Source organism: Cydia fagiglandana, chromosome 9, assembly GCF_963556715.1.
Source record: "Cydia fagiglandana chromosome 9, ilCydFagi1.1, whole genome shotgun sequence".
Classification (NCBI taxonomy): Eukaryota; Metazoa; Arthropoda; class Insecta; order Lepidoptera; family Tortricidae; genus Cydia; species Cydia fagiglandana.
In genome coordinates, this window is record NC_085940.1 from 18,343,572 (window position 1) to 18,404,519 (window position 60,948).

The window sequence follows — 60,948 nt, forward strand, 5'->3', positions numbered from 1 at the left end:
AAAAGGGAAGTTTTCATAGTGTTTTTTTCAACCCTATGTGGTATATAGCCATATGTGGTGAATGTATAGATTATATTGACTACTATGACTATAGGAACAACCAAACAATCGTGAACTATGAATCAAAAATAACTAGTAGGCAAGCTCTAAATGTGATTAGAAATGTTAGAATTATTTTACACTAAAGTATATTTCGGCTTTATTAAAATACTTCCTCACACAAAACCTTGCGGTATGATAGCGTTAAACCACGATAAGTCTCAACGATTTTGATATAACACGCAGTGCAAGTGTTATGTATACGTCATAATTTCATAGACGTTTGATTTAATCACATCTCGAAAAATCTCGAATGTGCGAGTTAATGTAGATTTTTTATACATTTTGAACTGTAGCCCCAACCAAACTCATAACTTCACACGAGTGTTAGTGACACATACTTGTACGTCATTTATACACAACTTAAGTAGGGTCCCGGTTAATCTAGCGAGAGAATATGGACGCGTTAACTAGTTCACTAAACAAGAGGGTCGCCCCATTACCCCGCACTAATCCCGTCGAGACATAAAACAGCGACGGTACGACTACGACACGGAAACGATACTGTAAAGACACTAGTTCACTAAACAACGGGGTCGGTCGCCCCATTACTCCGCACTAATCCCATCGAGACATGAAACAGTGACGGTACGGCTACGACACGGAAACGATACTGTAAAGTTACGAACTAGTTCACTAAACAAGAGGGGCGACCCTTTACCGGCCCTAATCCCGTCGAGATATAAAACAGTGACGGTACGGCTACAACACGGAAACGACACTGTAAAGACAAGATCGTTAACTAGTTCACTAAACAAGAGGGGCGACCCATTAACTCTAATCCCATCGAGACATAAAACAGTGGCGGTACGGCTACGACACGGAAACGACACTGTAAAGCTACGAACTAGTTCACTAAACAAGAGGGGCGACCCTTTACCGGCTCTAGTTAATCCCGTCGAGACATAAAACAGCGACGGCTACGACACGGGAACGACACTGTAAAGACAAGAACTTGTTCACAACTATCGGTTCATTGCCCACACTAATCCCGTTGAGTAGCGTTAGAGTGACATTCCATTTCCAACTGCAGCTGCAATACTGTTCATTTTACTATGGAAATTGACAGTGACAGCGACGCGTTTCCATAGTAAAATAAACAGTATTGCAGCTGCAGTTGGAAATGGAATGTCACTTTTACTGTGACGACACGGTCACAACACGGGAGCAACACGGTAGAGGCTCGTAGCAATAGCAACATTGTGTAGAATTTGAGCGCGTAGTTCAGTAAACCACAGGGTCGAATTATGTTGTAATGTTAACGACACGGGTACGACACGCGAACGCCAAGATTTAGATGATTTGATTTGAGTGCATTTACCTACTTGTTCATTTTAAACAGCTCGGCTCATTATCCTTTTCTCCGGTGAGTGTTGTGGTGTTATTAAAGTGATAATGATGAGACGATTAGGATACAATTCAACTAACACAGCAATCACTTGCTGTGTGATCACGGTGACGTGACCCATTATCCTCCAGTAAAAGTAGGCAAAACGTGTCACGGTCGCCATGAGGTGACGTGAGGGGTAGAGGGGTATTTAAAATAAACACGTTAAGGCCCCAGTATACAGTGGTGAAGGATGGGCCATGCCACGCCCTGGCCATTGTGTACAGGGGGCTATGGTATGCAATGGCGGACGACTGCCGTCAGTTGTCAGCCGTGGTGAGCAATCGGGGAGTTGTCGGTTTTTTGGCACACTTCAAAGGAATCGTGGCGTACCGTGGCTTGTGGTGTTCACACAGTCGCCATTGTTTGTTTAGTTTCTTGAATTTTTGACCGCTTGATTAAATGTTAATAGCCCAAAATGTCATTATTGTGGAGCAATGAAGAGACTTATCAGTTTATTATAGATTTATATCAATCAGAGCCTGCAATTTTGTTTTTTTTTTGATACGTGATATAGGCCTACTGTTGCGCATTGCAAAGCATGGCTTGGCATGGACCATCCTTGACCACTGTGTACTGGAGCCTTTAGGCGCTCCGGTCTAACGGTCCGTTTACCACTAATACAATAAACTGTCTCCCTATACTAGCACACAAGGAGTCGTACAGTATAAATAAAATATCTCCGCACTAAAGTTCTTCGTTATGTTAAACTGGGGGCCACGCTCGATTTAGTCGTTTTCTGAAATATCTGCTCTCCAACGAGGGTTTTATTAACGCTTAAAAGCGCCTTACACGACGATTTTCTGAACATATACGGAACCTTTCTTATTTTGTAAAATAGGTAATTAAAATCCCTACCCTACCATATGTGACCTTGACTTTAGTGCGCTGAGTTATGGTAACATTCCATTTCTAACCGCAGCTACACTACCGGTACTGAACGCGTCGCTGTCATTGTCAATTTCCATAGTAAAATTGACAGTAGTGCAGCTGTCGTTGGAAATGGAATGTTACCCTTAGGTTGAATATCAACCAATATATTTGAGTGGTAAGTAAAACCTACAACAAAGTAAATAAAACTACTTAGTACAACATAGAACAAATTCAATAATTGTTCGATTGTTTTCTAGTCGAGATTAAGATCATCTATTGCCATATTTCCGAGCAGAGGCGTGAAAAATATTATTGCTCAAAAACGGAAACTGATATTTAAGTTATAATAACGCAGACACAGGTGTATATAATTTGTTAAATAATTCAGTAAGTTATTTTACAAACGACTAGTTTCTCAAAACCCTCAATCCTTCTATTTCAAATTTGACTATCCTAAATCGAAATCTTGGAAAGTCTGCAATAAAATGAAAACTGTGTAATAAGCGTTGAAAAGTGCAAGTATTTAAAAGTTCCGCCGTAAAACCGAAGGCAATCAGTCGAGTCCCCGGCGTCGTGTCGTAATGAATAGTTAAAACCACCAGCTCCTTCGAGACGTTCAAGTTAAGAGCGGATGACCGCTGGACTTGTCAACAAGGAGTATTACTGCAATATTCTGCCGCCAGAGTGCAGCATTAATTTGTTCAGTAAACCATAAAGTAACTTAAGGGCATTTTCATTAAACTTGTACTTAAAAGCGCGACTTAAGTCGTGTTTCAGTAACGTCTAACATTCCTTACAAAATTCCTGTATGGGATTTGACATTGACCGTCAGTTTTGTAACGATTTTTATCCGGTCGTTAAAAGTGCACAGTTAAGTGAAAATACCTTTAAACATACTAGGCCTTAAACAGTTTTTTGACAAGTTTTCACCATTACATTGAGGCGGTTTACAGGTGGCCTACCGCGAAACGCGAAAATCGATGATTCTTTATCTGCCTCTCTATCGATCGAACAGGCAAGAGTGATAGAGGCATAAACCGAACTTTAGACTGTCGTTTCAGGGTAGGCCATGTGATTGGCCTAGTGACGCTCTCTACGCAGAATTTGACGTAAGATTCCCTATTTCCTTGATAAAATTAATAACATTCGCTGGCGCATTTACTGCCGCGATAACGTTGAGTCCGTCAATTATTTTATCAAGGGATTGACAGGTACAATGCCCTCGTCAAGGCTGCTAAAATAAGAGTGCTATAGAATGAATCATACATAAAACACTCACACCTCCATTTCTTTTTATCGATATGGTTTATCATAATTATATAGATTACCGATAATTATTTATTAATTTCAAATTTGAATCAGGCAACAAGTCCCATTTTACACGCTCAGTGACAGTGAGAGAAGAACCTGAACTTACGGGGCCTTAAGAGTGCTGCGGGTCTACCGCGAACCACTTTCGACGTGTTTCCTCTCTATCTCACTTATAGACTCGTACGTAAAGTATGACTGGGAGGCAACACGTCCAACGTGGTTCGTGGTAGACCCTCTGTTGTAGACGAGCAGCCAAATCGTGTGATGGTAACTAATTACCGTCACCCATGGACACCTGCAACACTAGAAGAGTTGCAAGAGCATTGCCGGCCTTTGAGATGGCAGTACATTCTTTTCATGAAGGTTTGAAGGTCGTATCGGTCCGGAAATACCGCAAGCGACCATTCATTCCACAGTGAATCATACTTACGGCATAGCTGCGGCATGATTTCTGTTTATTGGTACCTACTTATGTTTTATCACAATTATAAAGATAACCTACACTTTCACTTCAACGTAACAAACAGTTTTCACTCACTTGTAGTCATTGGTGCAAAGCGCAAACTCCTTAAATTATTTGCATGCACAGGACTTTACAACTAGAGAGGAAAGATTTCAAATTATTTTCTCTGTCCCCATGAACCGCGCGCAGTAACTGAACTAAGATTCAACCGTAATTCGAGTAAACTGAAGATCTTTCCGCATCTCGGATTGTCATTATAATACGTATTTCTATTTAAGCATTAATCTGAGTTAAATCCTTAATTTCGGCTTCGGAACCCGGGCTTACCAATTTTGCATTATACTATCCATCTTTTATACAACCACTAGCTTTTTCCCACGACTTCATCTGCGTGGAATTAGTGACAGCAGCTGAAGTAGGTATAGCGCCTGGATAATGCTTCAATTGGTGCATTGATTACTTCAATTATAAGGCAATTCATTACATCTTCAATTCCACCCCCCTTTGCACTCTCTTCAGAGATGATTTCCGACATTAAAACTATCCTATGTCCTTTCTCGGGACTCAAACTATATATATACCAAATTTCAACTAAATCGGTTCGGCGGCTTAAGCGTGAAGAGGTAACAGACAGACAGACTTTCGCCTTTATAATATTAATAATATATATATGTAGTATGGCCGAAGCAGTGGTGGCCGAGTGGATATGAGAAGCAGTGGTGGCCGAGTGAATATGACGTCTGAGTTTCAATCCGGAGGTCGCGGGTTCAAATCCTGGCTCATACCAATCAGTTTTTCGGAACTTATGTACGAAATATCATTTGATATTTACGACTAGCTTTTCGGTGAAGGAAAACATCGTGAGGAAACCTGCATACATTTGCGAAGAAATTCAAAGGTGTATGTGAAGTCCCCAATCCGCATTGGGCTAGCGTGGGGACTAATAGCCCAAGCCCTCTCGCGCATGAGAGGAGGCCTGTGCTCAGCAGTGGGACCGTAAATAGGCTGAAATGATGATGATGATGATGTAGTATGGATTGGCACGCATGTCATCACTCGCATCGACCAGCGCATTTATATCGTCTTCCCACTGGGACCTGAGACAGCATAACTATTCATTTGTTCCACACGTTTCAAGTGCAGCTTCAAAACGTGACCATGCCAGCGAAGCTTGCACTTTACCCGCTACGTCACGATCTAGTAAAGTCGCTATTTCATGACTTGCCCCACTGGTAAGCGGAGTCGCAGTCGTTTCTTTGTTGCATTCGGGGCTGTAGAAATTGTAACGTTTGCCTCTCTTATTAAATTACTTGCTCTCATATTTAGTTTCTTGAAAGAACTTTGTGAGTGTAAAGCAAGGAATTTGGAGGCAGTAAAATGTGTGGTCTGGGATTGGGAAACTTTTATCAAGTCCTCCTTATGTTAGCGGTTACTAGGCTTAGCGCCACTTGAAGCAACCCACTAACTCGGGGTTAACCGGTAAAACCTGTAGTTACCATGGTTACCAGTACAATTTGATACTGGATTAACGGTTTAACCGGTTAACGCCGGGTTAGTGGGATGGTGCAAGTGGCACTTATGGTTGTAGTAACAAAAGTATTTGCTATTCGCGAATACTTTTGCAAATAGGGATATATCTCGATAGTTCGCTTTCAATAGTATTGTTGTATATATCTATACTTCAGTATTATGTATAAAAGCGAAAGTGTGTCTGTTTGTCTGTCTGTTACTTGATTTTGCACACAGGTAGTTTCTGTCCCAAGAAAGCACATGGGATAGTTTTTATGACGAAAGTAACCCTCAAGGGAGTGAAAAGGGGAGTGGAATTGAGAAAATTAATGAATTAAAAAAACGTGCTCTCAACTTTTATAGCACATAGATTTGCTAGTTGGGTTGCCTGATAATTGATGTAAGCAATATGCCGAAATAGATTGATTGCCATTAGACTTTATCCAGGCGCTATACTTACTGTAGCTGCTGATACTAATTTCAAGCAGACAAAGTCGCGGGCAAAAACTAGTATTTAATAAATACACTTATTTTTAGTAAGCTACCAGAGAATGGTATACCTAAGATGGATCCCATTGTTTGACATAATTATTGAAAGTCATAATGTAATGATTGTCATATTATTCCGAAACCGTTAACTTTTCAGGATTTAATTTCGTAAGGTTATCCTATAGATAACTGAGTGGAACTGTGTTCTTGAGTGGAGACCGCGACTCGGCAAACGTAGTGTAGGACGCCCTTCGGCCAGGTGGGATGACGATCTGCGAAAGACTGCAGGCAGATGCTGGATGCGGCAAGCTGAAGACAGGGCGCTATGGCGCTCTTTAGGGGAGGGCTATGTCCAGCAGTGGACTAATATAGCCTGATGATGATGATGATGATCCTATAGATCGGTTAGGTTAGGTCAGGTTTATTTGTTACGGCAATCCTAAAAAGTTACGCGTTTCTGAGTAAAACCAAATTATGAGTAACGAAAATGTGGACAAACAACAATATGACTTAAAGCGTTATAGGAAACAATAGAGACCCTTGACCGGTGATGCTTTTGACTTTTGACCCATAATCTGATGCACCACTGTTGATGCAACGACTAGCAAGCGCAGCGTAGGACGTCCACCCCCAAGATGGACAGACAACCTTGTTAAGGTCGCCGGAAGACGCTGGATGCGGGTCGCTTCCAACCGGCACGTATGGAGATCCAAGGGGGAGGCCTATGTTCAGCAGTGGACGTCTTATGGCTGAGATAATGATGATGACTGTTGTTGCAGACTGTACACCCAACTACCAATAAAGGATGACTCACGTTAGACCGGGCCGTGTCCGGGCCGGAGCTTCCGACGCATCGTTTTCTATGGAAAGCATCACGTGATCGCCTGTCATCTCTTCTTCTTCCTCGCGTTATCCCGGCATTTCGCCACAGCTCATGAGAGCCTGGGGTCCGCTTGATAACTAATCCCATGATTTGACGTAGGCACTAGTTTTTACGAAAGCGACTGCCATCTGACCTTCCAACCCAGAGGGTAAACTAGGCCTTATTGAGATTAGTCCGGTTTCCTCACGATGTTTTCCTTCACCGAAAAGCGACTTGTAAATATCAAATGATATTTCGTACATAAGTTCCGAAAAACTCATTGGTACGAGCCGGGGTTTGAACCCGCGACCTCCAGATTGCAAGTCGCACGCTCTCACCGCTAGGCCACCAGCGCTTCACGTGATCGCCTCATCATGTCATAAGAAAAGTAAGCGCCGGAAGCTCGGCCCGGACACGGCCCGGTCTAACGTGAGTCATCCTTAACTCTACATACTTACATGCTAAACAGTTTGGTTTATGAAACAACAGGGTGATCCAAGCGTGAAACCCACCTGAGTGTGATCACACCCTCATTGATTCGTGCATAATGAAATGATTCCGTGTGAATTGGCACAGACTGAAGTCATTTCGTGGGTATTCGGCTATGAAGAGCAGCGGCCGTGAAATATTTACTCAATATAAGGTACCTAAACGTACAAGGTGATCGACATGCTTATGCCCACAGTCTAATAAAACATGGTCTTCTCTTCCCAGATTGACACAAGCCTACGTCACAATAAAAATGCCACTTTATATATAGCGCAATTGCATATTAGGTATTATATACCATGCTTATGCCCAATAGATGACATCTTGCTGTAACCTCTATTGACAGTGACTTAAGTTTCATGACATGTACTGGGACCGCGTCGAATACCAGTACGTTTGCCTTACAGGTTGGCTAAAAAAAATACTGCATTCCTGTTGCCAGGGAGATTTTGGGATTTTCTGAGCTAATGTTACTATGGGACCAACCCCAAAATCGCGAGAAAAAAAAATTGGGCTTTTCATACATTTTGGCTGGTCCATTTTCTACGCTATCTACGTCAGCCACTTGCGAGCACATCATAGTCAGCAACGGAAGAGTGCTTCTATTTTGCTATTTTTAGGGTTCCGTACCCAAAGGGTAATACGGGACCCTATTACTAAGACTTCGCTGTCCGTCCGTCCGTCCGTCCGTCCGTCCGTCCGTCTGTCACCAGGCTGTATCTCACGAACCGTGATAGCTAGACAGTTGAAATTTTCACAGATGATGTATTTCTGTTGCCGCTATAACAACAAATAACTACTAAAAACAGAATAAAATAAAGATTTAAATGGGGCTCCCATACAACAAAAGTGATTTTTGACCAAAGTTAAGCAACGTCGGGAGTGGTCAGTACTTGGATAAAAATAAAATAACAAAAATAAAAATAGTTTTATTTGCCAAAAAGTTTACAAGATATTCTTAACCTATGACTGCCACACTAGGCTACGCCTGTCTTGTGGAGTCAGATTGAAAACAATACTAAATTGAGTTACTTCCTACGCTGAAGTTTTAGTTTTCTAATAAATATCTAGTACTAAGTAATATGTTTAATTATAATAACAGGCTTAATCTAACAGGAACAATCACAATTTAGGTAGAGTAAAAAGTTTACATCAATTTATACTATTACCTATTGTAGACAGCAATAATGTGAAGTGAGCGTGTTTGTGGTTTGAGTGTGTGTGTGTGTGTGTTATATGACGGAGCGAAAATGACGGTTAAATTTCCATTATTAAAAACCTACCGAGAGGTTAGACCATTGATTTTACCAGTTACCAATCATTTGTCTTCATTAGTTGTTCTGTTTCAATATAAGTAAGATTTTTTATCCAAGAAGTTACTATTATTTTAGCTTTGCTAGCAGTACAGTTTTTAATATCGCAATCTTTGTTTACTTTATTATATATATATGGCAAAAGGAAGTTTTGAAATCTTTTTGCAAAAGCAGTTTTTGTCCTGGGAACAGGCAACTTAAAAACACGTTTACTATAAGAAGTTCCATATCCTGATTTGACTAATTCACGGTGCATTATCATTGTCAACCTAATGATAGCAAGCTTACGGACGCTGAGCACGTCCATGTCCCTATACACGTCTATTGTAGGGTAAAGCCTGGGTTTTTTTAGGATTACCTTAAGTAGAAACCTCTGTGCTCTTTCTAAGGTAATCATTGCCGAACTAGTTGCCCCTCCCCATACGGAGATGCAGTAAGTTAAAATTGGCTGACAAAGTGCAGTATATATCATTTTAAGTAGTCTCCTGTCAGCTGCATCTCTTAGTTCCTTCATCACATAAATTAATTTTCTTACTCTAGCAGATACTGATTCAATGTGGTTAGAAAAATTAAGTTTTTCATCTAGTGTCACGCCTAAGTATTTTATAGATGATGCTCGTTCAATTTCAATACAATTGCAAGAAGGTGTACCTTTTTTTTTTTTTTTTTTCGATGTGGGAATGCCGTTACCCATCGTCCCCCTGGTCCCGAGGTGGGCCCATTGTGGGGGGTATGTGGGACTCTCACCTCCCAGCTCTCTTCAATTGTGAAGAGAGGGGAGGAGCCTACCCACTAAACCCACACCGGCGTTTCCCGCAATATGCCGTTTGGGGAGGCGTCCTGGGATCGCGAACATTCTACCAGGACAAGAAGGTGTACCTTGTTTGCAGTTTATATCATGTATTCTTATTTTAGGGCGGATTGTCGGCTCTGAGGCAGCAGTTTTGTGAAAACAAAGAAATTTAGTTTTCGTGGTGTTGAAAGTTAGTAGATTACTCTTTAGCCAACTGTAAACCGATTTAATACCGCTCTGGGCAAACTCTAGGGCAAATTGCGGCCATGAGTCACCGTGAAATAGTATAGCAGTATCATCTGCGTAGCAAATAATATCCGCGTTATTTATGGGAATATTTGTTAAATCGTTTAAATATGCTATAAAAAGAGTTGGCCCAAGGATACTCCCTTGCGGGACCCCAAAAGTTACCGGTTTTGCCTCGCTTAACGTGTTTCCAAACTTTGTACATTGACGTCTGCCAGTCAAGTAACTACTGAACCAGGTTAGGGCCACTCCTCTGATTCCAAGGTGTTCGAGTTTCTGCAGTAGTATATGAACCGAAACTGTGTCGAATGCCTTGGACAGGTCTAGGAATACGCCAGTACATGGATTACCCTTATCCAAGTATGTACTGACCTGTTTGGCAAAAAGAGAGACCGCGTCCTCTGTAGATTTTCCTTGTCGGAATCCAAATTGCCTTTCCGACAACAGGCATTCTGAATTTAGGAAGTTGATAAGTCGTTTGTTAACTAGCTTTTCTAGCACCTTTGAGCAACTTGACAATAGTGATATCGGCCTGTAATTACTTGCATTATCCTTGGCACCAGATTTATAAATTGGTACTACAGCTGCCGTCTTCCAGGTTTCTGGAAAGGAACCATGTTCTAGACTAAGATTACATATGGTTGTTAGGGGTTTGGCCACGTAGTCTTTCACGCGTTTTAGAAACTGGTTGCTTATTCCATCTATGCCCGAGGCACCACTCATTTTAAGGCTCATGATTATACTTTCAACTTCCTGGGTGTCAGTTGGGGTCATAAAGAAAGACTTTGATGGGGATGCGGCTATTTTAATTTTGGATGCAAGGGATGCTTCGGTTTCTCCAGAATTGGCAAGAATATTATTTGCCAGCGACTGGCCTACGGTCGAAAAATAGTCATTTATGTAATTCAAAGATTCAGGTACGGTCGATTTTATGGTGGTATAGCCAGGGGTTCCATTATCTTTCGGGGTTTGTATTATTTGCTTTATAGTTTTCCACAGTTGCTTTGGATGGTTTCGATTTTCAGTAAGCTGTTTATGCTCATACTCGACTTTAAGTTTCCGGATAATGGTTCTATAAAAGTTCCTATAGCGAGTGAAAATTAGTTTAGCATTAAGGTCATTAGGGTTTTTACGGCTTATCATATGCAATCGGTCCTTATGCTTAGAGCACCTAATTAACCCTGGAGTTATCCATGGCTTTATATTAAACTTAGAGCGACTGAGAGCCTTTTTTGTTGAATTATTTTGGATAATTGTTGTCAGAACTTTAGTAAAGATATCAGCAGCTTCAGTGGGGGAGGAGCTATTTGTGACAGCATCCCAGTTTGCTTGTCCTAATTCATTATAGATAGCATCATAATCTACTTTGTAAACATACCTTTCTTTTGGGACTGATTTGGTTTTACCTGACAGAGTATTACCATATCATGATCAGTTATGTCTGTTTCACAAACTACTGCTTTATAGGATTGCTTTGATCTTACTAGGTAATGATCCAGGCATGCTTCATTTCTTGTGGGCTTGTCAACTGCAGATTTGAGACCTAGACTAGCCATTAGACACAAGTAATCAGAGGACTGGGGTGTTACCTTCATAATATCTATATTTATGTCCCCTGTAATAATGAGATCCAAACCACAGTCTGTACCATTTATAAAAGATTCTAGTGAATTTAAGAAAGGATCAATATTATTCACTGACGGAGAGCGATAGATTCCTAGTAGGGAGAAACATTTAGGAATATCAATATATAGGCAATTTGCATCTTGAATTTTTGGCTCACTTACTTGAACATTCCAAATATCTCTTACGTACACCACGACTCCACTAGCCTGGTTTCCTAGATTTTCAGTTTGGTAGGAGTTGTAGCCGTCAATTTGTTCGATCACTAAGCCGTCCTTCAGCCAACATTCTGTCAGAACTATAAAATCAAACATTGTATTAAAGCGTTTTAAAGTGACTAAAAAACTAGAGATGTTACGTTGCAGGCTTCGAATATTAAAAGTTATAATATTGATGTTGTGTATTTGGCTAAGATAATTTTGGCATAGCTCTGGAGTCCCTACCGTGTGGCAGTTCACCAAGTAAGTTTCGTCAATATTCTCCCCCGGATCTAGGTCGGTGGCGGAGGTTGCATGAAGGGAGCATCACTAAGCCGCAAGGTAGGGTGGAGTCCAGACTCAAATTTTATACTAGATAAGTGTCGGTGAGTAGTGTTTTTTTGTGTGAGAAATGTGTTAGCATGTATCCATAATGTTTGTGACTGTTTGATACGCTGAATACAACTTAATGTTATACTACTTAGTTACATTTTTATTAAAAATACAACAATAACATATATACCAAAATCTACTATATATTTTTAAATTATATTGAAAACCACTTAAGAGACATATGATACACATATATAAGATAGTACACGTTGTCCTTACAGTTAGGGAACTATTACTCCTCAGGAAAAACTTAAGAAGCAGACCCAAGCTGGTGTTCAGTTCCAAAAACGCGGTCAATGCAGTCATGATTAATAATATTGATGGCGTCTGCTCCGTCTCGCTTTCGTGCATAGATAAATCCGGCTCGTGTCCAACAATATTTGAAATTTGCCAGGCCCGCCCGCTCTCTGGCGATTCGAAATAACTGGCGGTTTTCGCGAGTTAGCCGTTCATTAATGTATATTTTCTGTGGGGTACCTTCTGTGATAATATCTGTAGTATCCAAATTTCGCCGGCTTTTAGATTTCGCTATAAAGTCATCTCGGACCTTCCTGCGGGCAAAGCGTACAATTACTGGTCGTGGTAATTGCCTGGACTCGTTGCTAGACTGATTCCTCTTGTGGCCTGCTCTTGAAACGTAGTCTATGTCGACGTCCGATACACTGACACCAATCTTCGTGGCTATGGCCATCATAGTATGATGTAGATTTTCATTTTTAGTTTCTGGGCATCCTATGATTTCTACATCGTTTCTTAAAGCTAATTGTGCTTGAATGTTGTACTTGTTTTCAAGGTCTTGTAACGAAGCTCGAATGCGCACATTTTGGGATTGTTGGTCTTCTAAGGCCTGCAGGCGTCGTTCCGTGTCCGTGAGCTTGCCGTTTATCTCGTCCATACGGGTGTGGCACTTGGCCAGGGAGTCTAGTGCAGAAGTTAGTTGGCTTTTCAGATCTGACATGTGGCCTCGTAAAAGTTTTATCTCCGACGTAAGCTCGGCGAGATCACCGAGATCACTCTTTGATGTCTGTGGGTTTGACAGTTCAGCCGCGGGCTTAGACGATTCCGGCCCCGGCCCCGGTTTCTGTTGCTGTTGTGAGATTTTATTTTTATTGCGCACGGTGACGTTACTGTCAGACTGCAGGGTACGAACCGGGGTGGAAGTGTTATCACCGCCTCTTTTTGAGAAAGCTTTGCAATCTGGGCATGCCCATACGTTTTTTTCTGCCGTTGATGGTTTAATTGGTATACACAGGTTGCAGAAGACTTTTTGACATGCTCCCGACTTACATGTCATCATAGTTTTGATGTCCGCTATTTCTCCGTCGCATCCAGAACAAATCTTCGTATTGGTATTTGGTGACATTGTTATTTTGATTGTGCCCTGTACCAGGAGAGCGCTACTTGTAGATCACGCGACGAGGTTAGTATCGCGAGCGATAACGATTTCCTGCTCGAGGCGGTGTCGTGGTACGGGGGCGCAAAAGATTTGACGTTTCGCCGGCCGGTGAGTCTACCGCACAGCACTTGTTATTTTCACTCTTATTTCTCACGAAAACACTACTGTTTATAACTAAATTATATCAACGCTGGGGATTGACGATATTTAGCACAATTTAAATCGAAATAGCACTTGAACAGTTCATTAATTGATTATTAAGACATAAAATAACGCAGAGATGAAGTTATTGACAACAGCGCAGGGTTGCCAGTCCGTTGGATGGATGGATGGATGGGTGACCGTTTTTTTTTTTTGCTTTTTTTTTGCATTATGGTACGGAGCCCTTCGTGCGCGAGTCCTACTCGCACTTGCCCGGTTTTTTTAACTCCGTCATAAAATCCCCAACGGATCTTTATGGTAAATTAAATAGTTACAGAAATTACTAAATACATAGTAAATAGGTACCTACCTACATACCGAAAGATCTAAAATGACGCGCTTAAATACGCTTAGGCAGTGGCGTAGCTAGCATGGGTGGCACCCGGTGCGGAAATTGTGGGTGTCACCCCAAAATTCAATCAAAATTGTAAAATATATATTTAAAGAGAGTAATTGTAATTTATGTTAAATAGCTCAGGATTTACTCCTAATTTTTATAGGTGGCACTACTAATGTTCACGGTCAGGTTGCATCCCTAAATGGGTGACACCCGGGGCGGACCTCTCTTCATCATATCTTTTAACCTTCCAAACCCAGAAGAGAATCATGCCGTTATTGGGATTGCTCCGGTTTTCTCGTGACGTTTGCCTTCACTGAAAAGAGCTTGGTAAATATAAATTTATATTTTGTGCTAAAGACATTCATTGGTTAGTCATTCTGTCATAATATATATCTGCAGTCTAATTGCCGTGACCCAACAAAATTGTAGTGTATGCGACCTCCGGCCGCCGAGCTGTTTGGAATGGTTACGTCGTTTGAATGATATGTCATGTCAGTCAATAAATGGTAATGTCCTGGATGCATCTCGTTTACATTTATATCCCTGCAATATCCTATACACTACAGTGGCGACGAGGAAATAGCGAAGATAAATTACCTACAAGTACGTACGCGTGAGATTTAGGCCATATAATGTCGGTCGGCAAAGTAAAGGAATTCGATGTAAGGAACGGTCAATGGGCATCGTTTGTGGACAGGTTAGAGATGTATTTTCTTGCCAACGTTATTCCGGTAGACAGGAAACTCCCTACCCTGGTTGCTACGATGGGAGACGAAGCGTACGAGCTGCTCGTAAATTTAGCCAGCCCGAAAAAACCGTCTGATCTTACTTACGCACAGGTAGTGGAGCTTATGCGACAACATCTCCAGCCTAAGCCGTCCGCATTAGCAGAGAGGTACCGTTTCCGCCAGAGACGTCAGAATGCCAATGAAAATGTCACTTCCTATGTGGCGGAATTAAAAAAGTTGTCACGACATTGCGAATTCGGTGCAAATTTAAGCGATAATTTACGGGACCAGTTTATATGCGGGATACGGAACGAGGTCATCAGGCAGCGTCTTTTTGCGGAGGATGACACTATCTCATTTGCAGAGGCGGTCAAATTAGCATCTTCACTAGAGGCAGCAGAGAAGGACGCAGCAGCAGTGGACACGACAGCAGCGGCGAGCGCGGTGAACGCGCTGGAGACAGCCGCGGGACGCGGAAAGAGGGGGCGCGCGGGCGGGCAGGCTCGCGGCGCCGGCGCGGCGGCGGAGAAGGTGCAGGCGGACAACTGCGCGGCTTGTGGAGCGCGCAACCACGGCTACGGCACCTGTCGCTTTCGAGACTTCGTGTGCAGCAAGTGTCAGCGCACAGGTCATCTACGACGAGTGTGCCCGGGATACGGCGCGTCTGGCGCGGAGAGTTACAACTCGGGTTCTCAACGTAGGCGAGATCAAAAGAAGAAGGGGTTCAATTTCGGCGACTTCGATAGTGGGACCAGCACGGAGGAGGACGACGTCGAGGAGCGTTTGAACCACCTTGGTTTAGATAAATATCCACCGGTACGTTTGCCAATATCTATTGACAATAAGATTATTGAGATGGAAATCGACACGGGCACAGCTATTGCGTGCATTAACAGAGCCACTTATAACAAAAAGTTCTCGCATCTCCCAATAGAAGAGGATAGTATTTCTTTCCGATTTTACGATAATTCTAAAATAAAGCCCATAGGGTTCGTTAGGCCCACAGTACGGTATTTGGATCGAGAGAAGAAGCTAGAACTTTTTATTTTCGAAGAGGGCACTACATCCTTAGTAGGCAGGCAGTGGTTAACTGAATTAAAGATAGGGTTGCCAGATTTTAGCGTAGACCAACGCATTCACAATTGTCAAATTAAAATTGATAAGGAAATTTGTAATATACTCGACAGGTACAGTGAAGTGTTTAGCGGCGGGCTGGGGCGAGGTTCGGGCGGTACGGGGGTGTCAGACACGGAATAGGTCTGCGGCTCGTTGGCCGATGTGGCGACACCGGATGAAGTTGACGGCGACGGCACAGCGGGCGATGGTGTGATTGCCGTTGGTGTGGCGTACGCGGCTGGTGCCGGGCTAAGCGGGACTGTTCCATCAGTTGGCGTAGACGTAGAGGGAATTTCGGACTGATCCGACCCCGTGCGAGTACTGTCAGGCAAGGGCATAGCTAGCGACCTACTCGTCGACGCGAAACACTCGGTATCTGGGCGGTTTACGGGTTGAGTCCCTACACGCCTCCTCAGCTGGTCGACGTGCCTGTGAATGTGCTTGCCGGTCGTAATATCGGATACCGTATAGTCGCTTGGTCCATTAGAGCTACTTATCTTACCCGGTAGCCACTTCTCCCCCTTAAGGTATTGGCGGAACCAAATATCTTGACCTACCGAAAAGGTCCTACCTCCTGACCTCTCACTATTAGGCGAATTATTTACGACTCCCGAGTTTAAGTCGGGCTTAAGAGCATCCAGCTTCGTACGAAGGTGTCTTTTCTGCAAAACTGCAGCAGAAGATTCACCAGTACTAGCATGGTTAGTATTCCTATAATGTTTTAGGAAGGTATGTAAAGCCATGTCAACATCCTTGGATTCCGTCAAAGCCTTTTTAATTACCCTCTTTAAGGTCTTTACTGCATTTTCCGCGGCCCCATTAGACGCAGGATGGTAAGGTGGTGTAAATACGTGCTCAATACGCTCGTTTTTGATAAAATTATCAAACTCGTTGCTCGTAAACGGAGGGCCGTTATCAGTTACGACTTGTCTAGGGTTCCCGAACCTACTGAAAAGCTCGCTAAGTTTATTAACAGTGAACTTGGCTGCCGTACTGGGGACCGGAAATATCTCTAACCACTTGGACGTCGCATCTACGGCTACTAAATACGTTTTCCCCGCTATAGGGCCCATGAAATCTAAATGAAGCCTAGACCAAGCTTGCGCAGGGCACCTCCAGGGGCATGGTGTAGCGCGGGGAGGGTCATCCGCGTGCACAGCGCACACTGTGCAAGCAAGGCACGTACGTTCTAAAGCTTCATCTATTCCAGGCCACCATACGTAACTCCGCGCTAGAGCTTTCGACTTTACTACACCCATATGTGGCTCGTGAATAAGATCTAAAATTTGTTTACGACAGCCTTCAGGCACGACTAATCTATGGCCCCACATTACACAACCTAACTCCTCATATAATTCAGATTGCCGGTTAAAGTATGGCTTCATCGCAAGGACCTCACACGTCTCTGGCCAACCATCGCGGATAAAGGACAGCAACCTTTGCAACATGTTGTCTTCTGCTGTAAGCCGCTTTAGCTGACTGTAGTCTAATAAGAGCGCATCTTGCACAAAGTGTAGATACGTTTGTTCTGGAACTACTTCAGCCGCGCTAGCTTGAGCGTCTGCACCGGGTGGTAACCTTGACAGCCCGTCAGCACAGTTTTCGTTCGTTTTGATGTACTCAATCTCATAGTCATATGCTGACAAAATTACTGCCCAGCGCTGCATCCTGCTTGCTGTCATTGTCGGGATCCCGGCGTTAGGCCCAAAAATGGAAACAAGCGGCTTGTGGTCAGTGCGTAAGACAAATTTCCTGCCATATAGGTACTGATGGAATTTTTTCATGCAGTAGATAATCGATAAAGCTTCCCGGTGGATTTGCGAGTAATTTTTTTCAGCAGGTGTGAGTGAGCGTGACGCAAATGCCACGGGGCGCTCCCCGATCGGGCCAGGCTGCGCTAGCACGCCGCCCACGCCGCGAGCGCTAGCGTCACAGGTCACAATCAGAACCTTTTTAGGATCGTAGTGAGCTAGGACATCTGTGCTAGTCAGAGTCGTTTTGACTTCTGAAAATGAACGCTCACAATCGGCATCCCAAATCCACTCGACCCCCTTGCGTAGCAAATTATTTAACGGAACTAGCAGGTAACTAAAATTCCTTACGAACTTTGCAAAGAAATTGACCATTCCCAAAAAGGACCGTAACTCGTTTACATTTCCCGGTCGTTGAATTTTCAAAATAGCCTCTATTTTAGTTTTATCCGCCTTAATTCCATTTTTAGAAACGATATAACCTAAATATGAAACTTCATCCGCTAAAAAGACACATTTACTTTTCTTTAGTTTTAAACCATTCTCCACTAGACGTTTAAAAACCGCGTTAAGCGCAAGTAAGTGCTCCGACTTGCTTTTCCCTCCTATAATTACGTCATCCAGAAAGACCTGCACATTAGGAATGTCGCAAAATAAATTGGTCATGATACGCTGGAAAATACCTACGCTGGATGACAACCCAAAAACTAGTCGGTTGTATCTAAACAGACCCCTGTGGGTATTAATGACAGTGAACATTTTCGTTTCGTCTAATTCGATCTGATTATACGCCTGAGAAAGATCTATTTTGGAAAAATACTGAGCACCGTTTAACCCGACAAGCACATCCTCTATCCTAGGGAGGGGGTAGCGGTCTACCAACAGTACCGGATTTAATGTTGCCTTATAATCCGCACAGATTCTAAGCGTACCGTCAGCCTTGTTGACCGGCACCAGCGGCGACGCCCACTCGGAGCAGTCGACGGGCTCGATAATGTTCTCCCGCAGCATGGCGTCGAGCTCCGCGTCGACCCGCTCCCGCAGCGCGTAGGGCATAGGCCGCGCACGCCGGAACACCGGCGTCGCGCCTTCGCGTACGCGCACCTACGCGTACAGACCTATTCCGTGTCTGACACCCCCGTACCGCCCGAACCTCGCCCAGTTCGTAAATGTCGACTTGATAAGGTTGTTCGTTATAAGGAGTAGTTAGTTTACTTTATTGTTAGGTATCTATTTTGTTGTAGTATCTGTTAGCTTGGCTATATGGATCTATGTTGATCTATGATCTATGTTGGAGGAACTGTAGTGTATGCGACCTCCGGCCGCCGAGCTGTTTGGAATGGTTACGTCGTTTGAATGATATGTCATGTCAGTCAATAAATGGTAATGTCCTGGATGCATCTCGTTTACATTTATATCCCTGCAATATCCTATACACTACAAAAATGAAAAGAGTCGTGTCAATTAGAAGGTATAGTCTTAGGTCGTCCTATTCGTTTTTCGTCAAGTTCTTAAATTAGTACTATTCTGCTTTCGTCACTCATTCTACATTCGTCACAATCGTCGGTGGCTTTCAATGTAGAATGGCAAGGCAGAATTGGACTAATTCCAAGACGATACCAATTAGAACCAGCAAGCGGTATCATGGTCTCAATTTTATCACATGTCATGCCATGCGTCACTTTCGCACTTATTTGTTAGAACGTGACAGGCATGGTGACAAATGATAAAGAGCCGCCTTAGCCCTACTGGTACGAGCCGGGGCTCGAACCCGCGACCTTGAAAGTTATAGTTACGGCCCGTTAACCCACCAAAGCTTACTATAATGTTGAATAATTGTTTTAAACTTCCACCCCTTAAGAACACAAGCATACATTAACGTTACATAATGAAGCGGAACAGAAACAGTAATTAAGCATAAGGAGCATAAATCACGGCGGCCCTTTATCAAGAATTTACACGACACATATATAACACTTATATGACATGTATATGGCTGAGATAGGGCGCATGCGATATACGGAGCATTAGCGAACGATAACCGTGTTTGTATGATACAGTTACATGGAGTTACAAATCGTAATTAAATTCTATTTTAGGGTAAAGGGGTAATATTGGCTGTTCTATATGTATTTATTTATTTATTTAGATATTTAATTCAGGCAACAAGGCCCATATTACAAATACCTTACATGCTAACATACATATGTATTTTATAAACTTAAAACTAAACACTATTTAGACGACAAAACGGCGTGGCTCCATTGCGTCTGCTGCTCTTGTGTCGGATTCGGCAGTTTGCCCCGGATCCTCCGAAACACGACACCTTTCGGCCAGAAGTCGGCGCACTCGATGGTCCCCTGCAGCGGCCGCGGCACGCGCACCACAAAAGATGCAGTGATGTAGTGCTCGAGTGGAGACCACAGACTAGCAAGCGCAGCGTAGGACGTCCACCCACAAGATGGACAGGCGACCTTGTTAAGGCCGCCGAAAGACGCTGGATGCGGGTCGCTTCCAACCGGTACGAATGGAGGTCCAAGGGGGAGGCCAGGTTCAGCAGTGGACGTCTTATGGCTGAGATGATGATGATGATGATGATGATGATGATTATTGTTATGTATTTATGTTCTTCTTGGACAATATATCATTCGTTTATTACGAAGGTACAATCGAAAGTTTTTCTTTATGACCCGTTTTATATCTTGTCACAGTGACAATATTATGGTCTGTAATAGCGACTTTCATATGGATTGTCACTGTGACATGGTACGAAATCAATCATAAATTACTTTCGACCGTACCTTTTGCAATTGTAATTCATAAATTTACTTTTACACCCCAAGGCCTTAGTTCAGCCTTTTATTGTTAATTGTTTATTCACAAACACCACGCAAGCTTAACGGCGGGAGCGATAACCATAGGTTGGAGCGTGACACAGCGATCGGACCTTTCGCTCCAACCTATGGTTATCGCTCCCGCCGTCGCAAGTCGCTCGATGTCGTGGCCGAGCCGTAAGGTGGTGGTTCGTGCCGCGACAGAGACAAGCGACCGAGACAGAAGACCGCGACTTGAGACCGCGACCGTCACTTACTTGGCGGTAGGCAACATATAAGTGACAGTTCGCGAGCGAGACAGAGACAGGCAACAGAGACGCGAGAGCCTCACGGCTCGAACCGCCACCTTTACAGTATATACCAAAACGCTTACAAGCTACATAATAAGATTTATAAAGACTTTACATATACTTACATAAAGTTAAACATCGCAATCTAGGTACATACAAACACCACAGAATAAATAATAGTACTAGGTACAGAAGACTCACTCTCTAACAAAACGCGTCTGTTACGATCAGGATAGATATGGCCGCTAGGTGGCGACAGCGCCACGCGCGGCTTATGGCAAACCCCAAGCTTGGGGTCGAACGGATGTACTTTTAGCTACCTGTAACAAAGCGACGAAATCGCGGAGTGAGACACGCCTGCAAAGACTTAAAAACATATATAAATAGCTGCGGAAAACGAGCCTGGAGAGACAAAAGACATCTCTTTCTTTGCACTGATAATTCGTTAAGGAGTGAGAGTGCCCGATTGGTGAGCTTTAACAATAAATAATGTATCCCAGGATAACCTTCTCCGAATTTCGAAATCCTTGTCACGGTACACATGTTTAGTGATGTATGTCGTAACAATGGGCCTTCATTAGCGTCTCAGGCGCATCAATTAATTCACGTCTCAGCCCGGATGCATGATATACTCGCGGGAGTAATGGGTTTGGGTCGGGTGATGCTTTTAGGGGTTATAACTGGACAGTATATCTTTGCATTGTTTCTGAATTATGTTTTCTCAAAAAATGCTGGCAAGGATTACTTTGCTGGATAAAAAACCGGCCAAGTGCGAGACCGACTCGCACACAAAGGATTCCATTATCTATAAAAACGGTCACCCATCCAAGTACTGACCCCGCCCGACGTTGCTTAACTTCGGTCAAAAATCACGTTTGTTGTATGGGAGACCCACTTAAATCTTTATTTTATGCTGTTTTTAATATTTGTTGTTATAGCGGCAACAGAAATACATCATCTGTGAAAATTTCAGCTGTCTAGCTATCACAGATCACGAGATGCAGCCTGGTGACAGATGGACGGACGGACGGACGGACAGCGGAGTCTTAATTTTTTTTTTTGTTGTGGCGCGCGCACAGCTCTTGTGAGCAAGGACCCCGCTAAGGATACGGACGAGCCTTGCTCATATGCATATCTGTCGCCAGTTTTCCCTTAGTCGCCTTATACGACACCCACGGGACGAGATGGGGTGCTGCTATTCTTTTCTGATGTCGGCACCACACGGCACAGCGGAGTCTTAGTAATAGGGTCCCGTTTTACCCTTTGGGTACGGAACCCTAAAAAGCTTGGTTAGAGAAAAGCACTAAATTTGACTTGCAGCGGTATTATGGTCGCGTTTTTATCACCAGTCATGTCATCCGTCACTTTCTCACTTACATTCTTGTTAGAACGTGACAGACATGGTGACAAATAATAAAGAGCCGACCCTTCTGAAATGACATTTTATTTATTTTTTTATTTAGAAATTTAATTCAGGCAACAAGGCCCATATTACAAATACCTTACAGACTAACATACATATGTATTTTGTAAACTTTTTGCTGGCTTTCTATTAAATAAACTTCCAAGATGGTTCGTTTAGAATAATTAATACTGTGTAATGCTTGTGGGTCAGATAACCCCTGCTGTTGAAAGATAAAATCGGGCAATAGTAATCTTCGTATTGTTATTAACTCACTTTACAAAAGGAGGTGAAGAAATTACCCAGTGGGAAGCAAAATTGCCACATTTTGCGCTAATAATAGGGGGGTATTACTGCAACGTTCTGCCACCAGAGTGTAGCACTAAGCTAGCTAGTAAACCATAGAGTAACTTATACATACTGTGCCTTAAAGTGTTTTTGACAAGTTTTCACATACAATAAAATATGACATTGATGTATCGGTAGTTTGTTAACAAGAGCCTACCGGGAAACGAGAAAATTGAAATTTAGTTATCTGCCTCTTTATCGCTCGAATAGCTAAGAGTGAACGAAATTTCGATTTTCTTGTTGCGCGGTAGACCCCCAGATTGCGATGGATTGTGGTAGTAGCGCCCCCTACGCAGAGTTTCGCGTAATATTCCCTATTACTCGGATTTATCCGTGTAACAATGTTTAACTTACTCGTTAGCGAGTAAAGCGGTATCGAGGCAAACTCCGCTCGAAATATAATTAAAACATAGTAATTAGTTAGTTGAAAACTGCCGCATAACGATCCCGGCTAAAATTATTTATATTTGATTTGAATGCATCAGCCGAGTCAAAGCTCTCCAACTAATTTACAAACGTTCTCATCCGATTCTCCAACCGAGGCCACTCAAAACTTAACTTCATTTCGCCAAATATTAAAATGCGGCTGAATTTTTTCAAAACCGATCTTAATACAAAGACACAGAGTCCAAAAAATTTCAAGTTTTGTTAAAGTTAACGTGGTCTAGAATCTCACTTTCGTGCAAGTTTGCGTAGAAATCTGGAAGTTTAATGACTAATTATGCCCCTCCCGATCTCTGGGCCCCGAAACTCAATCGCGGATTAAGAATAAGGAAAATTTTAATTCGTTTCGACGCTCGAGTTTTGTTTGAAATTTGTGGGATTAGTTCGTAATTGAATGTTGAAAATATGTAGAAAGAATATAGATTTATAATACAATTTATTTTAGTATAAGGTGGCCTGGTATTGAAACCTTATACTAAAATGAATTCAGTTTATGTATATAATGGCGACCAGTTACTAAAACCGGTCAGCTACTGGCGAATTACCCTATTTCTGAAATATAAATGCCGTTCTTGATTTCTCGGAATAACGATGGAAATAACATCCTAGCAGCCCCTCTGATCTACCAGTGTGTACGGTTGACCTGGTTCGCAGCATTCTGAGAAATATGATATGATAATCACGCATACCTACCCTATACAGTGTGAATAAATAAGTCGGGCCCACGGAGAGAAACTAGCTTAAATCCTTAAGTTGGCTCATTTTACTTAAAGGAGACATTCCTTTATTTTAAAAAAGAAACAAAACTGCATTCAAAGATTTTTCTTTTTTTCTTCAGTTTTGCAATTCTAAAAAAATCTTGAGTACTACATATTAGATTTTTGGATATTTTGTACGACAGACGAGTGTAAGACCTAATGTTTCTTAGAAAATTGTTATCATTAACATTAACTGTGTCGACTAGTAGAATAAAATTGCGAGTGTTTATTTTTTGGAATTTTTAGTCGGTTCGAGTCCCAGGCAAGGCAAGCCAGTTTTAGAAAATCATTGAATGCAGTTCTATTCTTTTAAAACATAAAGAAATGTCTCCTTTAAGTAAAAGGAGCCAACTTAAGGATTTAAGGCAGTTTTCTTCAGGGCGCAACTTATTTTTCCACACTGTATGTGAAACTGGCGAAGCGGGAGCAGGGGCGCATTTCTCGGACGGTATTAGACTAATAATATTAGTTCACGAACTGTCAAGTCATATGAGTTACCATACCATGATAACACACTAGTAATATTAGACTAATACCACGGAAATAAATATTGTCATGTAATCAAACTTTAGGCATACCATAATATGTCAGTGTCCGACTCGTGGTGAGGCTGCAGCAGTATTTTACTGCAAATTGTAACGAGGTTTAGATTTCAGTGCTTAATCGAAATTCTAATTTAGCTTGAACTATAAGAATGCATTTTTTTTTTCTAATGGCAATTTATACTTATGAAGGGTAAACCCAGCATGATGCCAAAATCCACTTCGGGTCGCTGCGCTATAGCAGTAAGTAAATAAGTGACATCTGACGTTAGTTTGTTTGACGACGTTGATGTTTGTTTGATGTTGATGTTTGATGTTCTGAGGGCCTGCCGCGAACCACGTTCGACGTGTTGCCTCTCTGTCGCACTTGAATATTCGTACGTAAGTGTGACAGGGAGCCAACACGTCGATCGTAGTTCGCGGTAGGCCCTCTGAGCCATAATATCCATCGTCAACGCTCGGACGATGTATGTTAAGCAGCAACGCAAACATTTTGCATTAAATTGCGTCGGAAATTGCATTCTTAAGCCGAAAGAAGATACGTATACGAAAGTGTTTGAACTAAGTAACGTCTTGCTTTTCATGCGCTGTGCAAGTGTTAAAAGACCAGCGGTTTTGACTATATCAGTGAGACGATACGAACAAATGAATACAAAGAAAGAAGTAGACAGGCTGACAGGCAGACAGACCGTTAATGTGTCGACAATTTGCTACCACGGCGTGAGTTAATTTAATTTGGGGCATGTTTCAGCGCGTCCGTTCTCTTTGAAATACCATTTACTTATTCTGTGTCTACTATATCCAGAGGGAACATACTACCCGATTCGAACTTTGAGATTAGTTAATTAATTAGAACTAGAAACTAGAAAGAGTTAGTAAGTTAATTAATTAGAACTAGAAACGATAATTGTGTATTTGATGTGTCAGTGTCAAAAGTGACGGTTTTGTTTGAAGATCACACACACAGACACACACACACACACAGGCACGCACGCACGCACGCACGCACGCACGCACGCACGCACGCACGCACGCACGCACGCACGCACGCATGCACGCACGCACGCACGCACGCACGTACCTATTTTAAAGTTCGAATCTAGCCGTTAGTGGCATGAAATAAGGAAAATTACAGATGTTTTAGATTTGAACAATTTTAGTATCTTATCAATTAATATTGTACTTTAATATAATAAGATTTGACTAGAATTAAGCGATAATATCTTAATAATACTTGATTGATTACTATTATGATTAGGAATTAAAATTTTGTTTAGAAATACGCAAAAGTTATTTTTCTTTTATTTGTTATTATTCTACTGATTTATCATAATATCATGATGACATATGAGCTTGTGTCTATTGACTATGTGCAAAGTTCGAGGTGGGCTTGGACGATATAATCAAACGGAGTAGCCATTAACAGGCGTTCCCCTCTATCGAAACTCTATCTATGACCAATGGTCATAGGTACACATTCTTTCTAATTGATAGATAGATAACGCCGTAACGTATTGAGTCCCATTGTACATATTTAGATGTAAAATGGGACCCGGGTATGTCCTTAAACTACGTCCAAGAACACCGCACCGGTGGACGGGCAGAAGCGTCCCTCAAATTCGTTGTACTCGACTGCGATCGCCAACCCGCCTGCCAAGCGTGGCGATTATGGCATTCACCCCGCATAAAAAAGGGGGAGGCTTATGTTCAGCAGTGGACGTCTTATGGCTGAGATGATGATGATGATGAGATGTAAAATCGCCCCGCTTGCTACTCTAGCGCCTGGGTCCGTCCTCACAGCAAGACAGATGGGCACAGATTAGCCCGCGACACGGGGTCAGTGGTTGCTGCCCCGACCCATTTGTAACCACTCATTCAGACTTCCCGGAATGGTCACTGCTGTAATACTGCCCACTGCATTACTGCAGCAAATGTAAAATCGATATTGCTGCCCGGATTTCTTACATTTGTGGTAGCAACGCAGTTAGCAGCAATGTCGCGCCGCATTACTGGAGCAGTATTGCAGCGTGATAGGTAGATAATGCCGAAACGTATTGAGTCCATTTGTACTTATTTATAGTATGCAATATAGTAAATATGAATAAAAATCGCTCCGCTTACTACTTTCGCGCCGTTCTCCGTCCACACGGCAAGACAGATGGGCACAGATTAGCCCACGACACGGGGTCAGTGGTTGCTGCCCCGACCCATTTGTAACCACTCGTTCAGACTTCCCGGAATGGTCACTGCAGTAATACTGCCCACTGCATTACTGCAGCAAATGTAAAATCGATGTTGCTGCCCGTATTTCTGACATTTGTGGTAGCAACGCAGTTAGCAGCAATGTCGCGCCGCGTTACTGGAGCAGTATTGCAGCGTGCCTAGATAATGCCGAAACGTATTGAGTCCCTTTGTACTTATTTCTAGTATGCAATATAGTAAATATGAATAAAAATCGCTCCGCTTACTACATTCGCGCCGTCCTCCGTCCACACAGCAAGACAGATGGGCACAGATTAGCCCGCGACACGGGGTCAGTGGTTGCTGCCCCGACCCATTTGTAACCACTCGTTCAGACCGTTCCCGGAATGGGTGCTGTCTTTATTTATAACTAGGGGAGTAATTGAGCTTCAAAAAGGGTAGATCTTCGGTTATATTGATGATCTTAAGGGTACCCAAGGGGTGTAAGCGGAACCCCATTAGTAAGAATCCGCTGACCATATGTCTGTCTGTTAACGAGTATCTTATGAATTCAGATACCTCTAGACATTTGAATTTTCACAGAATGTGTATTTCTATTACTATTTTATTTATTGTGTGCTCAAATACCGCAATGGCGATCGTAACGTGTAGCTCCGGGACAAATCATCATCATCATATTCTCTTGTCGGTGGAGTATCTTCCAGCTTTCCCTATCTTGCGCCAGCTCTTTGACTTTTTGATACGACACGACCCCTACTTTTTCTTTCACTTCCTCCAAAAAGCAAATGACAGAGTTTCATTTTTCTTCTTCACACATCATAGCGAGCTTATAATAATAAATATCTGGGAGGAGGAGGAGGAGAGGGATCTTTGCTCGGTAAATATATAAAAACTCAAAAAACTCAAAAACTCGTTTTCTCAGAGATAAAACCTAGTTAGATCGATTTATCGCCCCCGAAAACCCCCATTATTTCATCTAAATCGTTTCCGAGCCGTTTTCGAGATCCATAATATATATTAAATAAACAAGAATTGCTCGTTTAAAGGTATCAGACATATTACTGTGTGTGTAGATTACTCGTGTATGTAACTCTTAGAGAATATAACCAACGGAGTGGTCATTAACAGGCGTTCCCCTCTGTCGAAAAAAGGCGGCCAATGGTCAACCACATGTCAAACACATGTATGGACTGACGTTTATCTGACATGGCTATGTTGACGTTACGTATACATTTGATGTGCCCCTCCCCCGCAAAAAACGGCAGACTATTTTGTACCGAATATTATAGACATGGCGTCTCCATTGGTTATAGACAAGATATAACTGTATAATTTAGCATTTAAAAACCAGTGTGATATAAGTACTCGCTTTCAGCTCAGTTCATCAACCTACACTCGTATTTGAATGCCTTTCATTATGAGCAATCACGTAAACAACTATAATGGAAAATCAATAAAAATACAAAACAAAATATTGAATATGTACAATATTTTGCACAGAACCTCACGAGGCCAAAGTTAATCGCTCTCAAGATGAGATTTCTGCAGAAAAGTTTTCTACTGCACTTTAGAACTTTTCAAAGGCGGTTTGGTGGTAGGTACTTGCTACTAGAGTCTGGCTAGCCAAAAATTGTTGACAGATATTTCGTTGTTGTATCACCAATTGTCTATGATTAAAAAAAAAAGCTAAAAGTCAGTTGTCAATTGATGTCATTCATTCAAATTGTTTGCGGTTTATAAGGGGTTTATTTTAAATAAAATTAATAATTTCTATACTGAGTGTGGTTCGGCAACTATTATTTAAGCTCGTAAATAATTACGACAGTGTGCGAAGTCGACGTGTAGCGTTGTATAACGAAAAACTGCAATGTTTACAACTCCTAACCAAACGTAAACAAATTTGGAGGTTGGTGCTCTATAAATATTTTGATACTTTAAGTACTAGTGCTAACATTTGCCTATTACTTTGATTAAGTAAGTGAATTTATTAATGCCTGAATCTCATAAATAGGACAAGTGTATAAAGAAACGGATAAACTAAAAGTTCTGAAAAATATCTATAAAATCTTAATATTTGAACGTAAACATATGTGTTTGTCGTTGACTGTACTTTAAATAGTGGTAGAAATTATGTGAGCTGACTTTGAGTGCACGTAAACGTTTATTTAACTTATTTCCTTAGGTACCTTACTTGAGCACATAATATCAAAAATATTGTCTAGTATCAAAACTATAATCCCTACTACACAAAGTGTGACCAGTCCAAGATTTTTTGAATTTCCCGCCAAATCTTTAGGTAAAATTTCAGTAGCCAGACTCTAGTGTTTGTAAGAAACTTGGGCATTTTATAAGGTTTTGCAAAGGACTATACCTAACCTACGTAATTAGAAAAAAGTTGTTTAAATAGAATAAATTTCTTGAAGTTAAACTCGGTGGGTCCTAGTACAGTCAAAATTACTTCCGACCCATTTCGTACCATGTCACAGTCTGCCGTATTCGAACTTCAAGATATTCACAAGAGACGACACGTAGATCCATTCTAGATACGATATAGTTTAGATATCAACTAGTTCTCTTTTGCAGCGCAATTCGGGCAACCAATGTCACTTTTACGTTAAATAGAGTAAGATATCTATTAGATGTGAATTGGATCTCTAAGTCATGTCCTGTGGAAATCGTTCAAGAGTATCTCCACAATCGCGCAAATGACAAATTTGACAGGTTAGATCTTAAACATATCGTTATCGTATCTTGGTGATGTCTAAAAGATATCTAATAGATATCTATTTCAAAATCCGAATCGGGCCCGTGACAATCAATATGAAAGTCGCTAGAGACCTCATGCTATTGTTATTCTGACAAAGTACAAAATGGGTCGGAAATTAAATCATTTGACTGAACGTCTTCTCACTTCATATAGGTACTTATTTCAGCGTTCGGTCTGAATTTGTACGAGTACGTTCGAATTTCGTCGAAATCATCCTTCTTAAACCGGGTACTCATTAGCGAACCGTAACCGTTGCATGTTTTTTTTGGTTACAGTACATGCAACGGTTACGGTTACGGCTCGCTAATGAGTACCCGGCTTTACTCTCTCACTATTTAACGCGTTGGCGGTTTCTTTCGGTGAATCATATCTGTACAATACTAAGTATATCGATCTGATAAGTGTCATAACTGAAATTGATAATCTGATAAATATAGGTAGTTAATGCATATGAACAATTATTGCAACAATGGGGTGTGTCATTTTACAAAAATGTTGATATTTCAAGTGTACGTGGGCCATACTGAAAGGTTCTGGATTCTGATATGAGAAGACTTATTTTTTCTAAGTGGCCAGTCCAGGAATTTTCAGTATGCCCTAAGTAATACCTAATTGCGATCTGTATTCAAAATAATGCTCGCACAACGGCCTTGAAGTTTTGGAAATTTCATACAACCTTAAATTGTCAAATGTGGGTTTTGTTTACCTAAACCGATATTTTTATATGTTCAAAATATGCAATTAATATTTATATCAACATTACAGTGAAGGAAATGTGGTTGAATTTATTTTTGATGCAACTTTTTTCTTAGTTAAAATTGTGTAGGTATGTAGTAGTAGTAGTAAAACACTTTATTGTACAAAAAAAACAAAACAAAACAGGAAAAATTACATTCGTCATTAGTACAAAGGCGAACTTATCCCTTTAAGGGATCTCTTCCAGTTAACCTTTGAGCAATTGAGGGAGAATTGGAGACGGTAGACATCCGTACTGTACCAACAGCGTAAATAAAAGAACAATAAAGAAAATTATAATGATAATAAAACGAAAAGTTTCTTAGTTACTTATAATATTAGCAACTTACCTACAACAAATATAGACATATATACACAACTAAATACATATGTACACAACTAAATACATATATATTCTATAATACATATTACATATATACAAAAACTACAATACCAGGTATGTTACATTACCAGGAATGTAAAGAAAACCATTAAAATTATATTCTTATTAATTATGGTCTGTGATGGGGTCCAAGAACTTGGTTTTTCTGATATTATGTCCTGTGAGCTAGGGGATAAAAGTTAGGTACAGATTTTTTTGGAAAATATGCTGTAGTACGTACGTTTTGAATGGCCCTAAAATTACCAAACGGGTCGGTTTAATGTGATACAATTTCATACTAATGGCTATTATACAGTGTGACTCAGGCGACGTAGCTGGGCGTTTTTAGAATTAGAGTCCGTCACGTAATGGAATTCCACACACCAAAAAAAATTTTTTTTTTACTAAAAATGGGTTGAATTAAATCTACTATTAATATATTTTATGAAAATGTTACTTTCTTTCTATATACATTATTTATATTCTTAATAAATCACTTTAAACTGAATGACAGCCAATGTGACGATCCATTACGTTACAAATTTTAGGCAGGTTTTAAGTGAAGATCGGAGTGTTTTAAGTGAACCAGTTTTTATTTATTGAAATACAAAACAATATTAATTTTCTAAAAACGAATAACAACTGCAATACTATGTATTACAATAAAGTTATTTAAAGAAGTCTTTCCAATACGTCACATTTTTCGTTTTAATTGTTGCTTTGCAATCATTTTTTTATAAAAAACGTAAGGTAAAGGTATTATAAAAAGTTGTTTTTAATAATTATCATATATTATTCTTGCAAATGAGATCGAAATCAGTATCAATTATCCTAATAATTAATATAAATTCTAATAAAATCAATCACAGCCACAGTAGGACAAAGTGACGTTATGGACCATAATATCGCGTTTAGGAACTACATGACGGGTTTACATGTGCAGATAAATAGCTACTTTTTTAATACCTACTCAATGTTGTACTAAATTAAATAATTTAGTAATTAATACCTATTATTATAGTTTAACTTAACAGATTTTAAAATTTCCTGCAGTAATTATGCTTTCGACTGAAGCAGTATTGCAGCACGAAAATACTGCCGACTGCAATACTGCTACAAAATCAAAATAGATGTTGCTGCCCAGTTTTTTGACATTTACAGTCAGCAGTATTGTCGTACTGCAATACTGCTGCAGTCGAAAGCATAACCTGCGCCTGCCAGCGTTTCTTAGGTCCAGCCACCACTGGTGCTAACTTGCTAAGTAATTACTAGTAGGTCGAGTAGTTAGAAGAATATAGCTAGAATAAAATTATTTGTCTTTTTAATATCACTCTACCTACTATATTTTGGCAACTTAAAATGACGGCATGTAAACCGTGCATTTTCATTCCATACGTCACGTTTTTTTGTTCCACTAATACATCACGTAACGTTTTGGATGTGACGTAGGCATGCCGGTTGGTTAATAAAGCGAAATAGCGGTCTGATCGTTTGAATTTTCTTAATTATAATTATTTGATATCATACTACACATAATAATCTAACGTAATTCATAAATATTTAGTCAATAATTGGCTCCTTATCTTCAGTTTAATTGAGTTCGTTGTGGAAAACAAATTTCTGCACATCGTGACGCACAACCTACACTAGCTTTTTTCGAGCCCAATTGCCTTGTAAAACCTAAACACCGGGTAATTATAGGATCATAATGTTACGATCATCTAAAAATCCGTATGATATTAGTAGATTTTTGCTACTAAGTTGGTAAAAACTCCGTGACGTTGGTGGAAATTTCCACTACGTCGATATTGAAGGACAACAATAAATTAAACTTTAATGCATATTTTTACTTTAGGTGCTAAAAAATAAGGTTTTTAATAGATTTTGGCTGGTACGATCTTATCACACAACAACCAAGTTCGGGCCTAGAAGGAGGCAGATATATAATATTTGGATCCAAAGTATGCAAAGTGTGCATGAGACACTCAAAAATCATCTCCCTTTCTTCAGTTTTTGTACATTTTCTTTACTTTAAAGTACCATTTAATCAGTTTTTTTACCATAAATACTCAGATAATAAATCACTTTACAATTTTTGTATACATGTAGTACACTTTAAAACAGTATTTGACAGTAAAAAAGTATACCAAAGTCGTAGGACAGTGATATTTTACCCAAATATTTTTTCCGAAAACGCCCAGCTAATCGTGCACAAAAAAGTTGATTTACCCAATTAATAAAATTAAAACTTATAAACATGGCAAACAGGTGCACAAAAAAGTTGATTCAACCAATTAATTAACTAGAATTAGAAATTAGTGTCGGAATATTTGTTAAAATCTGAAAATCTCCATTCAAGCCTCCCATTCACATTCAATTAATAGGTAGTAAATCTCGTACTATAGTGCTCATTCTCCTAATTAACTCTCTGCTAAAAGCAAAAGCCTGATCAAAAGACCCTTGAAATCCTAAATTCAGCCTTCACACGAGAGTGATTCATGCCTACTCTAAATCGATTCGTGCACATGATTCATTCTCGCCCTATCTCTGATGTAGACGAATCGATCCTCGATGATTAGATTATATCATATTGAAATAGACGTGTGTTACTATAGGTAAAACAGTTGACAGAGTTACGCGAATAGAATTTGACGTTCTGTTTTTAAAAATTTCAAACACCGAAATGGCGCCGTGGTTGGAATTACCGTATGAAATAAGCGACGTTTCGCCCGAAGAAAATAAACTTATAATGAAGTGCCTTTTAGGTTAGTTTTTTGGTGATAGTGACTGTGCTATGTGTATGTGTGTGTATGGAGCTAATACAGGCAATGACTGAAAGATGTTACCTATATAATTTTAGGAAACTATATTAATAGTACATCATATTACAGGAAAATAGAAAAAAAATGTCGAAAATGTATGTACCTTAGTTACGAAGAAGAAAGACGAATTACGAATTGTTCAAGAAAAAAATATACGGTCGAATAGCCTCCTTTTTTGAAGACGCAGTTAAAAATAAGAGTAAGAATACTAGGGCAAAGTATTATTATAAAAAAAACATGCATTATTAATTAATAAATTATTTATATTTCCGGAAAATTTACATAATTATGTCTATCATGGAAAAATACCTCCACAATCCTTCTGCTTATGTCAGAGGTACCTGTATCTAATAATTAAGCACATTGATTGTTTTATTTTTTTACAATCACGTAACCTTATCTTTATGTAACTACTACCTTAATAGTAAAAAGGACCCTACTCTAATAGAAAAGTTCCTTATGCCCATGATGCAGAAGGACCTTTCTTTGATGGAAAGCCAGATGTAACTGACCACTGACTTAACATAAATCCTTTATTCTATATCAATATAACTGACGAATAAATCCTCGCCTAGCGACGAAATTTTAAAGACAGCTGACAAGCTGGCCGTACAAATACGTCAAGGATAAGTGTCTACGATTATTCAAACCCTCTCCGTTATCAGATGTAACTATCGATAACGAATAGCTGGTTTGTTAGTGCACACCGTTGTATGGGGACCTTGCACTTTGTGACTATGCGCTGAAACTTGGCACAGTTGATTCTTAGATTCTTGGATTTTGAAATAGACATCTATTAGACATCTTTTAGACATCACTTAGATACGATAACGATATGTTTAAGATCTAACCTGTCAAATTTGACATTTGCACGATTCTGGAGATACTGTTGAACGATTTCCACAGGATATGACTTAGAGATCTAATTCACATCTAAAAGATATCTTACTCTATCTAACGTAAAAGTGACATTGGTTGCCTGAATTGCGCTGCAAGAGAGAAGTAGTTGATATCTAAATTATAATGTATCTAGAATGGGTCTAGTACGTCTCGTCTCTTATGAATATCTTGAAGTTCGCATACGGCAGATGAGCAGATCAATCGGGAGACGTCGAGAGCCACCTCTCATTTAGTGGGGGGGAGGGGAGGAAGTTCGACACTGCCGCGCTTCACTTGGAGCTACATTTCTCTAAAACTATACCTATTAGGGCATGTGATTTATCATTTTCGGATAAATTAAGGACGAGGAATTTAGTTTTAGAATAAAAACAATGCACTTTCTACCAAAAAAATGAAAAAAGTAGAAAAGACTATAATACGATTTTTTTATAATTAATATACCTACCGTACCGTAGTATTCTTTATGAAATTGGATTTAGATATTTCGCATTTGTAACACATGATTACGATATAATAGATAACATAATTAGTATTAATATGATAATGATTAGTTATTTGATAATTCCGACATTTTTGCCGGTGCATGAGCACTGTGGTCTGTACTCTGAACCTTAAGTGTGTAACGATTATAATATCTGCCTAACCTTTGCGATCTGCTTTGCGGTCATAAATAAGTAAAATGGTATTGACTTGAAAAAAAGAACCACTGCCCTGTTTATCGAAAGCTTTTGTAACTTGTAATACAAGTGGAAGTCCCTTTCTAACAAAAGCTGTCAAAAAGGGACTTCAACGTGCATTACAAGTTACAAGCTTTTGATAAACATTACAGGGCAGTTACCTGGATCATAAAAGTCATAAATATCTGGGCAGTAGTTTCATCGCTGCGGTGAATCGTGTCCACATTAATAAGAAAATTGTTATAAATCTTTTCATATGCGTTTAAGTCAGACATTTTAAGTCTTATTTTATGTTCTTTTATAAGACTATTTATTCCTTCTGACGCCCTGTATACAATATGGTTTTAAATTCAAAAACTGAGTGACACTGAGTGAGTTAACAGATTTAACCACTAATATTATTTAGAACTTCTTTTCAAACTTAGTTTTCGCTTATAAAAAAACTTCCGTTAATGAAATAATAATCTAACATTTAATTTTTAAGGAAGTTCATTTAGAAACAGTTAAGAGGGCCGTGTATGTACCGCACAAGAAGGACGTCACATCGAGCAACTGTTGTAAATAAAATTATTTTTCATTTAAAAATAAATGTTAGATTAATTATTTCGTAAACGGTAGTTTTATTATTTTACTACAATGTATTCGTACAAATAACGAATCTCAAACAGTTTTATCTCTTACGACACCCGACATTCTTTGAGGCTGTAAACATTACAGGGCAGTTACCTGGATCATAAAAGTCATAAATATCTGGGCAGTAGTTTCATCGCTGCGGTGAATCGTGTCCACATTAATAAGAAAATTGTTATAAATATTTTCATATGCGTTTAAGTCAGACATTTTAAGTCTTATTTTATGTTCTTTTATAAGACTATTTATTCCTTCTGACGCCCTGTATACAATATGGTTTTAAATTCAAAAACTGAGTGACACTGAGTGAGTTAACAGATATAACCACTAATATTATTTAGAACTTCTTTTCAAACTTAGTTTTCGCTTATAAAAAAAAAACTCCAGTTTGTCTAGTTTACAAATTGACGCAAGAATATACCTACTTACGCCTTTTTGTTTGCTTTTATTTTTTTCTGTTTGACACTTTTTATTCACTATTTTTATATTGATTAATTATTTTGGGCCCAAAAATCGAAATGTTTATTGCCTAGAAAAAAAACAGTTTTAAATTTTCCATAAAAGGAAAAAATGGAAAAATTACGCTTCCGGCAGGACTTGAACCCGCAACCTCCGCAATCCGTGCGTTAGCTCTACCAATTGAGCTGCGGAAAAAAAATTGAAAAAACAGTTTTTTTTTTCTAGTAACCAAGTGTTAATGTACTTAATTTCTTTATCATAAATCAATCAAGCGACCATTAACACCATGATAGTCACGATAGTGATAGTGAACTAACAAAAACAAATTATTACGTCAATAGAGGCTACATATTACACTACTACACAAGCCTTATTGAGCTTACCGTGGGACTAGATTGATCTGTGTTAAATTGTCCTATAATATTATTTTATTATTTATAAATAATATTTATTTATTATATTATGTTCTTAATCGGTTGAGCAACAAGTAAATAGGTACAGTAATTAATTATGTATCTGAATAACCAGTTCTTTGAAACGAATGTCATGATAAGATAATTAATATTTTCTTACTTAGGTACACGTGAAATTTGTTCGCATATTACCTTGAAAAGTACAATACTCGTATCTATATCAATAAAGAATATTATAACGGACAGATACAGATAAATTACACCTAATCAAATCTGGGCGTTTTCTAAAATAAATATTGAAAACCTGATTCACACAGATCCTGGTGTTTTTGGGTTCTTTCAACTCAGAATCACTAGCATATTCAATCCTGATGATAAAAAAACTTGTCCCAAAAATTTGTATCAAAATTGTACATTCCACTACGTCACGTCCATATAAGTGAAAATTTTTTTCATAATGAAACGTGACGTAATGGAATGGACATTTTGGGACATCTTATTTTAATGGAAGGATGCAGAATGCTGTCGATTCTGAGTAGAATGAGCCCAAGAATGTCCAGATTTGAAAGAATCAGGTTTTCGATATTTATTTTAGAAAACGCCCATCTACATTCTACCTAATCAAATGTAAAAAAATCTGTCGCAGTGAATGTTTCTTTACCATTCTGCCTTTACAATTTTTAAAACTTTCGCATTTTGAACACATATATACCGGGTGTGGGCTATAATACGAGCAAAAAATTAAACTGTAGGCTGTACTACTCATACTGACCAACATTTGTTCAGCAACTTTTAAAAATAACTTGTGGTTTGATTTTTAATACACTTTAAAGTTTATTCTAAGACGCAATGTATTGCGAATTTTGTTATGTTTAAGATGTGACAAGCAACGTCAATCACAATGATATGGCGTGGCGATGGCGTCCGTTGAAGATAATATTTATTTTGTATGAAAAATAGGGAGTCTAAATACTTCATACTTTTTTAAAGTTGTTGAACAAAAGTGTCACCGTTTGAGGAGTACAATCTATGTTTTAATTATTTGCTCATGTTACAGGCCACACCCGGTAGACGGGTCTATCGCGAATTTATTTTATTACTTTTATTTACCGACGATTCGACACAGCCTTCCGCGTCAAAAGAATAAATAGTATAGAGGGGTCCTGTTATAGTAAATTTTGTAGTCACAATAAATTTACTGCCATCTATCGACACACGATTAAAACTCAAAATGAAAATGTATACAACTATCAAGAAAATGTATATGGATAAATGATTTTATTATCTTAATTTTGTTATTTCAACCCATGTTCTTGTTAAAATTGTTAAATATGAAACGGCGTCGTCAATGCCATCTGGCCAAAGGTGTGTGCGCCATCTATCCGAGAATGACATTTTCTTTATTTCCGAGGCACGTTTTTTCCTTAGACTTCATTCGTCTTATACGGAGTTACATATGTCTTTGCCATCAGTTTTCAGCGTTTCTGCCTTTATTTTACAGGTTACACCAAACCTTTCGTGAAATGCGGGAAGAGCGGCTACGTAATGCCAGGAGCCTTTAAAAAACACGCCGAGGAAATATACAACATGGAAGTGAGACCGGACGATGTGTGGGTGGTCACGTTCCCTAGATCAGGTATGTAGTTATTTTCACCACACCAGCTCGGAAAGGCTCACATTGCACTTCAAAAACTGAAAGAAAAGTTGCATTTTATTCACATGTGAGGCAAAGTAGTCGAATGCTTTGAGTTGTTTTCTTATGTTTGGTGGTAGAATTGACTTTTAAATGATGATTTTGGATGATAAATATTTAAGATTGAGGTAATATCAATATATTACCTATTTATGTTAGGTAGGTGTACCTAATTCAAATTTGTTATGGTTATAAGGTGGTTTTGATACGACCTTCATATCTATGATCGTTTTGATGATTGACACGCATTTTACGCACGAATTTCATCTCATTTCGCGTGCACCAATCAGCGTGAGCGATTGATACTACTTTGCTCTTATTTTGATTTTGTCTTTGAGTTGTTAAACTATGAATCATGCTCCTTAAATGTGGATTAAAACACGTCTTGTTTTACATTGTGAAAGTAGGTTGATTTACTTGTTATAGAAGACTATTGTTTTAAAAATTAGATTACTGTGGCTTCTTGAATGAAAAAAGAAGAAGTCACTATGAGTTATTATTAAAAAAAACCAGGCAAGTGCGAATCGAACTCGCGCACGTAGGGTTCCGTACCATAATGCAAAAAAAGGCAAAAAAAACGGTCATCCATCCAAGTACTGACCCCGCCCGAGGTTGCTTAACTTCGGTCAAAAATCACGTTTGTTGTATGGGAGCCCCACTTAAATCTTTATTTTATTCTGTTTTTAGTATTTGTTGTTATAGCGGCAACAGAAATACATCATCTGTGAAAATTTCAACTGTCTAGCTATCACGGTTCGTGAGATACAGCCTGGTGACAGACGGACGGACGGACATCAGAGTCTTAGTAATAAGGTCCCGTTTTACTCTTTGGGTACGGAACCCTAAAAACATAACATTTTGCCAACTGTTACGAACGTCAATCAATCTAATATCGCAGGTTGATAACACTCAGCTCAAATTCGATAAAGCTCCCACTATCTTTGTCAAACCACGAGATAGTTTATCTGTAGCTAGTGTACTAAAACACTTTAAAAAATGCCGACTGTAACATAACATTATATTGACGTCATGAAATAGAAAACAATATTTTTCCACATGTAATATTGCGAAAAATATTTGCTAAATAAAAAAACTATTTTAATTTGTAAATCACGAATCACGATCACGAACTATGAATGGACTTGTTATTTGTTGTTATTCTGAATTGTAATAAATAATTTATAATGACCACTAGCTTTTCGGTGAAGGAAAACATCGTGAGGTAACCTGCATACATCCACGAAGAAAATAATTCAAAGGTGTATGTGAAGTCCCCAAACCGCATTGGGCCAGCGTGGGAACTATAACCCAAACCCTATCATGCTTGAGTGAAGGCCTGTGCCTAGCAGTGGGACGTATATAGGCTAGATTATAAATTATTTTTATTTTTTATTTAATTTATAATAGTAAATAAATATAAGGTAAAAATGACACAATTTTGATGATCGCACTCGGCAATCAAAGTTTCTTGATCCAAAAGCCGATTTAAGGATGACTCACACTAGAACGGTCCAGGTCCGGGCCGTGGCGTTCGACACCAAACTTTACCTATAACCCGGTATAAAAAACGAAATGTTGGAAGCCTCGGCTCGGACCCGGACTGTTCATAGTCAAAATTAAATATAGGCACTTTATTCATTTAGGCTTAGCAACAATTAACAAGCACTTATGAACGTTTTCAAATGTGAGTTTTACTGTAGAAAGCCGACTATAATCTTTCATATTTTTATTTTACAGGGACAACATGGACTCAAGAAATGGTCTGGCTGCTTAAAAACGACCTAGACTACAATCGGTCGAAGGAAATTCCTCTGCATGAGAGATTCCCTATGTTGGAGTAAGTTTATTTTTTTATTATGTACATATATGTATATGTAAAATGCAACACAATTATAAAGAAATGTTTATCTACATATCATAAACCCTGTATGATACGTCAAAAACCGCAAACGACGGCCAGTATAAAGATAATCTATTTTTGTTACAATATTTTTTTTATCGATGGCCGAGATACGCGTCATACTACTCGTGAACGGGTGCTGTTTGTGGAGACTGGTCTATTTTAACACAAGCTATTACTTAGGAACTTTATTTTTGAGGTATATTAATATTTCTTTATTGCCAAAAATAGTAATAAACGTCCAATACCCGTATGCCGTGGCGTATTTTTGAGGTTAATTACAGTGAGACGCCTCTTTCGGTTCTCGTATGTTTCTTTTCTCTTAATGAATGTGTTAATTATACAGGATTTTGACTCTTAGATACCTTATACATCTCTAAGGATAATTGGTAATCTTTTATAGGTCATCACTTCTAAATAAGTAGTACAGTTTTTTTCTTGGTTTTGCATAAGTGACCTGTGTATACGTAGGCAACTCTGAAAGTTCTTAGAAAAGGCTACTTAGAGATCATATAACAAAAAGAGGCATATTATTTATGAAAATATAACTCTTTATACTTTTTTTGAGGTACATGCAATTTGGTCGTTATCTGTGTTTCAGGATTGATGGCAATTTGGAAATTGTACGTCGAGCGTTATTCCAATTTCGACCTAAGAATTTTTTCGTATTACTATTTATAACGATTTTCATTGTGGGCTCAGCCAACAACAGAGTTACAGTAGGCTTCAGTTATAGTTTCATAATGAAGCCTAGTTCTTGTACGTCTGTTTATTTTTTAAATTACACATTTAATCGCTTTTGTAGTTATTCAACGGATGATCATAGAGAAGCATGTCATTCAAAAGTGACGTCAAAAGTTTACATCGCACAGTTGTGCGGTTAATAAAAAATACTGGCAAAAAATTGTATATCAGTAGTTTTTGATATCCCTCAGTATTCATATGACACTGTTAAAAAAATCTTGCTTAAATTATTTTGTGTCAAAAAAGCTTGAATCCCGATGGGTACCTCACATGAATTTCATACAAAACCTCCGAGGACCTAAAATCGCCATACAAAAAAGGCATTGGAAGAATGAGCTGTGTGCGCTTCAGGGTAATCCTATCCTAATGAAAATTTGTACGCGTGGTCAGAAAGAGATAAAGCACGCATTAAAATAAAGAGTAACGTCCTAATTACTTCAGCTTTTTCTATTCTAAACACTTTCAGTTTGCCCCTCGTAATATATATGTAATTATGTATTTTGTCTGATACGATTAAGCTTAAATATTATAACTTCCTTATAGCTACATAATAAATACAACTCTTATTTACAGATTGACTTCAAAAATACCTGAATTGGCTTATAACTTCATCAAAGTAAACTTCATGAACATAGGAAACTTCCAAGGCTTGGATAAAGCCGCCAAAACGCCCAGCTGGGAGCTTCTAAGGGACGCTCCATCCCCCCGTTTCATCAAAACACATTTACCTCTATCTCTCCTGCCCCCCAAGCTTCTAAAGACTGCCAAGGTGATCTACGTGGCCAGGGACCCACGGGACGTTGCTGTTTCATACTATTACTTACATAAGTTAACGATGAAGGGTATGATAAGGACATCGTTCGAAACTTTTTGGGAGACGTATAAAAGGGATTTGTGTAAGTTAATTAACCTTGATTCTAGAAGTGATAGTTTTGCTTGAATCTGGAACTTTTTATTATTTAATTAAAGTTAAAAAATAAATTGTTCAGATAGTTATAGTTCAGTTCAGTGGGGCTAAGTTGGTCGGATTTTTATCATCTATCATCATGCCTGTCACGTTCTAACAAGTTTGTAAGTGCGAAAGTGATGCACGACATGACAAATGATAAAAATGCGACCATGATAGCGCCGCTGGTCAACTTAACTGTCCCACCAGCAATAGAATTTTTTTAAAGTAACTTCGGCTATTATTTAATTGGACTTCCTCGAATAAAACCTTTGACATTATTGTCATTTTCTTTAAGTAGGTACCTTTACTTGTTGATTGTTTCAATAATTATACAAGTTTCTAATAATGTTTTCTTTGATGCTTAAACTTTTTTTGTTTATTTTAGTGCCATGGACACCAATTATAGCGCACACAAATGAAGCCTGGATGAAAAGACATGAACCGAATCTCCATTTTGTATTTTATGAAGATATGATTAAGGTATGTGGTTGTGCCTTTACTTTTAGCTATTTTTTTATTTATGAAAATACATACTTACATATAAATAATACCTATAAATTGAAAAAAATTGTAGCAAAAAGACAACAATATTTAAGATGAAACCTTTGTGATAGAGCATAAGTTCTATTCGTTTTCGGTTCTAATATTAAAATGATAAAATATTCTCCCAGGATCTGAAAAAAGAAGTCCATAGGATAAGCAAGTTCCTAGGAACAACCCAATACTCGGACAAGGAGCTCGAAGACCTCAGCAGTTACCTCAGCTTCGACAGCCTTAAGAAGAACAAGTCAGTCAACAACACGGTCAATGGAAATGGAGTACAATTTATGCGAAAAGGTAGCTAAAAAATACCTAACTTTTAAGTACCAGTGAGGAGACACTCCTGACTTTGGCTTTTGAATGCCTTTTTTAGTACTAGTAGGGAGACACTGACTTCAGAAATCAGAAATTTTTTGCTGAAAACATAGTCATTACAAAGGCATTTACAACAGAGTTATTGAGTTTCACATGCTTTGTCAGTAAAGACGTGCAAATATAAACACTTATTCTAGTATAACTAGCAATGTACAAATTGCAGAACATTCCCAAAAAGCGGAAACGTTCTCGAGAATGTTCTCAGAACATTCCTGCAACATGGAAATTATTGTTTAAACAAGAGAACATACTTGAAATAAAGTTTAAATAGGCATAACTTAAAACTAAATGTTATTATGCATATATTATTGTCTATTACAGTTAGCTATTTTGTTGATGTGATAAATTTACCAATAAGTTGCTTAAATTCTCACTGTATATCAGAGAACATTTCGACTTTCGACAATATTTTCGAAAGTTTTTTTTTTGTTTCATTAGAATCTAGAGGCCTCTATCTCCCGCCATGCCAAATCTCAGCGCGCTCGGACCAACTTGAAAAAAAAAAAGTCGGCCATTTTGATTTTTTTTAATGCAGATTGTTTTGTCTCGGGGCCCTCTATGACATTTGGTCGAGCACCCCCCACCTATCACGCACCGTTTAAAAGTTGCCATACAAAATAAAAGTGGCCAGTTTTCCCGCAATTGTAGCATTTTTCCAAAAAAAATTTTTTTCATAAGTATCTAGGGGACCCCAAAATTCCGTGACCAAAATTTCAGCGCGCTAGGACAAAATTAAAAAAGTTTAAAAAAAAAGTCGGCCATATTGAAAAAAAATGGCGGCGTCAAAAACTGCCAGGGTCCCTCTATGACATTTGGTCGAGCACCCCCCACCTAAGTCTGACCGTTTGGCCGGGCCGTCATACATTTTTTTTGACCGGAAGCGGACGACCAAAAGTCGGAATTTTCTGGGGGTAAGGACTACACCTAAACTATCGTGAATATTCATGGTAAAAACTACGATAAATAAATAAATTCTCGTTCTCGAGAACATTCTCAGAAGTTACCGAGAATTTCTCATGCGGAAAGTTTCGCAACTTTGGAAAGTTCTCGTGCGTGCATTGCTAAGTATAACTAAACTATTTTCGGGCGAACTCGGCTCCGTTCGGCTCAGCATCGCTCCGAGCAATTAGGTATTAGGATTGGCACTACTTGACGTCCTTTTGCGTGCACGACCACAGATAAAATAAGGACTTGAATTTTGACGACCCTAAATAGCTGAAAAGGATAGTGCATTATTCGTCCTTGAATCGCTGTCAAACTTCGGTTTTGTAGGAAGTACTATTATTTCTGTGGCTTAACTCTTGTGCTGAGTACCTCAGTCAGAAAATGAAGACATGGTGTCTTCATTTTCTGACTGTGGTTAAATTTAAATGATACTCATCCGGGGTATAACTAGATTATTTTACCACTCGATAGGCTGACTCATGCCAAGGCTAATTTTGTTTATTGTCCTTTCTTACAGGGGAGGCGGGTGGCTGGAGATCGCACTTCGACGCCAAAATGGAAGTAGACGCAGAAGAATTCATGGCATCCAGGCTACAGGGTCTAGATCTCAAATACCCCTCTTTTACCCCAAACAAGGAATGTTCTTATTTATGAACATCCGTGTGAATGTAGAATAATTTCTATTAGGACTGTGTCTCTGATGCTACTGGTTGGTTGGATGCACTCGAAAAGTTATTCCTGATCGAGGCGTCCATATAAATAAATCCAAGTGGCTTCCCAATGCATTACTTTAGGATAATTAAACACGATGTGTTCGTCTTGAAGAAAATGTAAAGGAGTGCAACTGATACTTGCATGTGGATGTATTTGATAACCTGTCAGTCGTATGTAAAAGGACATTACCCCATCTGGTGGTTAAAGTTGTTAATGGAACTTCGAATGAAATACTTGCATCAAGCGCTGGTACTTTTCGATGTAAGAAGGCTAGACCAAGAGAGACTGAGAACAATTTTATAGTTAGAAGAACACTTAATTAAAAGTCACTAGAATATTTAACGCATACTGCCAAGCAGTAGAATTTAATAGACTTGATGATTTTAATTTTAAAATAAGTTATGTTTGCCAACTTAGTAAATCAGTCAATTGTTGTGTATTCCGAATTCCGTGTACAATGTAGTAGGTTCCTACGTAAATATTAAGGTTAATTATAATTATACGTACTTATTTATTGTTTTCGCCAGTTACTGTCTCTCTATCTCTAAGTATGTCACCTAATGCTAATGTGTAAATAAGATAAGATATCGCGTACTCAACGGATTTAAATCCCAATATCATGTGTATTTGTTAAATTGGTAATGAATCGACAATAAAAAGACAAATAAATAACTTATGGACTAAGTATATCTATGAATAAAACAACGAACCCTGAATATATCTAAAATTAAACAAGGAATATCAACTAGGTACTGAAAGTGGCCTCCCGGCGCTACCACCGGCGCAAAGGTGCCCATCACACTCGCTGCGTTGCCGCGTTGAATTGTGATGGACAGCCTTTGCACCAGGAAAACCCGGAGCGCGGGTCAAGGCCCCTTTCTTGCAGGCGGCGACCTACTTCCCTAAGGAAAGTTTTTGCCTCAGCGCACCAACAACCGGACGTCTCTACTGGTACTGTTTGTTAAATAAACACAGTACTTATTATTAACTTTGTTTTTTAGGACGTAAACGGTAGTAACGTAAAAATATTTGGTAGAAACATTTAAATTCGAGGAATAGCTCGGTTCGACTCTTCAGAAACCTATATACGCTCACACCTGAAATAGTTAACTTCACTTTAAATTCTTTAGCTATCGTGCGTCTTCCCGTGTATGTATGGACAAGTACGGGCGAACTACTAACCAAGTAACATGTAGAAGGTAGAGAGGCAATAGACAGTACTCTCTCCAGGCACCCGTCCACTAAGTAAGAGTTGGTCGGAATTTATACATATACCTAATAGCAACTGACATTTAACCCTACAATGCATGACTTTTTTGTTTATGGAAATAAAATTATATGTGGTAAATATAAGTGTTTACTTTTAGGGAAAAATAATAAAAAAAATATACAACGCATATTTTGGAAAATAAAAGGTTTTTTATCTGTGTTCCATATGTGGAACACCATGCATTAAGGTATAGAGTATATACATTTAGAAATATATGGCACATTTTCGTTTTTACATGTTCCATTTCTTTTTGTAATGCTATCAACAGTTTTTATGGCTGTGGATTGCTTTTAAGTGACTTTTATGGATTTAGCGACCTTGCATGATGTTTTTGACGATATTTTTGTATTTTTACTTAATCCTGATGGGGCTAGCTTGAAGCTCTACTGGTGATATATTACCAGCATCAGCATGACTAAAACTTCTGGTATTGTAGGTGAGCTTTACAGAATTAGAGTGTAGGACGTGCAGGTGATCATGGAACACATTGGTGACCTATTATTGAACTTGATACCAACTCCGAAATTCTGACAGGTGATTCCGATGTATGGAGTTGAGGTATAGTTAAAAATAAGTCATATGTAACTGGAATCAGCTCAACTAACTCAGGACATGACGACCGACTAATTTCTGAGTCGCTGATCGCAGATCGCTGATCTTCAGAAGCCTGATTTATTGTTGTCCGCATTATTTCAAAGATAAATTCACTATTAGCACACGAAGATCCCATCATTCAGATCCCGATCATCTTTACTTGCAAATAATTGATAAAAATGATAAATAATGGTCATTGTATGCATTCCGTAAGGATTTACTTTCACATCATCTAAAAGCTATTGATAATTATTAATTAATCAGCTGTTGTGAGCTCTAAAAGAAGGTTGACGATTTTGAGCCTTATGCCTTGGACAGAAGTTCTCAAATGTATACATATTTTAACATGAGTGTGACGTAAAAACATAAATAACTGTTCCTACAGATTACGCCAAACTAAAACTTATGCCAACGTCATAAAGACTCTGACAGGTGCAAGCTTTCCTTACTTGTTTTGTGTAAACAATATGAACCTCAATGCATGGTGTGCCATATCGGGAACGTTTGAAAAATATTGCTCGACACTATCTAAACATTGCAAAACTATAAAATTAAACTTACCATTGAGTAATATACAGTTTTACGGTCACAATATATATTTTTTCTTATTGTTTAACTTGAAAATTATTTTTTTGTGGTACTTCGAAACTTGTTAAAACTGATTTTTGTACCAACTCCCGAAATTTGACCAATCGTCCGACACCTTGGATATTTACTGCTACCTAGCGGCAACACGCCCAACTATTATAGTAGCCTTGACTCTAAAGTAACCATCAATGTATAACAGATGTCGCTGCCTACCTGATTCTTGACACAATTCACACATATTTCGGTTGTGCCATATATGGAACTGTATGCATTGTAGGGTTAAAACTCCGAAAGCGCGATGTAGATCTCTTACTAATTGCGTTCTAGCTCCCGAACGCCATCTGTTAGATTATTATGGCACGACGTTAGCAGTGACAGCTAGAGAATTCGCCACAAACATGATTCTAATATCATTCTGATGACAGGAAATGTTCGAATCAGCCTGTCAGTCTCTTGGGAGTCTTGTATAAATATGATTCAAGATTAAATCTCATTACCCGGTAAGGGGATTATTTGGGTGTTGACACAGATTTTCTTTTTGTTTCTGAGTCATGGTTGTTTTCTATGTATTTAAGTATTTATATGTTTTATAATATATCGTCATCTGTGCAGCCACAACACAAGCCTTCACGAGCTTACTCGGCCCGATTCGGATTTTGAAATAGACATCTAATAGACATCTTTTAGACATCACCAAGATACGATAACGATATGTTTAAGATCTAACCTGTCAAATTTGACATTTGCGCGATTCTGGAGATACTCTTGAACGATTTCTACAGGATATGACTCAGAGATCGAATTCACATCTAATAGATATCTTAGTCTATCTAATGTAAAAGTGACATTGGTTGCCCGAATTGCGCTGCAAAAGAGAACTATGTAGTTGATATCTAAACTATAACATATCTAGAATGGATCTAGTACGTGTCGTCTCTTGTGAATATCTTGAAGTTCGAATACAGCATGTAACAGGCTATATTGGTGTTTTGGTTTTTAAGAGCTATGGACTATCAGCACCTCTAGCACATCTTGCATCCGCGACTTAGACCGCGACTCGAGTCGCCATTCCCGCGGCTGTCAAATCTGTCGATTTCCGTAGCATAACTTGTACCCGCGACTGCAACAGCCGCGTAGAGAACTCAAAGTCGCGGCGCGACTCGTCAGTGTTACCCGGCGAAATCAAAGTCTAAACAAATCGATATTTGCAAGTGGCAACACTGAATCGGAAACCAGGGATGCGCTAAATCATTCGTTCTTTGGTGGTAAAAAATCTAGTTTTTTGTCGATGGTTAAGATTTTCCTGTCAAAGTCAAGGAACTTTCAAATTTTGTCAACATTTAATTACGGGAAAAAATATGAAAAAATTTAAGTAATAGAGCCTTATATACTTAATATTGATAATATTCCTTAAAATATATATTGTTTAAAAATTTCTGTTTAATAAACCTTTTTTAATAAAATATTTTTGTAAGTAAATATAATAATGGAATTGCTATTATTGATTTGTTCTCATATTCTTGTTGTAAATAGTGTTTTTTTTTTCAGAATAAGTTCAGCATTATCCTAGACACGATTGATATCCCAGCACCCAAAGGAAAATATTATTAACAGGAACCTGCCAACGGGACCCGAAGTGGAGATTCAGGAAAAGAAACACACTAGGCAAGCTTGTAGGTTTCAAACGCGGAGCTGTCCCCTTTTCTAAATTAACTAAGATGTGAGAAGCGCTTTAGCTTTAAGAACACCACCGAGGAAGTGAACTATTAATAATAAACCTAATGGTTATGGCGTAATCTAAGCTGCCACAGTAACTCTCAAATAAGTTTCATATAGTTTTTCTTGTGCCAATAATGGATGGCATGTGTGTGTACTGTGTACCTAACTGTGTGTACTGTTTATGATTTGACAAATTGATATGAAAAGCTTATTTCATAATAGTCCTCGATGAAGTCATGACCATATTTTATTGTCTATAAACCAATTTTCTTTCCAGGGTGATATTTAATTGTCCTACGCCGCATGTCGAAGAAAAAGGAAGAGAGAAAATACTTTTCAAGGGTAATAAAGAAGATTCTTACAATTTCTCTATAGTGGTTCTAGATGTTAATATATATTAGGTTTAATAATAAGAAGTCGAATATTGCAAGAATATATAAGGCAAAGCAATATACTATTAATTGAAATATTGTTTTTTTTTCTCTCCTGTATTTTTACCTGAAAAGAAACAAAAATAAAGTAGGTAGGTAAGTACCTAGAACTCCTAGAAGCCATTATTAATTAGCTCCCCAAGGCCCACTTTATACCTAATGTTGACAGCAACCTATCATAGCATGATCGTATCAGGCCCTGTCAAACATGAAGTGAAATATCTAGAACACGGGTATGATCTAGAGGAGTTTCAATATAATAGACCATATGATAACCGTACCTATGCTACCTACGCAGACTATGACATGAGCGTAACGACTCCTTCAAAATATTGTTGGTCGGCTCGGTCCAGTCACGTCACGGTATGGTGTTGGCAGGGGACGGAATGGTTTAGTGGGTGTTCACTGATAATATTTCATACAAAGCATTATTTTGAGGCGGACATGATCCTGTTATAGCCACGTATTACATCATTCTGTTACAGTACGATGCAGCGGGCACAGGCCACATGTAGGTATGTTTTGTTGAAGTCGAGGAAGGTTCCAAACGGTACCTAAATAGTAAGAGATTGTTGAAATTAGACATCTAACCGTGATCCTAAATATTACTACTAAGAATATGGCTTACTTAATAAGTTGGATAGTTTGTTTTGAACATTTGTACCTACCCACCTCATCGGCTTCATTTATGTACAAGCAAGCGGGCTCCGTTGTTAGGTTGATGAAAGTTTTGTGTAAGGAAGTCTTAGGATTACTTTTACAAACTTACGAACCTGAATTGAAATTTAAAAATCCTACATAGGTATCACCGTGCATAATCGATATAAGAGTGCGTAAAGCGCATTTAGTGATTTTATTTTTATTTATTTATTATATTCTATACTGAAATCTTACATTAAATCAAACAGAAAAGTGCCGTGAAACCCTATCGGGTTTGAACCGACACGACATTCGTGGATACATTTTACATTACACATTGTTGTGATACATAGGATAATCAAATGTTATATAAAATTAATTAAGTTCTACGAGAAATAAATTAGCGGGTAAAACTAAATAGCTCCCACTCGAGTACTCAAGCGACCGTGCATTCCTTATCGCTGTGCGGTTTACATCTCAAGAAAGTCTTAAGCGGCTCAGGTTCCTTAAGGCGTATGCCATTAATTGAGTAAGGCGTTAATTACAATAGATCGAACGAGTTTGAGTATGCACCGAGTGGGGCATGCAGCGGTTACAGGATGATCTTATTTATTCAGTTAAAAACCTCAGGTAAGAATATTTCAGTTATTTATAAATATATTAATTATGTAGTTAAAATTAAGCTTTTTTATTATTATTACGTTTTAACATTGTTTATTTAATATTGATATGGAGAACAGATTGAGTAATATATAGATAGGTATGTATATATAATAAGTTTATGTTGAGACGCCATCAAGATAGTACTTATTGAGTAAGTTCTTTTTATTTTTCTCGTTTATAGTGTTTTTTAAATTTAAGGGTAGTTCGTTATATAACCTTGGTGCTATATATGCTATTGTTCTTTCGCCGTATTTATTGTTACTATTAATAGTTGTAACTTTCTTTTGGGAAATCTTTCTTAAATCTATTTTAGATTGAATAGGTTTCATTATTCGTTTGTTATGAATGTTTTCCACTAAAATTAAGAATTTTATTTTACATTGAATCGGCATAACTTTACAAAATTTAAACAGTTTGCTATAGTCGTCTCTAAATTGATCTTTTATTTTTCTGGGAACTATTGTTTTTAGTAATCTTAGTTGTAGGTTGTATATTTTATCTAAGTAGCTTTTGAACGTTCTGCCGTAGCTTGTAAGCCCATATGATATGGTTGATTCAGCTAGTGCATTGTACATGTTAATTAATATTTTGTATGGTACTTTATATTTAATGACTGAAAACTTAGAAAGGATTGCTCGCAATTTATCGCATAAGGCATCAATGTGTGGACCCCAATGAAAGCGTTCATCTATAATAACCCCAAGATATGAGGCTTGATTAGTCTGCTGTATTGTTGGACACGAGCATCCGGGAGAGCTGTCGTTCTGTGTGTGAAGACAATTATGGTTGTGAGCTATCAGGTTAATGTTCATTGGTGCTAATCTACGACTTGAACAGATATGAATTAGCTGGGTTTTTTGGGCGTTCAGCACAAGTCCTGCATCATGGGACCACTTGCTTATGGCGGTGAAGTCAGCTTGCAGTTTCTTGAGGGCCACATTTAAATTTTTGTCCGATATGACCAAACACGTGTCATCTGCATATTGGTAGATGGAACAGTGTTTGATTACACTACCCGCATCATTCACGTACGCTAGATAATGTAACGGACCGAGTACTGATCCTTGTGCTGTGCCGATTGTCACGTCGACTTCTTCGCTCATGGAATTACCTATTTTAACTTTATAATTTCTGTCGCTGAGATAATTTTTACACCAGTTAAGTAGAGGTCCCCTTATACCAGTGTTATCTAATTTTTCTATTAATAGATCATGTTTTAGCGTGTCAAAGGCCTTACTGTAGTCTATCAATACTAGGAGCACATGTTCTTTATTATTGAAATGAATATTTATTTCCTCTGTGAACTCTGAGAGAAGCAATGTTGTACTTTTTTTGGGCCTAAATCCGAATTGCCTATCTGTAAGTATGTTGTGTGAGTCGTAGAAGTTAAATATTAAGTTAGATATATAGTTTTCAAAGATTTTGTCAATTATTGGTAAAATTGTAATAGGTCTGTAGTTTTCATAGATGTCTGTCTGTCCTTTTTTATAAATAGGTCTAACGATTCCTGCTTTTAATTCTTTAGGGTATACTCCAGTCATTACGCTCCTGTTAATTAGGTTTGCTATTGCATTAGAGATGTACTTACTTGCCAGTTTTATGTCAACGGGACGTATGGAGTCGCAGCCGGGGCCTTTGCGCTGGTCTATACGTCTTATTATTTTGTGAAGATCGAACTCATTACACGTTTTATAATAGATTGACTTATCAGAATGTCGTGTATAGCTAGCTTTATTTAATATCGTTTTGTCACACTGCGGTACTGTAACACAAACTGAGTTGTGAAAAGATTTTGCGAAGTTGTCGGCAATATTTTTTTGAGTGAAATTATAAGAACTAAATGCTTTATCTATTATATTTTCAATTGTGTTTTTATTCCTACCAGTTACTTCATTTAGTATTAACCATAAGTTCCTTGGGTTATTTTTATATTCGTTAATTTTATCGTTTATAAATTTATTTTTAGAATAATTAATTTTTTTATGTAATTTATTTCTTTCTCTGTTATATACTGATCGTAGGATTCTGTTAGTCGGATCTTTTTTACATTCTTTGTACAACCAATCTACCTCGTTACATTTGTCCCGTATTTTTTTTGTTACCCATTTTTCTTTATTTCGTTTTGATCTCGTTGATATTTTGATCTTTTCGGTACATTTATCATATATAGTTACGAAGTTACTTTTTATGAAGTTATATATTTCTAATGGACAGTTCATTTCATTTGTTCGGTGCCATGGAACGCGCTTAAGTTCTTCCAATACAAGTTGTGTGTTTATTTTTGAATCATCCTGTAGTCGCGTCAAGCCTGCGAACGTTACACAAATCATTCGGTGATCCGCCAGAACAGTGCCGAGCGCCCCGGAGTAAAGGTGATTGTTCCATACTTCCTTATTCCTTAGGGCAATAAGTAATTATACAAATTATATTATTACATAATATATGAAACTTGTTTTTAAGTTATAATTATCATGAGTTTAGTTAAAAAAGTACAAGCAAACCACCCGCGAGAGCGAGTCGCGTTATAAAGTCGCGTAGACTTCGACTCGCGGATTGACATAAAGACGAGAGAATATTTTGTCTCAAAATAGGCAGTTGTGCTACGGATTTTAGTTCAAAGTCGCGATCGTTGTCATTTTCTGACAGTGACACCTGATCGCGAGTTTGTCGCGGCTCTCGCGCGTGTGTTGTGCTGCCAACACGCGACAAGCCGCCAAGTCGCGCCGATCTGTCACTTCTCACGCCTGTCGCGGCCAGTTGTGCTAGAGGTGCAGTGGTACTCAGGGTTCGTGGGTCTGACGCTCTATTGTCACACTACACGTCTGTGATATTCCTAAAAATCTATTTAATAACTAAAATTAATTTTAGACAGGGAGAATGAGAAGTAATGGGCGCCAGCACGCTGTAAAGCGTACAGAAAGGTGAAAACTAAGATGAGAAAAGAAAACTATTGTTTAAGCTCGAGACAATTAAATATAATATCAATGTTTCACCAAAATAGTAGTACAGTAAGGCAGTACAGAAAATAACCTTATGCTATTATTATACTAAGAACACTATGCTATCGGACTGGTTACGCAGTCTCAGTTAAAGTTTATTATGTCTATACACTAATTATGCACTGAGCACTTGAAGTTTATTAAGAGGCCACTATTGCGTGAAGCTAATTAAAGTCTATTGATACTAGCACACCTAAATCACGTGTCTATAGGAAGAGGCAGTCTAGCTGTGACCACGTATTACGCCAGAGGCGCATAGGTGGCAGCCAAAAGCCGCGGTGACACGTGCTGAAACCGTCAGCCACGTGTCCAAGTGACCGCCTATCTACCACGCCAACGTCGCGATGCGCAACAGGAATCACGAGCTCGAAAGAGCCAATAACAAATTAGATCTGACCACACCTGAGTCACGTGTCCGTAGCAGAAGCCGGTGAAGCCGTGGCCACGTGTTGCTCCGATAGCTCACGGGGGCAGCACACAAGTCGCGATGACACACGTCGAAAACGTCGAGGCGTGCGTCCAGGTGGCTGACCAAACCCACAAGCCACAGTCGCGATGAGCAGCACGAAGCTCCAGCCCAAGGTCCACAACAACGCCCAGCGCTGACACGTGCCCGAAGAAAAAGCCCAGGGCAGGGACCGGCATAAAGGCTAAAGGAAAAAGAAAACCACATATTGAAACCCAATATAAAAAAAAAGGATTGATTCTCCACTGAAATTAACTGGACAATTACTAAACTAACACACCGTTCTGGCATTTACAGGAAAACCTACAAATTGGCCATGCGGTCATCCGACACACATGGGCAAGGACGGAAAAAAAGGTTACATTTCCTACAATAAAATCGCAAATGCTTACCCGGATTTCAAGTGAAGCGATTGATGCTACACTGCTGACATTTATAAAAAAATATTTATTTAAGAATTCCCTACAGGAATTTGCTGTAGGACGCCATATTGTGCTGTTTGCTGTAACAAAGAAATGTAAAATCAGTAAAGACGAACGTTATAAAAAACCGGGCTATATTTCTATAAAGATTTGCGCTGTGGCTTACCTCGCTACAAAAAGTGAAGATGTATTTCCATATTTTACTGGGATGGCTCCCGTACAAAGCGACCAGAGTAGATCTGCACCAGCTTCTTCACATGGCTGCGGAAATCTCAGTGACTTGATCGCGTTCGACAATCAATTTCCTCTCCTGTCACTTTTTTCAAACAAAAACCTACGCTCAGAGCCAAGGAATTTTGCCAGGCATTGCAAACGATGTCCCAAACAATATTTGAAAATTATAATATTAAAAGACCAATGATACCGAGTACTAATATTTTTGAAGAATTAAACCTAAATATTTCAACCATTAAAGAAAATATATAATACTAAATAAGAACCATAAAGTTTCCTAGAGCAACAGCTCGCGACCAAGTGTGGTAGTGCCTCGCTGTGCGAATAGATGGCGCTGAAGACAATCCTGTACCTGTCTTGTTACAATGTCGCTGTGAGTATGGAACTAAAAAAAAAGAAATTGCCTCAGTTACGTTTGAATCGTAACATTACCACCTAACTTAGATAAAAAAAAATGTTTAATGTTAGTGAAACATTTTTTTTTAACATATAATTAACTATATTGGCTATGCCATGAGGTTTACACAATCCTAACTATCAAGTTAAACTATGTTCATAACTAACATGCAAGAAAACTATCGACTAGTGAGATTGGGAGAGTAAATCTCGGCGGTGCAGCGAGCGAAGAATAATTCTAGGCGGTGTGCACGTCCGAGTTTTGGCTACTCCACAACCACTAAAAGCTAAGAGTAGACTGCAGAAACACCAGAACGTGGCGTACGGACAGGAACAAAACAACATTTCAACCTTATCGACTCCATGGAGGCGTGCAGCAGAAGAACACGAACTCCCCATGCACGGACCGCAAGCGAGAATCCAATGCATGAAATTAAGTAGACCACGAGTTAGCAGTCAAATGCATTCCTAATTAAAAGAAACTACAAAAATATTCTAAGTGTCAAAACCAGTGACACATTTTACCCCTCTCTCCCCTATTGTACCAAATGTGTAGAAGCACACCGAAGACTACCGTCCCCTTTCAGAGATACAAAGAGAAGCATCCAGATTAAACTATTTTATCAAAATATAGAGTTACGTAAGTATATGTCCTTAAGAATTTGTCTCAACAGAAGTGAAAACAATTTCCCATACACTGTTTATAGAGAGAGAAACAGTGCACTACAAACAGAACGTACCTACCCAGAAAACTTCAATTTCTAATTAAAGTTTAAAATTATTATAAAAAATTAGAGTTTTAAAAGAGATGGGCACTAAATTGCCCCAGTCTCCCCTTTTCTAGTGTCACTATGTGTAGGAACACACCATGAGATTATTTCCATAATATAGAACACAAGAACTAACACTTGAACACAGATCCAATTAAGTTTTAAGTGAAACGGAACGCATACCGCTTGACGTGTAGGCTTCCCATTCCAAAAGGTCGTAAGCGCCAAAGGAATTGAAAATGGAGGTTATCTACGAGTGCACAATGAAAAATTTCGCTCCAGATGGGATTGAAACTTCATCCAATGTTCAAGGGAACATGGAATTACACATCACTGCACTTATAATCACCATTTTCACTTCACAAAGCACTGATTCATCACTTTATTAGATGCACTAGACCAACCTTAAATGCAGAACCAGCTGACGCACTAAGCATCCAAAAGACGAAGTCACATCCAAGAAGACTCATTGACAACGAAACCTCGATGTCAATAAGCAACAGCGAGCAAGCAAGCAAGCCGCAAGCAAGCAAGTCATAAGCCAGCAGTATCCTCATTGCCTGTAACCAGCCATAGAAGAAATCAAAGCGAAATCCAGCATAACAAAAACACTTTATTGGGTTATGGTGAAAATCAAACATAACAAAGACACTTTATTAGGTTATGTGAACTAAAGTCGAATCCAGGATATGTATATTCTAAACAGTGGGCTCCGTGCCAAACTATTCAAATATGTAGTGTCATAATAATGTAACTAAATAACTTGCTTTGTTGTTTTATTTCACAACCATGTTCATGGAACATTTAGATAGCAAAGTTATCCAGTGTCAGTGACCCTAACCTAAAAATATTTAAAGTAAATAACATTTACAAGAGAAAGTAGGTATTTGTACTTTGCAGAGAGGCAATGGTACAGCGTTCATTTTAGAACAATAGAAATACCTGTGCAACATTCCTTTGTTGAACATTGCATAAATTAAAAGATAAGTTTCTTAAGATAATACCTATAGTATAACTAACATAATCGTCTGTTGAAAATCTGCATGCTTGCAATAAGAAAAATATGTTTACACTATAAAGTAAAGTAATATAATAATATCTATTAGTTAGGTACTGTCAATATGAACAGCACAGCATGTTCATTTTAGAACACAGAGATGAGTAACATTTCTCATCATAAACATTACTTCTAAGAGGGAAATTAAGTTTTTTAGACCTAACTATAGTAAATAAGTAATTTAAGAGTATCAAGAAGAGGTAAGTAAGGCGGTAATAAAAGTTACTTTAAGAACTAAGTTTCCTTAATTAAGAAATATATTTAAGTATCTACAAAATAAGTAGGTACCAGCAGATAGGCTTGGTACAGTGTTCATATATTAGAACATAGAAAGTAGCTTCCCTTTCAGTGAGTAGTAGTAATAAAGTAGAACGCTTTAGCCCTAAATTACCAGGCCTATAAAGCAATAAATAAATAAATATTAATATATTTAAAGCGAGACAGAGCGAACTAACTTTGACCTTTCAGAAGAGATGACCTGTGCAGAGAAAACCAGAGATGACTGCGAGACAACGTTGAGAGTAGGTAGGTATAAACCACCAGCAACATCTGTAGACCTGGAATTTACCAGCGACCAAGAAGTTTGAGGAAAAAAGAAGCAGATTAATTTTAGTGCGCTTGGTGCATTTTGAGAAAAAATTATGTTTTAAAGTTTTACTTAATAGTGGTCTCTTTTTACATAAAATAAATTAAAGTAAAAAAGTTTTAAGTTAAACGGTTTTATTTCAATCAGATTTTGTACCAAAAACTAGAAAATAAAAATTTACACGAATTTGAGCCCCACATGCATTGTTTTCTGGAAAGTAGGTAATGATGTAGGACGTTGCAGTGTAGTCTTCTCGAGGCGGATGCTAAAGGCGCTATTTGTCTCTATGTCAGTGGATTAAGTCATATTGGGAAGCTTTTATCAGACTAAAATAAAAACGTGGGGCGTATAGTATTAAGGTACAGAGAGTTTAGTAATGAATAGAAAAGAGGTCACATGTAAAGTTTTATACATACCTACATAAAAATTATAAAATGAGGCAATGTGTGCATTTAATGTTAAATAGATACAGCATGAAACATGAAATGTGAAATTATGTTATACGGTAGCTAACTTATAAATATGAGGATTAGCAATTTTTATTTATTGTTATATTTACTAGCTGATGTAAGTGTCTCACTGCTGAGCAAAGGCGTCTCGACTTCATTTTATTTTCTCTATTATTATTATTGATGGTATTACCAGTCAGTCCGCCATTTGTACCTTCATGTATTGTGCAATAAAGACTGAATAAATAAAGAAATTATATCATGTAGGTAACAAAGATTTTCAGTCGGAAAATTTTCGTTCAATGGTAACATTATCGTCGGTCTTACTTAACCTTTTTTCCGCACTAACGCCCCACGTTTTTATTTTAGTCTGATAAAAGCTTCCCAATATGACTTAATCCACTGACATAGAGACAAATAGCGCCTTTAGCATCCGCCTCGAGAAGACTACACTGCAACGTCCTACATCATTACCTACTTTCCAGAAAACAATGCATGTGGGGCTCAAATTCGTGTAAATTTTTATTTTCTAGTTTTTGGTACAAAATCTGATTGAAATAAAACCGTTTAACTTAAAACTTTTTTACTTTAATTTATTTTCAAGTTTTTAGTATGACTTTTATACGTAGGTACTAGTAAGCAGCTCACCTGTATTGGCCGTAGCAGGAACATGGTGGGAGAACTAAATGTGATGACAGCTTGCGTGGTAATATCAATTATAATGGGATCTTTCATGGGTCCCTATTTTACAGGTACTTATGTCAAAAACCTAATACTGACATACTACATCCATCAAGGAGGGCCACAGTCATGTACATAATTATAATCAATACTACGAGTATTAAGACAACCACTAACCAACTACGAGTTCAAATCTTGCAAACCGATTCTTCAATTTCTACTGATTTTAAAAAATATGTCAATAAAGCTTTATGATGTAGAGTAGATAGATAAGGGATGACAATGAATTGATGTAGTATCATAATAATCAATACCTAAGTATTGATTTCGATTAATGAGTGAATAATGTAAATATGGTTTTGAACTTCTACTAGTAAATTCCCAAAATTCGGTCTCACCTGTCCTATTTTAAAATGTTCTATAAAGTACTGTGTTAATAATTCAATGAGCAGCAGTAGGTAATTACCTTCATATGCTCCTACGCTTTACAGTCCTCTCTCACATAAAATGAAACCGTTTTGAGTATCTGTACGTTGTTCCGATTCATCTGAAAGGTAAGGACATCTAGATTGTTGGCAATGTACCATACAAAATTACTTTTTGTATCTGTACAAAATTGCTCGTCCAACAACTCACATTTATTTGTATAAATCCATAACGTCAATATCGTTGCTCGAGCTTCTATTTCTTCTATGTTCAGCATGTTATTTCCTCGTTAATTTCTGTCAGTCTAACTAAGTAGTTGATAACCACGTAGATTTTGTGATTTTTTCAGTTCATATTAGTAATATTGTAGGTACCTGAAAATTAATAAGCAATAATTAAATTCGTTGACAACGCTCTAATACACCAGTTTTTATCTACTTGTGTTTTACTCCAACTTACATCACATTAATTAATAATTTAGGCTTAATTTCGCAGACTTCTCATTCTCTCCAACTCTGCCATTGCGTCTTTATTGCAAGGTCGCTTCCCTGTCAGCTTATCGCAATCTAGCTGTTCAATTCGCAGTCCTTCCAGTGACCTGACGCGACTTAATGCAACATACGCCTGGCCCTCTTCAAAAAGTCTGGGGCCTAAATATACCACAGCGTGGTCTACAGTACTGCCCTGCATTTTGTGTACTGTTGAGGCCCACGACAAAATAATTGGCAACATTCTTCTCTCGGCTGTTCCGTAATTATATTTTGCTGGAAATTGTATGGCCTTAGGGTGGATAAGATGCACGCCGTCCCTTTCAAAGTCAATATAAACTGATGGTATATCTGTTTCGTACATTTGTGTCCGACGAAAGTGAGGCCACACAATTTCTTTGATGTAGCCAATAGCGCCATTTACCAATCCCTTTGTTACGTCAACGTTAGCACGGAGCATCACTTTGGCTCCTGCAAATATCTCGAGCTCTTGAGGCAATCCGCCCGTCTTGTTGACGTCTCCAGGTATGACATCAGCGAGGTTAATATTGTCCACGTTCCGTGTGGCGTCTATCAGTTGATCTTGAGCTCTGATTCGGTAAATACGAACGTTTTGGCTTCGAAACGAATTCAAAACCGCGGTGTTGTGATCGTGGACCTGCTGATTGGTCGGGTACACCCTTAATGCCTTTTCTATTGCAAACTCTCCAACCGCTTCTTGAAGGACTCTTCCCATAAGTATACTAAAATGCTCCGATGCCATTTCGCCAATTCGCAATGCATTTAAAACACCGATGAAGGCATGATCCCCTTGTTGACGCATGTTTTCAGTCAACTCACAAAGCGTGAATAAGCGCCAAAGATGCGTGGCTGGCTGAAGATACTCGGGCTGTTTGTAGATAGGTGTTCCGGAGCGTTTGATAGGGGGCAGTTGTAGAAGATCCCCGAACAGTAAAACGTTGACCCCTCCAAAGAAGTTTTCGTCGTTATTTTTGATTTGCCTGAGTCGGGAATCAATCATACAGAGCATCTGGTATGACACCATGGATATTTCGTCAATAATGAGGAACTCTGTCTGCCTCCATTGTTGTCTCATTATACGCAAGTAATTACCAGTCAATGGCGACATTCCTGTTGCACGGCCGTCTTTTTGGACAGGCAACTTTAACATGCTGTGAATTGTCGAGCCGCTGATCAGCCTCGCTGCCACTCCGGTTAATGCGCACACTTTGACTGCGTCCTTAGCATAGCACCTGTTTATTTGGTTCCTGAGCAGGTTCAGCAGGAACGTTTTACCTACGCCGGCACCACCAGTGAAGAAAATCCTTAACCTTTCTCCATCCCCAGACATTTGGGCTCCTATTGACTCTGTAATCATTTTGAAGATATCTCTCTGGCCTGCGTTCATTGCCCGTTGAGCCAATTGAAATTGATTTTCGTCCATTGGTAAATGCGGAACTTCGTCTTCTTCATCTGGTTGAATTGGCTCAGCTTGTTCTAATAACTGGAATGCATGTACTTGATTAAAAGCGTTTTCCAGCTGCCTATCTCGCTCCCGGTACAGTTCCATATGGGCACTTGTGGCTCTGAGCTGGTCTTCTCTCGCCAAAAAAGCCTCTCTCGCACTGTTATGCTCTCCGATCAGCTCACTCTCTCTGCGGTACGGCATATATTGCAAAAGCAAGCTATAATAGAACGCTTCCGGATCAGTCGATGCCACGAAGTTGGGTACGCGTATTACGGCCGGCGTATTTCTTATGCTCATTTTGGAATTATCTACAAGCGTAATAAGTTGCCTTCTCGTTACCTGTCCTGCAGGTATATAAGCATCTTGATCAATGTTTTCTTCGGTATTTTGTTGCGGCTTGGTATAATACGGCTCGAATAGCATTGCAAACTCTATCAGGCTCATCGTGCAGAAGTCGTAGTCAGGGTGTTCTGTGGGACGCTTTTCATATCTATCGAACATGTTCGCGCAGTATCCCGTTACTTGGCCAGCCTCACCAAACTTCAGTACTTTATACCG

At 38.8% G+C, this 60,948-nt stretch overlaps 2 protein-coding genes and 1 long non-coding RNA gene across 3 annotated transcripts; 2 read left to right on the forward strand and 1 right to left on the reverse strand.

The window, feature by feature from the left end:
* Positions 1 to 15,857: 15,857 nt before the first annotated feature.
* On the reverse strand, positions 15,858 to 18,635 carry LOC134667793 (uncharacterized protein K02A2.6-like). The gene is made up of 2 exons (XM_063525201.1): positions 18,512 to 18,635; positions 15,858 to 17,833 (listed from the first exon to the last, which is right to left on the reverse strand). Exons 1-2 carry the CDS (start codon positions 18,633 to 18,635, stop codon positions 15,858 to 15,860), a joined length of 2,100 nt encoding a protein of 699 aa, XP_063381271.1.
* Positions 18,636 to 32,900: 14,265 nt separating this feature from the next.
* On the forward strand, positions 32,901 to 44,013 carry LOC134667563 (sulfotransferase 1C4-like). Its single transcript, XM_063524994.1, has 7 exons — positions 32,901 to 33,048; positions 37,686 to 37,820; positions 39,615 to 39,714; positions 41,095 to 41,417; positions 41,856 to 41,950; positions 42,142 to 42,307; positions 43,848 to 44,013. The coding sequence occupies exons 1-7, from the start codon at positions 32,967 to 32,969 to the stop codon at positions 43,982 to 43,984; spliced, it is 1,038 nt and encodes a 345-aa protein (XP_063381064.1). The 5' UTR covers positions 32,901 to 32,966; the 3' UTR covers positions 43,985 to 44,013.
* A 3,505-nt stretch (positions 44,014 to 47,518) lies between these two features.
* LOC134667751 (uncharacterized) lies at positions 47,519 to 48,779 on the forward strand. The gene is made up of 3 exons (XR_010098681.1): positions 47,519 to 47,966; positions 48,045 to 48,169; positions 48,493 to 48,779. It is a non-coding gene; the product is annotated as an uncharacterized LOC134667751 (long non-coding RNA).
* The last annotated feature ends 12,169 nt before the right edge of the window (positions 48,780 to 60,948 follow it).

Bases quoted from the DNA above. Each gene is read 5' to 3' on its own strand.
- LOC134667793 (XM_063525201.1), bottom strand. From the start codon at position 18,635: ATGCCCTACGCGCTGCGGGAGCGGGTCGACGCGGAGCTCGACGCCATG. The intron at 17,834-18,511 runs GTACGCTTAGAA...GTTCATTTTCAG, and splicing joins GCCGGTCAACAAGGCTGACG to AAGTCAAAACGACTCTGACT.
- LOC134667563 (XM_063524994.1), top strand. From the start codon at position 32,967: ATGGCGCCGTGGTTGGAATTACCGTATGAAATAAGCGACGTTTCGCCC. The intron at 33,049-37,685 runs GTTAGTTTTTTG...TTTATTTTACAG, and splicing joins TATAATGAAGTGCCTTTTAG to GTTACACCAAACCTTTCGTG. The intron at 42,308-43,847 runs GTAGCTAAAAAA...CCTTTCTTACAG, and splicing joins AGTACAATTTATGCGAAAAG to GGGAGGCGGGTGGCTGGAGA.